The following is a 72089-nucleotide window of genomic DNA, read 5'->3' on the forward strand; positions in this document are numbered from 1 at the left end:
TATCAGTGCAGATGGGAGTGAGTCAAGGCCTGCTGCTGTGACTAAAACACCAGAAGAGGGTGCAGTGAACTGAAGAGCCACGTGTCACTGCCTCCAGCGGGACTGCACGGGGCGGGAGGCACCAATGAGGCAAAGCGGCCAGACCCAGGGGCTCTCACTGTGACTCAGGGGCCACGGTCCGACCGAGAAGCCACAGTCCAAGATTCAGGTTGCTGTAAAGTTATTGCTTTCTGTTCTGGCCCCAAATGGTACGTGGGATATAGTCGCTGCACGTTACCAGTGGGTGGTAAAATACTGTGGAAGTTATTTCTTGTTTTTTTTTTTAATTATTTTTTTGCAATGTGTGACAATGCTAGGATTTTTTTTTAGTTTAAAACCTTATTAAAGTATATATATATATATATATATATATATATATATATAATCTTGAGTGAAGATGTGACTGGGTGGCTGAGACTGGTGATGAACCATGGATACAGTAGCTTGTCAATTTTAGTAAATAGTAACTGCAGTGTAAGTGCGGTGAAGTGTATCCAGATTTAAAGTAAAAGGAATGATGAATCCCATTTAGTCATACATAATAAACCTGATCAATGACTGTGATCACACACGCCAATTGCTAAATGAGACCAGAGTTGGTTTGTGTTGATTAATCCTGATTGGTTAACTGGAGCCTGCCAGTTTCCCTGACTAAGACACAGCCAGTGCTAAAACGGGCCATTTTCTGAGCATGAGACTTCAGGGAAATCCGTGTTTACTGCTGTGTCAATCGCTCATAAAGGGTTTATTTTTGTATATGCAGCAGGTACCACTTAGCAATTACATTTCTATAGCTCTGTTCCATACACTGGAGTGTCTCAACGAAGCACTTTACTGATAAAGTGAATTGACGAGCAAGCTGTAATTACTACAAGTAGGTAAATGCAGCCATTATCCACTCAGCTACACCCCCCCCACACACACACAGTTGTGCACAGGTGCATATTATCTGTCTGTATTTTTTTTTAGTGTTAGTTACTGTAGCAATTTCTGTGTTTTGTTTATTTTTTTATATAGCTTTTTTATGTAGCACATTTTTACCAGAGCTCAATTTATATAAAATGTGATGTATATACCGTATAGCCCCTTCAGTCACTGTGTGTATAATTGTACCATGTTAAGTTTCCTATCTATTTGTATCTATTTTATAATTCATAATATTTTTTCCAAAGTTTTGGCAGGACAACTTCTTGAACTCCATAGTGAAATAAAAAATGTGTGACCGAAGGGGATATCATCTTAGCTGCCAAAAAATGGACCAGCAGACAGGCAAATGAAAGTTACAGCTCTATTCAGACCACCAAAACCTTAGATGGAGCATTGTGTGCTTTAAATTGTTGCAATTAAGCTAAATTAAAACAGTCACTTGATTTTTCTTCTATTTCATCAGTATGGGCAGGAGATCCTGTCTATGTTAAGCAGCAAATAATTTTTATTTCATTCATTTCAATTGCACATTATTACAATTCCATAACAGCAAGTATCAAAGTATAGAAACATTTTACTGGATTTTTGAAGTTTAATGATTCCTAAAGTTCTGAAATGTGTCAAAGTTGTACTGAATTGTATTCTTTGATGATTTTCAAAACTTGGTATATTATCTGTTTAATTACAGTATTTCATTACCTTAGCTGTAGGTGTTAAAGTTTTACTGAATTGCATTAATTTAATGATTTGTAAAGCTTTGTCATTTTGTATGCTTAATGTGATAGAATAGGTTACTAGCTATATATCATCAGTAGGTACTTGTGCACTAAGTACTTGTGTATGTTAACTTTATTCTATACATTATTAAAGGTACAGTAATTTTTATTAATACCTGTTCGATTATCCATACAAATCGATTATGCAAACTAGTAGCGGTCACAATTAGTTTGGATATGAATTATATTCTGATAAATAAACAGTTGCCTAATATGTCATAGCTGTGTGCAAAACAATCTCATTCTGAATACACAGGACATGCTTTTAAACATCTCGCTTACCTGGACTGTTGGTGTGGTTCTCGGTTACTTGTTCTTGTTTTTTCACAGGCTTTTATTGCCCTACTTCCTATTCCGTCTGTTGGGGGAAAAAATCATGGCCATGGTTTGGCATTAACATAATGTTAGAATACAAGCCATAGTTTAAGCCTGGACAATAGTCTTGGATAATTTGGGCGACTAGGAGGGCAGTTGGGTGTTGCTCTGCAGCTGGCAGTGGAATCAATAAAAAAAAAAGAAGTTCACCTGATAATGTATCTTCCCTCTGCTCTCACATTTGCCTCGTTCGCCTCCTCGTGTTCAAATTACACAACCTAGATAGGGCTCATTAACCCCCAAATTAGCCTTTAAAAGATTACATTTTACACAATTGAATATTATTCCATTCACCTTGATGCAGATGCATCCCACCAGCCGGGTTAACTGTTTTACTCTAATTATTGTAGCCATCAAGATGCAATTGTAGCATTTGGCTAATTGAATAATGGCCAGCGTGGGACCTGAGCGGTGATTACAGATATGGATTTGATAGCCTGCTCTGAATCAGAGAGAATGGGAATCGCTTTTGATTTCCTTGCTGCACAATGGAATATACAGTAGCAGCAGTCAGCAAAAGATTTTGCCCAGTAATACGGGCACATTGCACAATGCACATTCAGCCATGCATCTGTGCATTTCTAGGATTTTGGAGCTGTGGGGTCATTGGATGTTATCCACATTCATTCTGCTCAAGGTCCCTGCGGCAATGGATTGGATTATGGTCAAAGTGGCTATGGCAAGAATGAGGGGTATTGCTAATGTTATAGATCTGAAATTCCGTTGGGTCACAACTGGTGGATTGCTGCGTCAACAGCAGTCCCTGTAATGAATGGCATTAATAAGGCTGTGACAAGTGACATAAACCGGAGTGTTGGAATCTGCACCGTATGTGCATGTCGTAGTGCTGAGAAGTCTGTTTTTTCAAGGGTATTCAAACTGCCAATGACGTTTTAAAAGTCCAGGTTTGTCATGTTTGTCAAGTAAAATGGCTCAAATTCAAATGAGATAATAACGTGATGGGTGGTAGGTTTCAGCGATAACTTATTTTATTATATATATATTTAGGTTTTTTACTTTTTACATCTTTCAGTTAAAATTTATTGAGCTGGAGATCCTCTTCTCTGTGGGAAACCCTGCTTTCCATTAAAACACCAGTACCACCTTTGTAAGTTTTTCTCTGTTGAGGTACAGTTTCTTTCTATTAGTTGTCTACAGAAGACCGTGGCATCAAGGTTTGCTGCAGAGGAGGGTACGCTCAAATCAATACAGCTACTGAAACTCAATTACTACAATACAATAAAAAAAAAAAACAAGCTGTTATCCACTGTGACTCCAATTATCACTTCCAGCACTTTGTGTGGCTTCTTCTCCAAGTATGGCTCCTGAACTAAGGATCGTACCATCAGTGGCCTTTACTTTATAGCTTCCATAATTCCAGTCCCTCCACTGTCCTCTTGCTTTTTAGAACAAGAAGGTTTTTCGGTCAAGCAAATTTTAATTAAAAAAATCCAAATTATCTACGCGCTGTTTCTGTAGTCTCCCTGTGCAGTTTGTCAGTGGAGACTGGATTATTTGAAAAACACCCGATTTTCAGTCAGTGCCCCAATTATTTCTGATTTAAAAGCAGATGCTGTCAGAACTTTAAAGTGCTACAGAACCCCCTGTAGTCTTTACAAGAAACACATAACCTGACCTTTACTGTACCATGATGTGCTGGCCTTAACACAGCAATATATTTTCCCCCCACTTTTACTCGGTAGCGTTATGTGTGATTTAAAAGAGCTGGCGATATGTTTAAAAATACAAAGCTGTCATGTGGACAACACAGGACCCAGCAAAGGTAATGTAATGGGTTTCTTGTAACTCTTTAAGCCAAGAAGATAAACGTTTCGTCTGTTGCCTTCATCCGTGCTATGAGTTTAACCGCAAGGCTGCAAGTGTAGCGTTTTCAAAGTCATTGCTGTACAAACTGCGAGTGACATGTTGGAAAAGGACGTGCATCAGCGGTGCAGGTGTCACAAATGTTTTAATTGTTTTATCACTGGTAGTTTTATTATATAGTGTTTTAGTTGCACTAATTTGTGTTTTTTTACACTGTGTTTTATTGCACTATTTATTGTATTTTTATACTGTGTGTTTTATTATTTTATACGCAAAGGGAGACCCCAATAAGGGGTTAAAGTTTATTGTTTTATGTACCAAAAAGGGAGACCCCAATAAGGAGTCTATGTGTGTGTTATCCTTTTAATCATTTACCACGGGCACGGTCACACGTGATTGGGACCTTGATTGTAGTCAGGTGCAAGTCATCAGCACCCCTTGATTAGTTCCCCCATGTGTATTGTAACGCTTGAAATGTTTTTGCTTACGGTTGTAAGTCGCCCTGGATAAGGGCGTCTGCTAAGAAATAAATAATAATAATAATAATAATAATGTGATCGGAACAAAAAGAACGGAGAAGGGTAGACAGGGGGAACACTGGACCGTGACCATTTTTGGACAAGGAAGGAAGGAAGGAAGGAAGGAAGGAAGGAAGGAAGGAAGGAAGAGAAGCAACAGCAGAGCCTAAACACCAGATACATTGAAGAGGAACAGAAGGAAATAAAATGGCCCAACTAAATGCAGTGAAGACTTCATGTCACAGGAATGAGAGTTAAGTACTCTGCATTGTTGAGAATAAGAGAATACTGTTGCACAACGGACTTCAAGTATAACTCGAGTTGTTTATGCAAGCGTCCCGTCTGATGGACATAGGTACTGTGAATGGAATAAGTATACTATTGGACTGGAAGATATCTCTATTGTATTATGAGTGCTAATGCATTGTAGTTCTGTCTGTCTCCAGGGCTTGCCTCCTCTCTCCCTCCTTTCCAGAAAATGATTACAAAGAAGACGGACTGCTGTTATTACCCGCAGACACCCCGATAGGCAAGGCTCGCACCTATTCGGGTCGGAAGACAGATGCTCTTATAGGGAGGGTCTGAATGTGGAGTGTGTGAATTAGCTCTGCTCAGAGAGTGAGACGGGGTGGGGAGAGCGAGTATTAAGGACGGATAGTTTTCATTGTTTCTTCAGGATCGATGTCACAGAGGGAGGGAGGAAGGACCCCCTAGAGGCGGGCGTGGGATCTGGATGCAAAGTATTGGCAAGGAGCCAGTTGGACTTTAGTGGGTAAAGACGACTTTGGAGAAGATTGCTTTTTGTCCTTTGAGGAACGAGACACTCTGCGGCCATTGAAGGTCAGGTGACACTAATAGTATTGTGGACATAATTCAGCTACCTTCTAAACAGTGTGGGACGTTTTGAAATCCTCCGGTGGGACTGAACTATACTGCTTACTTACCTGAATACTTACTGTGTGGATTTTAACTTATAGCACCCTGGGGAACACCATTGTTATTTTAGGGGGTATACGTGTTCTTATTGACATTTCTTTGTGAAGTGTTATGTTGATTTTGTTGTTTGCCTTAATAAAGAACAACCATTTTACCTACTTGCCTGTGTGGTTCTTGTGCGTTCCTGGGGTGGTCCGATGGTCTGAGATCCAAACAACTTGGGGGGTATAGAAGAGAAAGTTATCATAAAAAATATACTTACCTGTAAAGTCATGCAAACATAACCCCAGACACAGGCATTGCTTTTTTTCTTGTTTCCTTTACTTTAAAGCATGCTAATGAGAGGATGAGATAGGGATTGTACAGTGTAGGGGGTGTGCAAGTGAATAACATTGATCACTTACAATCCATCCTCCACTGCCGTCGAGTCATTTGCTTTATAGCGGTTTATCCTATGAAAAAGTACAATCTGATCTCTAAATAGCAGAACTTTTACACAGTGTTCCCCCACCAGCTTCTGAGACGTCAAGCAAGTTGAAGGTTCTCATTGCGGTTTAGCAAGCTGATCAATTCCACACACTGCGTGTGGGCGACCACAGTGGACAAGAAGTGCTGGGCTCCCCCCCCCCCCCCGCAGAGCTTCTGTGATTGATGACAGTTCTGGGGAGAGACGGGAAGCCCTTCTTTTTTTCATTTCCCTCCCAGGGCCTGGCAGGCAGGCACAGATCCAGGATGCACCACGGGGAATCCGACTGGCCCTTCTCAAGCGTGACCGATTGTGCCAGATTAATGAAGGTGCAGGTAGGCGTTTGTGAAAAGTGTGTTCCTCTGGGTTGAGGAACTGGGCTGTCACCACCTGAGCTTTCAAACCAGCCCACCACCTGGCCCCACGGAGCTCCATTTCCCTTGTCAAAATTTGACCAGCCGCAGTTTTATTTTTTTTAACAGCTGACAAAATGAATTACTCCAGTGCTTCAGTAGTGGGGATTCCAGTTGGTCTGTCCCATGATTTCTATTATGTTGCAATATTAAAAGTATTTGAAATATATATGGGATGTTATAAAAGTTGTAAGCCTGGCACAGATAAAGAACAGATGGGACAACGTTACTTGTATTTGCTTTCAACATTACCTGCCTAATGTAAAAAGAAACAAATCTAACCATTTAATGACATCCACTGTGCTTGTCTAAAATTAACGGGGAATTCAAAGGAGGTCAATCAATCAATCAAAACCTTTACTTATCCTGATGAGTAAATTGAAAACAAATTCTCATTTACAATGACGACCTGGCAAGAGGCTCACACCACCACAGCAAACTACATCACACACAATAAATAAGGAGTAAAAAAAATCAACACATAATCAATCATAAAACAATAAAAAAAGGAGTAAAGGGGGCTTTGATGATAGGATTTCACAATTCAGTACCCTTGATGCAGCAGGGTCTTGTGTATCCATCAGGTTTATATACTACTAATAAAAGCAGTAGAATAACAATATGCAAAATTGGTGCAAAGTGGATTGTTGTTGTTATTTTTATTATTGTTTCTGTTTGGCTGTGGGTCTTGCATCGTTTTAGTGCCTCAAGTATTGAAATACGTCTTGAATAATTAATCCCTGTAATTAAACACTTGCGGTTCGGCTCGGTGATTGACAATGTGAAATGAAACCCTGCAGAACAAAGTTGCTATCTATAGATAGATAGAGAGAGAGGATATTGTATAGGGTGCTGTAGGATACAAGCTGGTCTCCACTCCCTGGTGGTGATCATTGACTTGTGTGTAATGTCAGGTGTCAGATTGGATTGTAGAATCCAGATGAAACCGGCTGAAGCCCCTCTTTGATATTAGATGCGACTGAGTTTACACACTAGATTCACAGTGCAGATGGCTTGCATTTTAATGCAAACATGCATGACAATATTTGATAGAGAAAATACATCGAGAATAGGCCTTTGAAAGAAGGTGGTTATTCATTGTTATGCACTCTTTTACTTTCTTAGTTGCAGAGCAACTTATCCCTACCTGGTTTATTAACTTTCTATTGATGCTGCCGTCAGGCTGTTTCATCGACAGCTGAGTTTTGTAGGTCACTGCTCTAACAGATTTGGCCTGAGAAATAGCCAGCATTTGCTGTAGCGAACGTAACTTTGTTCAATAATTGATTGTTTACCAAGTTGGAGTGTACGCTGTCATTTCAGGGGAAATGCCACATTCCTGTACATAGAAAATCCCTTGTCTAACAAATGTACAAAAAACCAAAACATGTTCCTTAAGTGGCCTTTTGATAGGGGTTTAAGAGCATCTTGTGGCTCTGATTAAACATCCCTTGAAAGTTAGCAAAACAGTTCTTGACGATCCTGTTAAAAGCCGCTTTAGGTAAAATTTCAGATTTTACACTCGAGACTACTTGTGGAATCCAAAGTTTGTTAAACAAAAAACAAGGTCTAGTATAGAAGCAGGGTTGTTGATTGAATGATGCGTTACAGACAAAGTGGATGTGTACTGTAAGCCGGCACTCTAACCACTGAACTAATAGGAATGGGCATGCTTCAGTGAGATGCTTGATAATTGACAGCCGTTCAGGGCACTTAATGAAAGATTTGTAAAACATCCAAAACAGCAGTGGGCAAATTAGACCCCTCCAATCCAGCTCTTTGTTTCAGCCCTTCTTTTAATGGTTTAATTGAATCAATGAAACCAACATCTAGGTCCTACAGTAATTAATTATCACATTGTTGAACCAGTATTGGGCACATCCTGATTTTGCTGCAGTCTTTATTTTATTTAAATGGTTTTTTTGTTATCACATTACAAGAGCTTGCAACAAAACCTGTGTTACTGTGAGGTTATAACTGATATCCTGAATTTTAAAGAGGAAAAATGATGTGATTCATTCATAAAAAAAAAAACTGAACAACTTCTGTAGGAGGAAAAGAGGAAAATAAACTGCTTTCGTAAACAAAAACTGAATAAATCGTTGCAAATAAATGCAATTAAACTAAGTTGCATTGACTGAATGTTCTGCTTAAGATGACCCATTTTCCTTGTATTGCTTTTGAATTGCCACTTAAATGGGCTGTTCTATTAATATTTTGGGTCACATTGAGTCATACGTTGGACAGCACTGGTTTAAGTGAAGAGGCTCATAAAAGGAAGAGCCATGGAAGCTAAGTAAGAATGACCCTAGTCAGCACATGGATATAGAGCTGGATGCTGTTACATGGGGTTCTATAGGAAGGGATCACGACTCGGCCAGCATTTAACAAAAGTCCAGTGTCTACCATGTGAATCCTAGGGTTGGATATTGGCAACAATGTCCTTGTAATTGAAGGCTCTTGAAAACGTCTGTCTCTAAGTGCTCTTCACAATGAAAAGCAAACAAATCCATAGCTTCATATACGTCTGGACAGAATCCTTAAGCAAAATAAAAACATCTTGATATAATGCATGGTACAGTATTTTATGTAAATAAGAAATAAAGCAAGGTAACAATTTCCATCATATTTGCTACTGAATTTTCTATGCAATGAAATTTTATCCGAGTATTTTAAATGACTTATTATGTAGTATTGCTTTTTGTGGGGATTGTGAATTTATTACAGCACATTTTATTAAAATATTTACAATCTGAACTTACATAAAATGTGTCTTGGTACTAAACCCGAATTCCCTGTGGACAGCACTAATGAAAGTATGACGCATAACAGCCAGCATGCAACACTTCTTTGGTTGTGGTTAGAGAAAAACAAACAAAACTAAAAAAAAAAAACCCTGAACATTATTAGTGATATTATTAGTGGTAGTTATTCTGTACAGAGATACTGGCATCTGATTTAAGGTGCTTACAAGATTTCTATGCTTTAAAATGGAAAACATTATCTGGAAAAAGTGCCTTAGGTTTGGGTGAGGTGTGTAAGCTGCTGGATATTTTGTACAGTTTTGAGGAGTTTTTTTGTGCATATATTAGATGTAAGTAACTTCTCAAATGCAATATTGGTGGGTTTTCATTCCTGTTCAAAACTTGAAAAGACTTTATTATAAAAGCCGCGGCTGTGTGATTGTTCATCACTCAGCAACATGTGGAAACACAGAGAGATAACAGAGCACTCAGTCTGTGTATTTAGCCTCACTGTTGTGGTGTTCCCTGGAGCTGCGATTGGGTTGCTGTTACTTGCCCACATTATTTCATGCTTGTCAACCTCTCAAGACCTCTCTGTGCCTCATCTTTCGTGGGTTGTTAACAATGTTATTTTCTTTTTTTTTACTTTGTAATATAATGTCAGCACATGGTGGAGGAGAGCACTTTAGAAATAGAATTCTTTTTTTTTTTTTTTAATTGATTCAACAAAGTCAATTAATTGACTGGCCTATGAATAATAAGCATCGAGACGCACAGTTAACTTGTAAATTCAGATGCTGAAACTTCAGGAATAATGAAAAAAAGTGATAAAAAGTGAGTGCGTTGTTTTTACATTTTTTTGGCCATGGGCATATTTGTTTGTTTGTCATAAGGTCAAGGGCATGATATTTGTTTTTCATAAGGTCAAGGGCATGATATTTGTTTTTCATAAGGTCAAGGGCATGATATTTGTTTTTCAGAAGGTCAAGGGCATGGTATTTGTTTTTGATAAGGTCAAGGGCATGATATTTGTTTTTCATAAGGTCAAGGGCATGATATTTGTTTTTCATAAGGTCAAGGGCGTGATATTTGTTTTTCATAAGGTCAAGGGCATGATATTTGTTTTTCATAAGGTCAAGGGCGTGATATTTGTTTTTCATAACGTCAAGGGCATGATATTTCTCTCTTTTGATATTTTTTGACATTAAACTCCTACTATTCCAAAATGGGGGCTGTAACGACATTGCAATACAAATTTATGAAATTACATAGAAACAGGTTGAGAACACAAAGAAGTAGATTGTAATGACTTCAGTTCCACTACCAGTACAGACAGTGTTAGCTTTCATTGGGCAGAGCCGGAAGGTCCACTTCTGAGACAATAATGGAGTTTTCAAATGGGATTGTAATAATATTCGACATACCGCTTATTCTATTCAATATTCAATATACAGCAGATTCTATTTAAAGTGGAAGCTCCCTTTTTACGGCGCTGTTCAATTAATGTTCCAGACACTGGAAGACACCCCCCAGAACACACCACTGCATTGGCAAGTGTGTCAAAAGACAAGCATGCAGTGCGTCTCTTTTTCAACAGTGGGCCCTGTTAACAAACTTTAAGGTCTACTGTTTTTAATAAAATGTCTGCTAGGTTGAACAGTGTGTTTTTAAATGGGAATAAAGTAGGTCTCTCAAAATCTGTTGCAAAATGGGTTTCAAAAACTGCAAGGTTGACTGAATCGATCAAAGCGGGCTTTAACAAAACTTTCCTTAAAAAAGTCCTCAAAGCTTCATGAACAGGGCCCGCATGGCAAACTTTATACGCAAACAAAAACTTTATGAAAAGTCCTGTGGAGACTTGAGCTTGCTCCATTTACTGTGAGCAGGCGTGAATCGGGAGGCATCCGCTGTGTGTATTCTCACATCGCCAACATGCTCCAGCAGTGCTCACTGGGGCTCAGTCCATCCATCCTGTGCCTTGAGATTGAGCGTCAGAATAACAGCCCTTGCGGTCAGGACTGTAACACATAAAAGTCTACCGGAGCGAAGTAAGACGAGGCAACTCTCAAACAGACTTTTGTTTTTCTGCCAACTGTTGCATCAACTACAGTAGTTGTGGGAGACATTTTAAATTCAGATCTGAGCAACGTACTTGGGGAAACTCACCTACCACTAGTTTCATCACTAGTTTCCTCTATCTTATATCTATCCAAATGAACTGGGCTGAATGCATCAGGGCTCATGTTGCAATGTATCCAGTACAAAATGCTCCAGGTGCATACACACATTGAATACCAGTAGCCTCTCTTGTAAAGAGATACATATTCAATTGCCCATCAGCGAGAGTGAGTAGCAATTTCACAGTCTTCTTGTGACTTTAAAGGGTTACGTTTGGGGTAAAACTGTGATTTTAAGGTTAGGATTAGATTTATGTCTGGACACTCCAGGAATCGGGGATTTGATTTGAACACTTGCCTCCTGAATGAACCAACCGTGTGTACTGATGAATATGGTCATACTGATAAATACTGATGAAAAAGGCATTCAAAGAAATATACTGCAGTCAAAGAAGCAAATCCAGAGATACAAAGTTTGCAGCCCTTTTCCACTTCCCTCAGTCACCTAGTTAGGCATATCGAAACACTGCTTGTCTTTATTTACTATTCCCCTAAAAACAGCTCTATTTATTCATAAAGCTGCTGATGGTGCTTTGCAAAGATAATATGTGCTATCTTATGCTGCAGCAATAAGTCTATACAATCTTCTTTTGACTGTGTTTGTCTGTGTGTATTCTGCTCCAAAAGCTGGACGTTGATTTATTGTGATCTGCATGATTAATAAAAGGTGCTGTGAATCGTTAGAACACTTTTAAAATGGAAATTATTCTATCTGATATTTGATTAGATTTACCACTTGCACTAAGTTCACTGTTTATTTTTTCCATCTTTCATTCCTTTTTTTGTCTTTGAGTAAAACAAATACCAGTGCACTCGGAAGCATTTTGTTTTTCATATTCATTAAAACCCTAATTATCTCAAGCAAATTAGCTTTCCTAATAACAACTAGGTTAGATGAATGATTACACCTGTCTTTTAAAAAAAAAGACATATATAATAACGACCTGTATACCTGTAGCATTTATTTTTGTTTTCTAATACAATCATCTCTCTCTCTCACTCAGATTTCAAACTTTAATCCAAGCACATCCTATAGAAGTGTCAGGGTCATCTCAATACGGGAAGATTGTTGTTGTTGTTATTATTTTCTTTTGATCTGCTATCCTTTACGGATGCTCTCGGATATTTCTTCCAAAAGAATAGTTTTGTGGGATGAGTCAGAGCCCACTGACTCATACAGGCAGCATGAGGCCAGCACAGCTCTAGACTCTAAACTAATTGGAAACAGTCTCAGATTTAATTAAAGTGCAGTTGTCAGTTTAGTGTAACTGATTGACAACTTGAAGAACTATGTTTTACCAATCCAGCTTGTTCTCCTTGTTGTATGTTGCTTTAGTTGCCTTAACTTGCGTGTTTGCTGGGGCCCTTTTGCTTTATTTGCTCATTAGCATTCAGACAGTCTCCCATCATCTGCAAACCCCTCTCCAGCAAACCCCTGTTCAGCATTCACATTTATGAACTGTTATGAGCTGCAGGATGGACAACGAAGCACTGCCGTCATAAATCTTGTTAATATCACAAGCCACAGTGGTTTGGAGCAATTGATGTTTTGCAGAAAATACCAATTTATGCATGACAAAGGGATCATACATTTTTGTGTATGAGAGGAAGCATCTTTTGTGTATGTGTGTGTGTGTGTGTGTGTGTGTGTGTGTGTGTGTGTGTATATATATATATAATGTATATGTATGCAGTGCATTGTAAGTCAAAAAGACTTGTTGAAATTAGTAAAAAAAATAACTGCAAACCACTGTAGTTAGACTACAGTTTATGTCCAATATACTGCAATGGCATTGGGTAAAGGAGATGTAATAAATACATGACATACATGCATTTGCTAACAATACATTATACTATTACTACATTTATAATGCTGGTAAGTGGAGATGTGACAAATGAATACATACATATGTGCTTGAATACAGTATATAATGACAGGGTGTAAAACAGGGTGGTGCCTGTATATTTATTCATTTACAAAACACAAAATGAACAAACAAAACAAAACAAACTCCATCAAGGAGTGCTTCCTAAACTTTTCCAAAGGTCTAGTTACTCAACAGGACGGCTAAGCCGTTTACCAGTCCCCAAAACCAATACTTTACACATATTAAACACATACCTTTCTTTAAGGTTCCCCACAGGTCTCCTCTTAGGCCTAATCGTACAGTGTAGTACTGCTTCTGAATGAATACGCTATTCAGTGCAATTTCCCTGAAGTCAGGTGGATGCATCAAGTGAAAAGCTGTCTTGCTACGTCATCCGGCGTGGGAAATCGTTTTAAAGATATCAACTGCAAATTGATTTCCAATGCATCTATCTGTCTCTATCTGTGCTGTCAAGCTGAATTGAGGTACTAAATCATTTTGAGTGGTGAGGTCCTGTACACTTATTCCTCTGTTGGTACCCACCTCCCTCATTTAAGCAGGATGCTGTGAAGAAAGGCTAATCCCTTAATCAAGCTGGGCTCAAACCAAGAGTGTTCATGTGTATGTGTGTTTGTTTTGTTTATCAGCGTATGAACTTATTATCTGAGCAAGCTTTCTTATATGCTTCTAAGAAAAAAAAAGCTTGTAACACTCAAAACGTGTGGATTGATTTAAGAATATGTATGGGCCTTCACAATGATGGGGAGCAAAACAAGCAGAATTACAGATTGCTGTAACAAAGCAGTCCACTAAAACACTGAAAACAACCCCTCAATGGCTATTAATAATAAGCATATTCGTTGCTAGTGACTCAGGAGTATGTGTTCTGTGCGTTAGAACCAATATGAGCCCAGAAAAGCAATGGAACTGCTGTGACATAGACAGATACACTAATTATTTGTACTGTAAATAGATTCATGAATGGGACCCCCAACTCGCTCGCACCCAGATGAGACTGTGAGAGACCCTGTATCACACGTTTAATTTCACACTCCATCCTGCTGTGATTCCTGATACTAAAAACCTCACCCTTCATCACGATCCTTCCACGAACACAAAGACAACATGCAGCTGCAAATGAGTTGAATGATCTCTGTGGCCCCACAGTCAGTGGCATGCCAATGTTGTTGAGCTGCAGTTTTTAGCTAAAGGTGAACGTGTCCTAATTGCCAGGCAGGCTTGTTTGCAATGCAGTGACGCTGGACAGATGCGGGTTGGCGGGGTCAGTCTTTCATCCGAAACTTTGATGTTTGAAAACAAGATATTCAAAGACCAATTACACACAAGAGACTATTAGCGTTCATGTGCCGTGAGCAAACAAGGTTGTGAAACCAGCATGCAGATCGGCGGTAATTGAATGCGGGACCTGGAAGTGCAGCAGGAGGGGGGATGGATAAAGGTGGCACAGGAAGGTTAGAAATAATTGCCATTATTTAGTTGAAAATGACGTAATTAGAGCTTGTTTCAGCAGGTTTGCTGTGGCAGTGAGACATGCATGCAGTGATCACGAGCTGTACTTTTTGGATTGCATGGAATCAGTGGGGTCTGGATTGCTTTCTGCCCTTCCTATACTTCCAGAAGGAGTCTGATCACAGTTTGACCTCTTATAAAGTAGTTTCTCTGTAAAGAGTGGGCTCTGAGGGTAAAGCTGAGGGAACACGAAGCCACTTTGTGGCTTGGAACATGGTTTCAGGAGACTAGTTTTCAGGCCACTGCATGACACACCAGGAGAGACTTGGGGTTTGATACAGCAAAGTTGTCTCAGACTAGATCTTCCAGTCTCCTGGAACCAGGTTTCAAGCCACTGTTCCTGAAAAAGTGGCTTTGTGTTCCCTCAGCTTCAGAAGCAGAGGTAAGGGATGCTAACTGTGTCAGGTGTGTCCAGTCATTAATCCATCCTTTTCAGACTTTCCTCATTGTATAGGTTTTTATCTGCAGGTGCTTTGACCAGTTCGTTAGGAGGTAGGACCTAAGATTTTCTATGCTGCAGACATATTTTCTAAGAGCTGCATCACTGATAATATTTATATTGAGAGGTGTTTTTTTTTTTTCTTCTTAAATAAGTATAAGGGACTTGGAAGCACAATCTTTGGTCATGCATGCTACCACATTAACTTTTCCAATATCTTGATATACAACCCTTTAAACAAAAAATGCAAACTCATCCTTAGGTGCAACTCTACTTTGTATGCTGACTTCATCCATTGGGCTGGTTTCCATGCACACGAGTTCAGAGGTTAGGTAACCAGGAAACGGATGCCTTGTTTACCAGATTAGAGGTAATCCTGCAATTGCACTTGAGCCGTCGAGTGTAACCGTTGCTAATTGAAGTACTTGCTTCCCTGAACGTGAGAGGAATGTGGGCAAGGCAAGTGCTTTATGTCATTTGTTTTTCATTATTTATTATTTGTTTAAGCTCTTGATATCGGTAAAGCCCCCCTTTTTAGTTTTTTTTTTTTGTTTTTAATTTGGCTTCCTTTTCCCAGGAACTCACTGGAAATGAAACTTTGGTCTCTTTAAACACTGCCCTGATTCACTTTTGAACCTGTTGCGCATACACTGTGTGTGTAACTGGTAGAGCTGGGAAGCTAACTACCTCACTGGCTCTTAATCCTATAAAACACACAAACCTACAGTATATCACATACATCTCCAGCAAGCAAATTGAACTGAAGAGCAGCTCCTGAGAGCACCCTAACAAATACAATTCCAATAACCGTAATAAAAAGCACTCAGAATGATGGCATACATCATAGAAAGGTAAAGGCGACCAAAGAAAAAAAAGAATAAAGACAATGTCTGTTTTATCTTTACCTGAAAAAAAGGCATCTCAACAAAACAATCAAAAAAAAAAAAAAAAAAAACACCACTAGTGTTTAAATAAACACAAATGTAACCAAAGGTGGATCGTGAGCTAGCATTTGCATGTTTGTTCAACTTTGGAAAACTATTCATCAAGCCTTTGTTTATCAGTTTCTTTTAAAAATGATTATTGTTGGTTTAAGAAGCAATAAGGAATGAAGTAGTTCCCTTTGCCGTGTATTGTAACCCTATATGTCTATGACCTCGCTTCTATTATTCATACTCGGCTAGGTTATCATAGGTAACATCAGCATTGTCTTAAGAACAGTCACGGCAGCACCAAAGCCTATCGAGAGTGACACTCCTCTCTGCAATAACCAAGACCTCACTTCAGATGTGACCCAAGTGAAAGATGTATTTCATCCGCCTACAGGTTTACTGCCCCGTGCTAAGGGATTTCATGCTGAGAATGTCAACTTCATTTCTTGTATGTGTATTTTTATATTCTGCGTATGTGCCAAGCTAGCCTCCCGGTATTTAATTCAGGTGGCTCATTTTCTTAGCTTACCGGGGGTGTGGATAATTTGCCTACCCACAGCGGGTAAGGTCTGCCCTTCTGGTTCAGATCGGAGAACTGTAAATATGGCCTGACAAGAAAAACAAGTGCCAGCTTATTTAACGCTAATGAACCGTTTCTGCGCATTCCAACTGCTTGCCATGCTATCATTGTAACTCAGAATATAATTAGAATAGCTCATTTTTCCCTCCTGCTGTGGTTGCGATTCAAACCCAGAATCTCCTGGCTGTTAGTCTACTGCTGCAGAGGGTCAGCATTGTCATGACATCCTGCCAGCATTCTGCATTGTGGGTTGTCACAGGACAGCTATTTTGTTTAGTGTTGTTTCACCTTTAATTTATGGCATCTTAACAATACCAGTTTACTCTGTTGCTACATATTCCAATGTGACAAGAAACATTTCAGATGTAGAAAAACAGCCAAGGTAGAAGAAACCGATCAGTCATATAAATATATGTGATATTTAATAAACTAATGTACATTGCAACAGGATTACAAAACGATTGCAATGTTTAAAATTAAATGGTTTGGGTCAGATATTTTTTGGTTTGTTTGTTTAAGCCAATGCACTGCTGTAATATTTATCTTGTAGCCAAATCCAAAAAGCAGTGCCCCCAGCCTTCTTGGTTACTAGATTTTCCCACTGGTATATACACCAGCACCACCTGCTGGCCATTTAATACATACACTATAACAGCTAGATGCATTAAATGAAAAAGTCTTGTGCATTGCACAGTCCAGTGTCAATTAATGGCAGATAAAAGACAGGTGGGTATTTGACCAACTGAACATGCAGTGTACTGGTTTCATTGTCCCCTGAGCTTATTGAATTCATATGTAGCTTTAGGTTTCCTTACATTTTGTGCTTTCGGTACTTAAAAGTGACTATTCAATCTGTACTTCTATTAAGGACAATCCTTTTGTAAAGCAATCAAGGAGTTACATGACTGATGAAGTCTGCCATTGAATGACTGCAGGCACTGGTGTTTTGGTTAGCTCGCCTCTTAGGCAGCAGTGTTACTCAGGAAGTCATTAAAACATCATTGGGCCTCAGTGCTCATGCTATTATTGGTTTTGTATTTGTGTCCCTTCCTGTTCCTGTGTCTGTCGGCTTACCTGATCCCAAGGCAAATATTCCCTTTTAACCGCAGTGCATGGCTCGGGAAAGGTGAGAGAGGCAACTTTGTTCACTTTGGCACAAGAGAAAAAAATAATGTCCATTAAATGTATTATGATTGACAGGTCTATTTGCACATGGAACACAGCGTCTTGTTGTTTTGATTGGTAAGTGAAATCCAATGTGTTTGTTTCAACATCCCTAATGTGGATCTGCTATTTCTAGGAAAGAGGCCAACAGGCAGCCCTACAGGGTCTTTTGTGATCAAAGTACAAAAACAAAGCTGCTTGAGTTATGTTTTGCCACACCAAGCTTGTGTACAGTATATTGGTGGTATGATGGTAGCAGTATGGCAGGTTTCATTACAAATAATAAACTAATAAAAGTAATTGTAGCTAACAAACCAATTCCACAAACCGTGCCTATTTTGCACTTCAGTTACCTACATAGTTGCAGTTTTGATAGAATTAATGTAATAGCAAACATGTATTTTCATTGCGAAACATGGTGTCTGTGATTAATTAAGGTTAAAGGAAGTTTAAATTTTTCTGGCTTTTTCACTGAAATAGGGTATACCGTATTCCTTTGAATTTAAAACATATTTTTTTAAACCAATTTTTTCTTCTCAAAAATGGCCTGCGTCTTAAATTCGAGTACAGTATAGTGATGCGTGTTTTCAAATCACCAACAAAAGACGTGCCTACCCAAGTACACAAACAGCAATGTGACCGACTGGGTTCCGTAGTAATTCTCCTGTGGAGCGGACGCACTCCTCCTCAATGTAAACAAGCAAGCTTTCACTCAGCGCCCGTCTGTGTCGCTATTGCCGTGCAGTAGCCTCGAAAACAGCCTCGATAAACAAGTACTCTCAGAAAACAGCCAGAAGCTGTAATGTAAGTATGCTAACTGCTGAACAAACAAGACCCGGAGACAGCACAGAATTAGAACCTGGGGTTTGCCATTAACTCTAGTTAACCTTTCCGCTCCGAATGGCGGTCTAATTGCAATTGGGACAAGCAGGCTTTTGGCAAATTAAGCAACTTTTACCCGCTGTCCCTCCCCTGTATCTCCCCTGAAACACACAGTTCCTACAGTTCCTAACCCCCCCCCCGCCTCCCACCCCCCCCCCCCCCCCCCCCCAATTGACTTTTAATCAATTCTATTCAAGGTAAATTGTTAAAGCCAACAACTGGAAGATGCTAGCATTATGCACCCAATTCAGATAATGAACTTGGCCCCATGTCATTTTCTTTCTGTTCTAGCCTCCCATGGGTAATAATGGGCAGCCTCAATCAGATCCCTATACTGTAAGATGATATCGGAGATAATGCTTACCTACACACAAAGCATACTGTGGAAACCTGTCTGGCTCACAGCACTGTCTTCTATTCACTGGAGCTCCAGTGGAGGGCAATTACTGTGCATCAGTGCCTACTTTGTGGTGTTAAACTAGACCGAGTGGCAGTTCACTATTAAGTGCGGCATGTGCATTGCTTTTAAATGCATGTTCGGTTATTTCTTTAACCCTTTCTCTCTTAGCGACACCTTTTGCAACTGCCAGCTACCAGCAGTTAAGGCTGGCCAATGCATGTTGCAAAGTGCATTTACAAAGCAGCCTACACACTTTTGTCTGGAAACAGTTGCTGCAGAAAACCACTCTATTTCATAAAGAGGGCACACATAATGAAACCGGTGGTGCACTTCTATTCACTATGTGCAGTTTTGAAAGAAACACATGTAATGTAAATAATATCCGGCAAAAAAGTAATGCTCTTTGTATTTCCTACTTTCAGCTGGTCTGAAGTGATGTTGATGAAATAGTGCCTAGCCCATTAGTCCTGCCATAAACCAACCAACTTGCTTTCCGTACTTAATGACAGGCTGGCAGTAACATACTTTGACACCAAAGACATTTCAGAGAGGGAATGACCTGGGAATTGAAACCAACTACCTGAAAGCATGGCATGTACACTGAGAGCTGTACACCTAGCTTTGTTTTAAAATGAAAATACATGGTTGCTATAAAATGTGCATTTGTCAAAACTACACAGTGATCTTATGAAATGTACAATAATTTCATTAGCTATAAGGTGCATCTGTAGCACTTCAGATTACAGGTAATGCATATGTATATAATTACATTGTAATAACTGTGTAGTTACCAACTTATTCCTGCACTTACTTTGTAATGACTATGCAATTACACGTCAATGGCATTGTGTAATCTGAAGTACTACCAGATAATCTTTTAAAACATCTTTATCTACAGTATATGTGCTTTGGGCCTTTTGTTTTGTTTTTTAAATTTGCTCGTCTTAAAAAAATAAAACCTGTCATAGATATCTCAGGAAAAAAACATTGGATGGATGGAAAGCAACAGACTCCCTAGCACCGCACACCAAGCCCTGTGTCTGTGGCTGCTCTGGGCTTCACAGCAGGACCTCTTGGCTCTGTGTCCACAGCTATAACCACTGGTAACACTGCCGTCTGTCTTATGCAGCTAATGTTTTCAATGCTGCAAATATGGAGATTTATTTTCACACAAACACTTGTGATCTAGCACCAGAGTTGTAACATTTTAGCACCAGTGTTAATTTTCAAAGTGACTGGTCTGAAAGTTTCATACAGTTCGTTGCATATTTCATAAAAATAATAAATGGAATAAAAACGATTCCAGTAGACAAACATTTCTTATCGTTTTATCATCTGTTTCTTCAAAACGGTCACTCAGAATTGTTAGGAGGCTGTGTGGTCCAGTGGTTAAAGAAAAGGGCATGTAACCAGAAGGTCCCCGGTTCAAATCCCACCTCAGCCACTGACTCATTGTGTGACCCTGAGCAAGTTTTCTTAACCTCCTTGTGCTCCGTCTTTCGGGTGAGACGTAGTTGTAAGTGACTCTGCAGCTGATGCATAGTTCACACACCCTAGTCTGTAAGTCACCTTGGATAAAAGCATCTGCTAAATAAATTGTACGGTAGAGTTACTGCACACTGATGAAGGCACAAACTGACTGGAATATCTACATTTTTTGGATAGCGTCTTCCGCAGCTTAATGCACTGTACACCGATGAAAGCACTAGCTGAAGAGTTTGTCAACTTGACTTAGTTTCTTATCATTTTACCTTCTTGTAGTCAGGATTGATATTATTATCAAATGTATGATATGTTTATTTGATATGGATTTTATCATGCTTATCAGAAAAACATTATTCCTCTTGCATCTCCCTGTACAAGTGCCACATTATATCTCTGTGGACAAATAGGAAAGAGTTAAAACAGTGAATAGCCTTCTCTCAAGAATTCTATAGTCTTAACTCGTGGAGGCCTTTAGGCTACGACTTGTAAAGAGTGATGACCTGCTAATGCCATGAAAGGATCCTGTCACCAATCTACATACAGGCTCTCTGCCCCTCTAATGACAGGATGCCATGCTAAACTTGTAATTTTGTCATTCTTGTTTTGTTCGTGGTTAGGCTCCACTTCAGTTAGCGGGGTGATTTTTTTTTTTTTTTTTTTTTTTATCCAAATGGATTTGGTCCGTGTTCGCTTTGTCTTGTTGAATACCATGAAATTCACCTTCAGGAGAGACATGGTTTCAGTCAGCTGCTGAATAAAGTCCAGGCTTTTTTCATTTTTTCTGTGGACATTAGGGGGTCAATAGTGGAAGCATGTACAGTACTGTAGTTTCCAAGGAAAGAGACTTCAAATGTAACTGCGTAAAACAAAACTAAAACGCAGCGCAAGTTACTGTGCTGTGCGGTATTTAAAGAGGTTGGGGGTTTAACCAGCCACACATAGCAGAATATCATTGCAACTGGTGTTTCACACAGTGACAAGGGGCCAAAGGGGAATCTCAACTAATACATGCAACAGCAACAAATTCCAACATTGCACTGTGGCGCTGAACACAAAACTACTGTTATAAAGTGGCACATATAAATTAAAGCCAAAACTTACTCAGAAAAAAACTGTTCTACACAAGCCTAATCAGTCTCAAAGGCCAACCCATAAAAATGTATTACTAAACGTATTGTTTGACATGAGCAGCTCCGTCGTTTGTGTGCGATTGCGTCTGTAAGTGTAACTGACAATGTCTACACCTGTGTTTAACAGAGCCCCCTGCTGGGAAAGGGCAGGCTGGCTGTGTAAATCCCCCCCTTAGCCACAGCTCCTGGTGCCTGCTCCTAGTCCAGCAACATGTGCTGGCTTGCCGACTGCAGGGTATTTCAAATTCCCATTCGATTCCCCTCAGGGGGGCTCTGCTTCTCCCCTTAACAGACGCAGATTACTCTCCGACGTGATCTAGACACACGCTGTGTTCTGCATCTCGGAGTTCAAGGCTTGTTTCACAAAAGTAGAAAATTCTGTTTAATACACTATACTATTCGGATGCAGTGCACGCATTTCTTTAACGCCTCTTAGGACAGGCTGATTCTATACACAAGCTTGTCATTAATACCCTGGCAAACAAAACAAGTCTCTAGTTCAGAGTGAAATTTCAAAACTCACTTCGTAGTCAGGAAGGGGCTAAGGCCCTTGCACCTGTTGTTTTTGCAACTCGATTCTAACAGTGAGGATATGACACCTGTTTTCATTTGTACAGTTTACATTTTCCTTTATTTATCACTCTTTAGATTTAACATGTCAAACCTTTAAAGTACAAAGACATGGACACGTTAACACAGTGGTTTGTGTTGCTAAACAGTAAGTCTGGACTAGGCATGTTTCGCTCATTAAATCTGAACTTGGGTCATCCCACAGTTGCCACACATGCTTGAAGATGAGGGGGATCCCTTTGAATCAACGGCAACAGATCTAATTTAATACCCCCATTGTGTTCTCCCCAGAGGATATTAACAGACCTGCTTATTATCAATACAGTAAGGACAGACATCAATATTAAATAAATTCCTGGGTGTGTGAAACAAAAAATAAAACCTGAAAAAATCCACCAACATACTGTCTTCCATAGAAAATAACATTGTATTCTATTGAGGCATTTGCAGTCCTAGCTACAGTATCTAGCGTTCAAGTAATCCACCATAGAACTCATAGCATTGTAACATTTTTGCTTGATTTGTTCATCATATTCAGGTAGTCTCAAATATACTCGTTTCTTCCCACATTCTGTGGTTGTGGGAAGCAGAGGAACCTTACAATGAACCCAGTGGAGATAATGCAATGAATAAAACAAATAAGACTTCAGCGTGCTGCCGTTGTGTATTTTTTCCGGTTTGTTCATTACTTTTTAGCTTGATCCTGCGTCCCAAAGCCTTGACCAAGTTTTTTTTTTTTTTTTTTTTTTTTTTTTTTATCAGGACGGTTCTGAGTCAACAGGATTGTAATTAAAATTGTGTAGGTGTAAATCATTGGTAGGGTTAATGTATTGCACACCATGCTAACCGGTAGACTATATGAACTGTCCTCCCAGCCTGGGCTCCCTCACTCTACGTTTTGGTAAGTTGTTGATTTTGGTTTTAACTGCTCCTGTCTGTAGGATTACTAACAGTAATGTAGCCTGCCCTCAAATGTTACACAGCAGTGACCCAAACCCCAGCAGTTGTTTTTTGTACCCTTTTTTTCCCTTCTTTTTTCTGGATTCATGTTGGAGTCATTATTATTATTTTGCAAGAAACATGCACGTAGTAAAAATATGTTTTGATTGAAATTAGGAATTAGATTTGTATTGTAAAATCATTCATTAAACATGCAAGTCAAGCTTATTTAAATAAGCATGGATGCATTGTTAATGTGAAAATCACATCCGTTTTTAAATGAGGAAGACAAATAGATTATGGTACCCATACTAACAACACAGTGGTGTTATGGTTATAAATTAATAAGAGAAGCACACACAGGTCTACTGAAATAGCCTGAACTCCAATCCTAGTTTTTATAATCTGATCAAACACTCCTTTTAAAGGTTGATATTAAGGATACTGCTCTTCAAGTTAAAATAATAAATCCTAAATTCTGAGATAAGACTGTAAGAAAGGTGAGAAGCATTATGGCTAATGCTGTTGTCAGTATGATGCTAGCCACTTGCTGTTCTAAGGAGACTAAAAATTAACAGGCATACAGTATACCGTAGACAGACAATGATATATATTCATAAACGTAATCTATTTGAAATTATCTATTTATCAGTGTGTGAATTGCCAACACATGTGAGGACAATGCGCCATCCTGATCACTTTGACTGCTCTGATAAAAGGCCCGCAGAGTCAGCAGAATGATATTAGAACATAAGCAACTGACTCAGGCTTGCTAAAAACAATCCAATTGTACACGATTCAGAGAAGTGGAGTTTTCTGAAACCAAAATCCGCAGGAAAGGTTTTTCCTGCGTAAAAAGATAAGCTGCCGAGTAAGAGAGGCTGTGCAGTACTAAGCTTACATGCGAAGGGACCAGGTTTTGGCAGATATATAGTATGATGTTTGACTGGTAATCAGGAGACCTAGAGCTTACAGTATATAGCATATGTGTTGCTATGGTGTTGGTTGTAGACTGTTGCACTCTTGGAAGGACTAATGTTTTTACAGCTCTCTCTGTGGCTCCCTGTGGAATTGCATGCAACCAACACCAGGTGGAATTAGGGGACTTTGGGGTGTGAGTTTTACTGGTAGGTGGGGTGTAGGACAATTAATAATAGTAGTAATAATACTAATTATTTATTTAGCAAAGACATATAACATGTTATTCTTCACTGCAACCACCAAAAAACTTCACATATGTCATTGCACTTTAAATGTTTTCTATTCTGTTATTAAAGCAGATATATTTTTTAGCAATATTTATTTTTAGAGATCCAAGCCAAGGACTTTCATTTTGGTCATCACTCAGTGTCCTCACTTTGTGTCTGTATAAACAAAAAAATGATACATGTAACACAAAGCTGCATTCACTAGCTATGATTGAGGCTCTGTTCTTACAATTATATCTCCACTGCTGTGCAAAAGTCTTAGACATGTTGCATTTTTTTTACTCTGATGCATTATGAGCATCAACAATTTACTCAAAGCCTACACTAGTGAAATAGTTTGCATCACTCGATTTTCAAGGCATATCCAAAGCATTATCAACAAATACAGAGAAACATCATCAGTAATTGACAAACCCAGGACTGGAAGACTCAAAAAGCTGTCTAACAAGGATGAGCAATACTTGAAGATAATATTCTTAAGAAACAGAAAAAAGACAAGCGTTGAATTGACAACAGAACTGGCAGAAGGCACAGGTGTCGTTGTCCATCAAATCAACAGTACAAAGATCACTCTTGAAATCAGGACTTAAAGGATGTGTTGCAGTAAGAATACCTCTGTTAAGGGGAGCAAGACTAAAAGGCTAAAATATGCAATAGAACACAGAAATCGGACCATGGAACAATGGTCAAAGGTGCTTTGGACTGTTGATGGATGGACAACGACACCTGTGACTTCTGCCAGTTCTGATATCAATTCAACACTTGTCTTCTTTCATCAGAGAAGTAAACAAAACATAACGAGAAACCTTGGAGCTCTCTGTGGAATGCAGAGATCCCACTGTGTGTATTCGTTCGGAAAAGAGCCAGGATTAGCCCTTCATGAACCGGGCGTGTTTAGCCTGTCATCACCATTATAAATACGTTTTTTATAACGAGAATTCCCCTTCAGTCACAATTTAAAAAAGGTTCTGTTCTGCCCGCTACTACTGTTCAAAATGATTTGTAAGAGATGAGACATAATAAGAGACACACGACATATTATGAATCCCCAAAACATAGATTGTACTCCGGATCTACTTTTGATCATCACACAAGTGGAGGTTTTTTCATCTTAAAAATGAGGTCATATGTTCTGTGCAAGGGATGATATCTGCACACCAGATAAGATGTAGGCCTACTGGAAGTTTGACAGAACATCGATTGGTTGATTTCTCATAGCCGATTTTATAATTTGAAATCTTTTCAAATCTAGAAGCCTCTGTTGTATAACTCAGTAGGCGTAGAGATTTTGCCTTTGAACAGTCAAATCGAATGTTCTGTGGTTCCCAGGGTAACCGGAAGGATATTTGATATTCAAATAAACAGCTTCCATTTTTCCAAAACTACTCCGCCATCTCATGGGGGTGATACATGAATTGGCGTGCAGTGTAGTCATTTCACTGCAGCAGGTGTGTATGCTTGAAAGATGCTTTTTGGAGCTGACCCTGCATAATTATAAATCACTAGAACGGCTTGTTCTTTAATTATGTATTAGCGTATTGTACCTGTGTACCCAATGAGAATGTTCTGGTTCTTAAGTTACCATTTGTTCAAAGTCATTTAACCTAGCTGCTTACTGTGCTGGGCAGCAGCTGACTATATGGATATGTACACGTGGGTTCCCACATGCTATGTGAAGACCTTTGTCAGTATCGAGAGCAAAGATCTTCATATATGAGTATAGTTCATAATAAAGCTTTTCAAACAGTTGGTTTATAAATTATGGGTTGTAGGTTATTTGCACGATGGATGGTTAATGAAAAAAAAAAAAAACTATTAAAAATTCCTTGAACAAACAAACTTCTTTTGAAGACCTTCATTATGTGTAACGCCTTCTCTCCTCAAATAGAAATATTGTTTATTGTACTTGTGCTGGAAAAATAACATCAGACAATATATTATGTACTGGTCATATGGTTTTATTTTACGTTTTAATAAATCTGATAAATCAATAGAAAGCTATTTCTACCATGCCGTCGGAAAACCGAAGCTGAAGTATGTACAAGAACAGTGGTGTAAACAGCCAGAGCAAAGGGACACAGTTTGGCTCTTGGTTAACACTTTGTAAGTGTTACAGTGGTGGAACAGGACGCATCAGTTCCAAGTGGGGCTGATTTAGTACCCTCCTATTCTTTTATTGGCCTTAAAGCTCCATTATCCCTGGGCAGCAAAATGACTGAGCAGGAGACTCTCACGGCTGTAATCATCGCTGAGCTGTCACTGGCAGTCACACAATACCACTTAGACAAAAACCTCTAATTTGCAATGATCAGTTCAAGTGTTGTATTTGTGTTTAGTTTGGTTCTTTTGTCATTTTGCAGCTGGGGATGTAGTAGCGACGGTGGTGGCGGCAGCAGCAGGTAGATTTATAGAGCTGTAAACTGAATCCCACAATGAACTCCGGGTGACAGGAAAAAGACCCTGGCACGAGGAAAGTGATCCTGTTCCCGTCAATCTTTCTCCCTCTCTCTCTCTCTCTCTCTCTCTCTCTCTCTCTCTCTCTCTCTCTCTCTCTCTCTCTCTCTCTCTCTCTCTCTCTCTCTCCTCTTAATGGTCAGTTTGTTATTGTAAGGAGATTCAAAACTGCACTGACATTGTAGAGCGCTTGGTGTAACTGAAGTGAGGGTTGCAGTTTTTATCAGTGCTAGCTGCCAGACTGCTAATGGATAATGAAGGGTAGATAGAGAGAGATACTGTAGGTAGCTATAAAGAGTTAGAGATATTGAAGGGATGTGGACAGTGCTGGAAAGTGTTGCCCCCGCGTATCAATGTATCACTTTTGTGCAGATACACAGCTAAGAGACAGACAAAAGGTAACTACTGTATAGTATGGCTTTGTTTCACTTCTGGCATTGTGCTGTTTTTTTTTTTTCTTCCCTGCACTTGTCACCTGTCTCAAGGATTAACTTTCTGCTCCACAGTGGCCTCTGCTGGAGCTGGCTTGCATTGTACTTGATGTGTCTTGCCTGCTGAATTGTCTGATATAGGGGGTTAACATCCAAATGTATTATTGATGTTGTGCACCACCACATGAACATAAGTACAAAATAACTTAATATTGTAGTTAAAAAAAACAAACAAACCTTAAAGTGAATATTAGATGTGTGCTATTATTTGAAAATGGCAGTATTTCTCATGAGAAAGAAAAATTCAGACACTCTGTATCTTCCCAACAAACTTCCATTTAAAACAAATATTGCTGCTTATTTATCCAAGAATGTTTGTTCCAGATAAAGTTTGTGATATTGCTGTCAGACATATCAGGCAATTGTATCACAGTAAAACATTTACCTTAACAAAAAATAAAAAATAGATACAAAATAGATATAAAATACATTGAAAATGTAAAAAAATTAAAACGCCAATGGATTTCTGTATTTCCCAATTATTTCCTTTGTTTCGAAATTCATAATAAAAGTCTTAAAAAATGCTAGCCACCTTTTCTCACCTTTAAGTCCCGCATTTTAAAACAGAGCTCCCCGATGAAGATGTAACAGGCCTCATCATTCAACGCATTCATTCTAATTTACTGGAGTTGTGAGGGCTGTACTGAACTACTGCAAAATTAATCAAAACAGGCTTCATGAATACACTCAATTATAACTGTGGTACAAAACAACTCCACAAAGCAGTCAGGGAGATAAATTATTCACGTAATTCTTCCTGTGAGTTACTGTATTCAAGCAGACCCTCTTAAAATGCAATATCCTAAAAAAAACAGGTTTGCCTGCCCCTGTACCACCAGCCTGTTACGTTAGGTACCCCAACACCCTTTTCAGGACCAACTTTTTCTTGTGCTGACAGGTCACACCGGAACTGTGCAGACGAAGCTCTGTATAAAATATCAATGAGGCTGACTCATTTCCAGTTTAGTGTCAATCGCAATTGCAAATGCCAAGCCCATTATAGCCCAATCCTTAAGGGAGACGCTGTGCTCCGGCTGCTGGTTTATAGAAATGACTTCTTTTTAAAGGGGAAAGAACCCATTAGCAAGGCCTCTGCATACATTAATATTTAATGCGTTTTTATAAAAACAGACTGTGGCAGGGGTCAGATGTCCAGGATGAAAAAAGTCCAGATGACTCACTTATTTTCAGCAAAATGGATGGCCGGTTTATTAATGGTACACAGACGTAAAAACAAGACAACAATAACATGTAAACAAAACAAAAAATAGCTATATAACAAATGACATAATGTTTGCCAGCTTTCAAGTTTTTCAGCCCTTAGGGTTTAAACTATATAGCTATGAGACTTAGCTTAGCTCTTCACACAGGTCTTCATTCCTTGAAGCTTCACAACATCTGCCAGAAAAAAAGACTATATAGGTCTGATTAACCCTATCAAGGCTATCAACCCCCAGTCACAATGATGGATTATGGGGTTATACTGTAGACCACACCAGACACCCAGCACCCAAACATCTCAATCACCCCAGCAAGTGGAATACAATGGAAAGATTTTACTGATTTCATCAGCAAACCCCTACTCATTAATGCATTATCAGGTAAATCTCCAAACCCATGACCTGGAATTTTGTACACATTACGCTCAGAATGTTTTTGTTTTTTATAGTTGAAACCACTCCCCTCTTGTAAAGGTATGCCCTTCACCCTCACGGCACTGCTAAGAGAACAGAGTTGGAAAAGCTGACGAAGCAGGACAGAGCCAGAGAGAGGGACTGGAGCAGATGTGTGAGTTACAGTCTGTATACTAAAGGATCCTGAAAATTTCACAGTAGATCAGCGACTTCAGAGTCTACTTCTTTTGGGCCTATTAGCGCCAGCAGCTGCTAACATAACCCTTACCCCATGTCCTATTGCCCTAGTGACACCACCGGCTGCAAGGGAGAAGCTGTTTCCCAAAGCCCTGCCTGCCACATGCGCACAGTGCATTGTGCCTCCTCTTCCTCCTCTCATTGTGATTCTCACCTTGTTAGCAGGTGGCAAGCTTCTCGCGGAACAAGATCAGCTCCCCGGTTCTAATTTTAGTTTTGATGTATCCTTCATTCCCCAGCAGTGATCCCCTTTTGTGTCTAAGCCTACCCACCAAACTAAGTTACTGCCGTGGTAAACTGCCTTGGCTATTAAAAGAGGACATTCCACTTGTACTGCTGAACCACTCAGGGTGTCAGTTGTCTAATCCGTACGCGGCTCGTTCATTTTATTGTTGAACTTACTGGAGATAAACCTAGGTGGGATCAGACTGATTGATAGAACAATTTACTTTATCTTTGAAAGGGAATGATCTGATAGCACAAGTGGAAGGCTAAAGAGGAGTTAGACAGAGCAGCCTAGGGGTATCAGTGCTGTAATCAGCTAATAGAAACTGTAAAAAAAAAAAAAACATTTTTCTTTTCTGTTTTCTTTTTCTAAATGGTGTTACTGAATGTAAAGATAACAAAAGATGCTTCTGGCTGTAATCACGTGCAGTGTGTACTTCTGCACAAAATTCCACCAGCATTCTCAAATCTGCTTAGATCGTGGCCTGTGTATCTGACCCAGCTCTCTCTTAATCGATTTGTGCTGAATTGTGTGGAGGATTTGTTGTGTGAATTATTGTCCAGTATTGCGGCCACCCAGTGGAATTAGATTGGAGTCAGGGGCAATCTGTTTTGTTTTTTGTAATCTGTTTATGTGCTGACAGTGTTTATTTTTCACGTGTTTAATGATTTTCCGTATTAACATATCAACCAGGACACTTGCTATAGTTAAGTGGTATATTTAAACCATATGCATATGTCTTTTATCCAGTGAAATGTTTTATAGTCTTACTGTTTTTTTTATTCTGTCCATTCAATCAATCAATCAATAAATAAATCAATCAATAAAATCAGCCCATATCTGTTCCTAAAATAGCACCGCCTGTGTTAATATAAACATGCTTACGCCTTGCAACTGGTCACTGTGATTTCTTTGCACATTTCCATACCTCCCTCTTGGCAATGTTGGTGGGATATTTAACTTCTGTTTCTACAAATAACAGTTTCTTAACAAAACCCATATCGTGATTCCTGTTGCTTTGGTAGTTCAAAATGGGTGAAATGATGCAATTACTTCTATCCTATTGCTTAGCAGACAATTTCTACCATTAGTCAAAAAAAAAAAAAAAAAGTAAAGAAAAGATCATAAGTAATCAAAGCATCCAGTTGATATTTGTTCATATTTTGTATGCCCTCCTTTGAACTTCTAGATTACTAATACTCATAGCATATACACCCACCCCTTGTTATATTGCCCCTCGCTATACTGTGGATTCGGATAAATCGCGGTCCTGGAGTTGGCTCTCCAACATTACATCAAAATGCATTACAATGAAATTGTCAGAGGGTATCAGTATTGGTGGGTAGAAGATTCGCTTGACAGCAGCTCACAATTTCTGATAGATATTCTTGAAAGACCTTAAAACCCCAAACTTAATAGGATTTGCATCAAACCTACATACGACAGTTCTGCCTTATATATAACCCTATAATGAGCAGTACTTTAGCCTAAGTTTGCTTGTTATTTAAAAAATGAAAACGTGTTTACATAGGCTGCATTTAAAAAGCTGGGGCCTACATAATACTCCATGTTGAGCTGAAGAGGGCGTTTTATTCTATTGAATTTTCTCTGTTTTTTTTTTTAACATCAGCCTAGTTGGAACAGACCTTGCCAACTGTAGCTTGTATAAGGCAAGCCCCCCCCCCCCCCCCCCCCCATGCCTTCATGTACAATGTCAAATAGCAATTACTGACAAGAACAGTCGCTCGATAGGTGGCAGTTCCACTGTGTGCTTTTGAAGCGCATTAGAAGCAAGCACACACAAACAAGCCTCCCCCTTAAACCAGTGGCCTTTTACCAAGCATCGACTTTCCCTGTTTCTTCACCTTTTTGAAAGGCTGGCTTAGGTCATGCTGTGGCAAAATGGGAATTTGTTGCTCTAGGAGAATGAGAGGGATAGAATGGCAACACAGTTGTGAGAATAGTGACTCATCTTTCACCATCCATTGCTGTTGACTTTTAAACGAGAAATGGACATGTTTTTTTTTTCTTTTTTTTTTCTTGGTACCAATATTCATTGTTTTTTTTGTTTGTTTCTTTACACCTACCTTTACCCCTTCCTCTTCAATTTTAAATAACACATGTTTTCAGAGAGGCAGCTTAAATTATTAAAAAAGATTTTAAACTGGCATTCAGTTGGGAGTTTGTGCTCTCCTTAAAAAAAAAAAAAAAGTGAGAAAATAGTTTCCACTCGATATGGTCCATGATTCGGGTTCAGGGACACCCCTACCAGGTATTTGACCTGTACATTGTATTTTGCATCCCATTCCTCAAGAAAATGATGCCTGAAAGTAAGTATACTTTTAGTGTACCACAAGATAACATTTTATTATAATGATATATTATTAGAGTTTTGGGAGATATTTTACTTTGTCAGAAGATTATTGTCAGATTTATTTTTGTCAGAAGACCTTGGGGAGTAGTGCCAATTATTCATTTTACCTTCTGCTTTTCCTTTGTGAGGTTGTTAAAGATAAGAACATGAGACATTTTAAGAGAAGGAAAAGGCTTTTAGACTCAACAAACAACTGCCCCTTTACGGTTGAACCTTGCTTCGGTTTAATCTTCCACATTTCACACTTTTTGAAATAAAGGGCAAAAAGTATATAATTAGAAAGCTTTTTTGGGGGGATAGAGGTAACCCCACTTTTACTGGCAGCGTTACTATATTACCATGAAATGTAGTTGAAGAAGTTAAACTCAATTTACAAACATTTACAGCAAGTGCATCAATTCATTTAGCATATATCTATATATTGAGCAAATTCTGTGATTGACATTTGAAAGTCTTGTCTTTTGTTTTGAACACAAGATTGTGGCATTTTTGTGCTGGCGGTTTTGTACTGAAACTACAACATCTCTAACGATATTGTAACGATATTATAAGTGCTGCAATACATTCCTGCACTGGAAACCCCAGCACTAATTGTTATTTCCAAACCTTCACCCCTCCCTTGGAGACCCGCATGGATTAGGGTAATTTTTTTTTTCTGTCTTCTGTAATATTTGTACCCTCTTCAAAAAAGCACCCATCGGGCAATTTTAAGATCAACAATGTTCTATACCTATTGAAACGATTTGACAAAAAGGACTAAGGGCACCTGCCTTCGAGAAAACTACATATTTCCATCAGTGACTAAAGTAAAAACAATCTTTCCGTCTGTCTCTGTCAGTTGTTTAAGAGACCCTTATGAAGACAAAAAGAGATCTCTGTTTGCTATAGGTCCACTGGAAATCTGTATACTTGCTTAGGACATTTTCCGATGTACCATGGGGCAGCGATTTGGCAGATTGCTTATAAACGAAGTCCCGGTGATGGATAGTGAGATGCGGGGGATCTTTTCTTCCTGAACAGTTTTATAATTTTCCCACTGGCTTCTACTCCACGGATGGATGCTTAAAACATTCCGGTTTATTTATTTAAGGAACACAACAGATTCCACAGTTGGTGACATCCCAGACCTATTCTGATATTCCTTACTTTCCTGGCAGATTCAGCATTCTGGCGATTCCTGGGTAGAAAGCCGGAAGGAGTTGTGAGAGAGAGTATTGATTTGATAGCTATTTGATTTGTTATTGCTTTCCTGGAACATCAGGGGGGTTTTGGCTGATTGTGAGGCAAGCAGACAAGTCACAGATAGGAATACTGATGTGAATTCCATTAAATGCATCAAACTTTTTTTCAGTGAACAGTGCTTTCGTTTTTTTTTTGTTTTCGTTTTTTTTAACCGTGTCCTAAAACAATACAGAAGACAATAGCCTAGTGGCCTCAGCTCTAAAAATGAATATATATATATATATATATATATATATACTTATTTGGCATATTGAAGCACTGGTCTGACTAAGTTAAATTACTAAGTAGGGGCAAGATAAGGACAATCTACAGCTAATCTAAACAGGCAAAAAGCACAAAGTGTAGAGTATAAGTCATTACATTAGTAATGACTTATATGTGCCAATTTTATATTTTTTTATTCCAGACATTCTTAGATATGACATTTGGGGCAGGAGGACACAGCAAGGCCATTCTACAACAGGCATCTGACATCACTGTGTAGGCATTGGACAGAGACCCAGTGGCACACCACATAGCTGGCAAAAGAACACCTGTAAGTATGGTAAACTTCCCGGTCGCTTCATTAGGAACTTCTGTATCCACCCTGTCTAAATCGCATGTTCCTGTCTGTATACACTGTGTTAATGGCTGTTGGGAACTGAAGTACAGTAGACAAGTCTTTGTGCCAGTCAATGCTGCAAGGGTAAAGCTTTGTTGACGGGGCCCATTAACTCAAGCAGAGAATGCAAGGTAAGTGAGCAAGCTTACCTGCAACTCCCAGCTCATGCAGCACGAGTTATGGACGGAGTAAAGAGTTAAACAGGAGAACTAGGCGCTTCGATGTGGTTGGATCTTGTGTTTAATAAGAGGAGAGAGAGAAGGAGATGTTAGGAGATGTTTCTGTTGCTTCTGCGTGGGCAGGGATCCTTTTGACGTTGATTCTGGGGAAGCCTCTATCAGGGGAATCGCGGCTCCAGGAGCTCAAAGTAAAAAGAGATACATTTCCATCAGTAACAATGTAAGCTGCCAATAAACCCTTTGACACCCACTTGAAGACAGAGGGGAGAAAAGCAACTGAAATCTAGCAATTAGCCAATACTATTGGAAGCCTGTTTCAAGGCACCATAGCCCACGCAATGCCTACACACACAGGAGGCTGATGAGTTTTTTCTTCTTTCTTTTATAATGCTCTGTGCTTCACAAGAAAGTACAGCCTAAAAACAAGGATTAATAAGGATATTAGTGCAAACTTCTTGCATAAATTCCCACTGTATTGCTGCGTTGAATAGAGAAGAGGAAGGAGATAAACAAAACCTCCTAATGAACTGCAGATAACTTTATTTATTTTTTTAATAAATGAGCTAAACAGTTATTGTTTTGCAAGGGAGAGGGGTAGCGGTCTACATATGAAAGGTCCTCTGGTGCACTGTTTTAACACTCCCACACCAGGGTAGCTAGGTCCGGGGTTATTGCTGCCTCTAACAAGTCATTCATTACCACTTTTTTCAATAAGCCTAAAGAAAAATGATTCTCAATATATCTGCTGAATCCTTGTAACACAGCGGTCCTCAATTTCTTTGTTAGCCAAAGGTGCAGTTGTGTATTTGCCAGAAGGTCAAAGGCATGATCATTTCTTCCTTTTGACATGCAACTAACTACTTCTTTCAAAATGGGAAATAAAAAGACAATAAAATACAGATTTATCTAACGACACACAAACAGAAATTGAGAGTCCATAGCAATAGACTGTAATGACTTCAGTTCCCCTACCTATACCGAACACAGTATTATGTTAGATGGTGTCACAGAACGCTATGATACCACTTTGATTGAAAAACTCAATCGATCCCAACACCAGAAGTCCAGATTTCCCCTTTCCCTTGCCCTTTACGCTCCTGTTTGTTTCAAGCTGCTTTGACCTTCTGAATGTAACCTGACCAATCTCAAATGAGCTCATTCCTCCTTCCCGATAGTAAGCTGTCCTTTCTGTTCTCCGCAGATTTGCATCGTAACGAAAGAGGCTATATTACATTTGCGAAGTGAAGTGACAAAGAGGGCAGCGCTCCATACAGAGCGGTCAGCGGTGGCAGCAGCAGGGGAGCCGTGCTGTATGCTAATGGTTTAATGTAAATGGGGCTGGCTGTGATAGCTTTCAATCTAATGCATTATTGCTGTCGCTGTCCCACATTTTAAGGAGCAAATTGCTGTGTAGATCCAGGTATCTCTCCAAGCTTGATTGGTTTTGTGACTGCCAGCTATAGCCATAAGCAAATTAGATTGAATTGTTGGGATGGAACTAATTAAGTGAACCCTTCCAGTCTGATTGCACACATTTCATGGTAATAAAGAATGACCTGCTAAACGGCTGAGAAGGGGGTCGCCCGGAATGGGAGGTCATTGCAGTTTTGACTCCTGGCTGCGGTTTTCTCTGTTCTACAGGTCTAGCATTACATTTATACTGTGAGAAGATAAGGGTTCAATAAATTTTAGTAGTCAGGAGGCATGCATATACCAACTACCCCAAGCGTACATCAAACAGGCAACCGTCAACGAAAACAACTACACCAAAACTACCACTGTACACTGAAGGGGAACCAAACTGTTTGTTCGACTAATGCGTGCCTAACGCATGAATACAAATCCAACAAAACGCACCACTAGAGCCAATTGAAAGTGATGAAATGCATGTTATTACCGTGGGGGTGTTTTATGTGTAATGAGGCTTACCTAAACATTAAGTAAGCAAGTTAATGTATGTAGTCTACAGTGCCAAGTCATAGGAACATGCAAGGATCAGTACACACACAGACTAATGCATTGGGGCGGTGTTCCTAACCTCATGTCTTTCAATGCTGCTTTTCAACTAAATGCATGCATAAAATGCCTGGAATGGATAGCTAAGGCTATTGCTGGTTTCGTTCGTAAAAACCTACAACAGCACCCAAGGTCCCCAGTATTTAATTACATTTTACCACATTTGTGAAGCAAAAAAGAATGACACTGGTCATTAATCATGAAAGGCAGAGTTGTGAGGTCACCAGATTTAGTGGAATGCTGTTGGTCTGTCAGTTTTCTGAGGAGTGAGCATGTATGGAGTCAAGTCTGGAAAACTACACTACTATGAATGCACATGTACTGTATGTGTGTAAAATGATGTAGTATACTTTGTAGACTTGTCCTTATTGTGTCAGGGCATTTACCCAAAAGTTTTAATTCAATCCTAATAGATACAGCTCCATTACATGAATATATCATTTTCCCCAAATGTTTCCATGCAGCAGAGTTTGTTCTAGCACTCTTTTGCATAGAACGACTTTCTTTGTTTCTTTCTTACACATTTAAAGGTTTTCTTTGCACGTTATTTGAAAGAAAGCAAAAAAGAAAACTATACTAGGGGTCACTGGTTTCCTTTTCTTCTTGGTTCATTTTGAATAAATGAATAATAATAATAATAATAATAATAATAATAATAATAATAATAATAATAATAATAATCATAATCATAATAATAATAATAATAATACTAGCAGGGAAGGTGCTTTCTTACAAGTCTAATTAGAAGTGGTCACGTCTGTGGCTGGATTTCTAAGCTTTTGGAAGCTGTCATCCGGACCTGTTACACACCTTTGACAAAAGGAGAAAAATAGCAAAGGTGTTCAACTGTTGCCTCTGATCATTTAAGCTGAAACTTGTTTCCTCTTGTGTCTTCTGTGAAAACAAAATTGATTGTTCTTTTCCAATAACCCTTTTGCACCTGGTTTCCAGTGAAAATAAATCAAGAAAGAAAGAAAGGAAGAAACAAATAAAAAAGAACAGTACAGAAAACCACAGCAGCAGCAGCAGCTTCTAAAAGAATCCGAGAACGCTTTGCCTCAGGTATTTCTGCCTGTACTTTTCACATTTGTCCTGTCAGATATTTCCGTCCATGCACCCCTGTTGGAAAGAGATCAATCTGTGGGTCGTCTTCAGTAGCTTTGATGCACTTGGGCGAGCTGGAAGGTCCGCACTCGGGAATATTTTAAGATTGAATGGCAGCCTGAACATAGATTCATCAAAACAGAATGCACCGTACCTTACATCTGGAATGAAGCAGACGATTTTCACAAAGTGACGGCTTTTTCTGACATCTCTTTGTCTTGTGATAAAGTTCCCAGCAGCAGTAGGAAGCTTGGTGGGGTGGGGAGTCTTTGCTCACTCACTCACTCACTCACTCACTCACTCACTCACTCACTCAGCCTGTCAGTCATTCAATTAATTTGAATTCTTCTTTTTTTTTTTTATTTGTTTTGAGGAATGTAACCCAAACTCTTGATTTGCTAAGTAGCACGTGTAAATTAACCGCTGTTAAATTTAACATAGATAGAGAGTTTGAAATGATGGTTATCAAATTCAATGATTTTGAAGTGCACACATGCAGTAATATGGTTCGAATCTCTAGAGCAGTTTTCAATGTGCAATCAAAATTAACACATTTGTAGTGTTAAAATTTCAGCTCTCTAAGAGCTGAATAGGCATTGAATGGGAATACATTTCTTTATGTGAAATTCAATGCTTTTTACATAAACAAAAAAAGGAATCACTAACAATATGAGACCAATATTTCATGAAAAATGTCTTTATTGGCACAATACTCAAACGTTAGAAGAAATATTTATGCTGGCGAGTTACATGTCATATGTATGTATGTATGTACGTACTTATGTATGTGTTTTTTACATTTTACACACCAGGCTATTTCCTTAAGCAAACAAGTCCCATTTTGTAGGCTGCATCATACTTTAGTGTGACAAGCCTGTCTCTTGTTTATTCAGACGATTATTATTATGGTAGTGTCATTATCTTCAGCGCTTGTTAACAGTCTATATTTATAGTGGCAGTGACACATATTGAGATTTTAAATAATGAGAATCTTTTTTATTCAGCCTATTACCAGCCTATTCCAGAAAACCTGTCATTTTTCTTTTGGTGGCAGTGGAACCAGGTGTGATCTGCTGTTGTGTAAAAAAATGAATAATAACAATCAAACAACATTTTGATTGTTTTCTGCTATAGAGGATTGCTTTGTACTTGACCTGAGTTATTAGAAAAACGTTGATTTGACTTCAAACTTTTGTTTGTGTGAAGTGTCATTTGTAATCAAGGTTCGAAGCTAACTTCAAAAGCCGGGATTCTACAGAAGTTACTTTCTGTTTTTATAACATAATGATGTATTTTATTGTAGGAATTTAGCATAATACAAATAATTTGAAAAGCAGGTGGGTTACTCAGGTACACATTGTACAGACAGCCAGCCAGGTGCTACAGCAAACCAGTTTAGCACTCAGGAGAATATTCCTGAAACAAAACCAGAGCGATGCTCCATATTTAATATACAGCTTCATAAAAACAAGGAGACGAGAAAGCAGGTACAAAGCCAGTGCTTTCATTAAACTCCTAATTGATAAAGTACTGCTTTAGGGCCTTAATAATCCCAATGTGGGTCAGGCTCATTGCAGGCCCTGTTGGGCTGTCTGACATCAAAGGTTTCCCAGCGTGTGAATACCCTGGATCCTGGCTAGCATACACTTATTCTTTTTGGTTGGAGTTAAACCGGAAAAAAAAAAAAGACTTTTGTGTGTGCGTATGGGACCCCTGTTTCTATTCCTCCTCAATAAGATTTTTTATTATAACTGGCATGAAGTCATAGGATAGGGGATCTCTAATGGTGTGTGTCTTTCATTGGGGAGTCAATGGAAATTAATGAGGTGTATTCTTTTTTTTTACCTGTGATGAGCAGTCTCTGTTCACAAAAGATTAGGAACATTTTTTACTGTCACTCTTGTAATATCTTAAGCTCAGAAACAACACAAGGACATCATTTTGCCCTTGTTTTGACAGAAAATCAGCCTCAAGCAATGCAGTGTAGGTGTACAGGCGCAAAGCGCAGCCCAAAAGTATTGACACATTACTATTTTTGCCAATGAAAAATGCTGTGATTCTCATTGATATTATTACCACTTAGAAATGCCACATTTCCTAATTAATTGATTTTGCATTGCAAATATAGGAGGGTGTCAGTACTGTTGGGCAGCACTGTATACATTCTGAGAAGTCAAAGTTATACTGGTGTCTTGACATGGAATGACACACACATTTCTCCCACACTACACCACTGCTCCACTCTCTGCACTGACTCCCTGTCTCTGCTCGCATCAAATTCAAAACTTGTACTATCGCTGTCTTGACCTTTCTGCTCCCTCCCATCTCCAGACTATAATTTCTCTCTACACTCCCTCTCACCCCTCCACTCCTCCACCTCCAGCAGACTAGCTGTACCCCACCACTTACTTTGTACTGTGATATTTGATAACAATTTTAAGTTGCCCTGGATAAGGGCGTCTGCAAATAAATAAATAAATAAATAAATAAATAAATAAATAATTTAATTTCTGCAGCTTTTTTATTTTTTTGATAGATAATGAAGCATAACTTATCTTCAAAAGAAGCCCATGTCATGATCCAGACAACAAGCATTCCGATTTGACCCAGACGGCATTGCTTGGCAGACTACCTCAAAAAGAAGACATGTAAACTAAGAAGCTTTATCTAAACTAATGTGGCACCAAATTATTGTGGTACTGTAACTGACATTGGGCTACTGTACTGTACCTTTCCCCCAGTACATAACCAGTGCAATGCCAAAGTGTTAGATCAGTATGTAATGGTCATCCCTAGGCAGGTTGGTAGCCCTCTTCCCTTCTATCCAGGTGTGTACCAGTGCCTCAGAGTCAGTGCTTTAGAAAGTACCATATTTTGGATGAGAGGTGAAAACCAAGTGCTGTCAATCTGGAAGCTTTTCAGGCATGCCAAAAATACTACAGATACATTCGCGAAAAAGAAAGAAATAAAGAAAAAGCAAGCGCAAGGGTTTTCTATTGCCATGCCGAGTTGGTTCCCTGAAGACTAACGTCAGCACAGTTCATTCAACTCGATAAACAGGAGTGAAAACCAACGCCGTGTGAGTGATTTGTATTTAATTCAGGAGGAGCGTGTCACTGACTTTACTTTTAAGCCGAAGTGAGCTGCTTAGTGGACTGGAATAAGGTTCTGACGTCAAAACGTCTACCGGAAAACCATTAGCAGTGCTGAACCCTTTGGCACTTCTGTTTTCAGAACCACTTTTAAAGTTTCATGAATGCTGTGGCCCATTAGGTTTCTTGTGTTACTGAATTAGTAATGTGCGTGTGTGTGTTTTTTTTTTCTCTCCCTTTGTTTTAATACAGGATGTGGCATTGAAGGATCCAAGCAGGCTACAGTGCTGTGCCTTAGGTTTCAGCTTCCTTTCTGCTTTGTTTTTTGATTTATAGCCCAGGGATTGGCGCATCACGACAGTGGGCTCTTCATTAACTCCTCAGGTTCTAAACCATGATCAAGAAGCAGCGACTCACTTCACATCATGCGTCTGTAATCGTGTAAAAGGTTGTGGTATGAGACATTTTAAAACAAAACCCCTATTTCCTTGCACTGCTGTTTAACAGGGATATCAGTTCTTATCATCTTGCAGTGTGTAGTCAGAATATTACTTTCAGCTTCTAAAGATGAGATCACCTGTCTCCTGTAGTTTTTGGAGGTGGTTTTGATTCATGAGGGAAGGCTCAAGAACTTCTTTGGAATTCTTGAGAGGCTATTTAGGTTAAAAACACTTATTGTAACCATTAGATTGATTAATCAGCTTTTGGTAATTATCACTGACCAAAAAAGACATACACGTTTATGATTTGAACACGCTGTTTCTTAAGCTGGCATGGTGTGACAATGGAGACTAAATCTTTGAGCACATTTGACACTGTACCTGTCCCAGCCAGTCTTGTTGACAACCCTTGTAGAAAAATTGGTTTTGTAATCAGTTTTTAGGGTTTCCTAATGGTTAGGTTCGAAATAGGTACCAAAGTTCACCACACCCTGATTTTGTCATAACCTGAAAACAACTATTTAATCAACAGGACAACACAGAGAGGCATCACAAACACACCCCAGCCCTGTCTTGTAAAAGCCTGCTGGTTGAAACCTTAATAGAATTTTCCACAAACAATTCGCTAACAAGAAACATATGGAGATGCTTTGACACATTCCTGCCAAATTCCTCTGGAATAAATCCATATAGCATTCCAGTTGGAATAAACTACCCAGCGAACCACATGGACCTTAATCACACTAAAAGGTACAAATAAACCTAAGCACCAACCTTCCAGACAAATTTGCTGGCGGTTGTTCTCCTACTAGACAGCTTACACCTGTAACAAGGTCAATTCATTGCTCCTAACCTTTAATACAATAGCTTTAGTCCACCTATAACTGTAGTAAAATGAGGCACAAGGGATGACATGGCCAGGAGTTCCAGTACCTGAATAAACACATCAGGTCTGAGTGGTGGTGTTGTCTCAGTGGCATGATTGAGTTGACTGGAGAGTGGAAAAACGGTATTGTTTTTGATCTGAGCACCCTCCACAATTTTGCTCAAAAAGAACAGAGAATGGAGAAAAAGGGGTCAAGTTAATTATGCTGACCCTCCATTATTATACACTAATCTAAGGTTCATCTTATTTTCGGTTGAAAAGGAGGGAGGTTTGGGGGGGTGAGTATTAAGTTTGAATTGCATGGAGAGAAGGCACCCAACTGCTACATTTTAAACGTAACACTCTGGTTTTCAAAGCTTGCTGGAAGTTGTGTCATTCGTGGGATTGTGTGAATTGGGATTTAAGGTTTGTCTGATGAAATTTCCTGCATTTTTCTGAAATAGAACCACCTACTCAGGGTGTGGGGGGGGGGGGGGGGGGATTGCTGTAGGCAGAACTGTTTAGGTTAAAAAAGATCTCTCTTTTTGCCACCATCCTTCATTCTGATGAGAAGCTTTTTCAGTTTTGCGCCTATTCGATCATATAAAACTATTTGGTCTTGCCTTTTCATTTTTAGATTTTTGTATTATTATTATTATTATTATTATTATTATTATTATTATTATTATTATTATTATTATTATTATTAATATTATTATTATTATTAATTATTTCTTAGCAGACGCCCTTATCCAGGGCGACTTACAATCGTACTAGGTGTTCCATAAAATTATACTAAAATATGATTCCTTGTTTTTTCCCTATTTTTTTTTTTTTTTCTTATATAGCTTAGTTTCCTTAACCAGCTTGTTGTAACAGCCCTCCCCCAAACTTTAAGCTCTGTTCTACATTAAATAAAAAGCTTCTTGTTTGTGAATCTCATTGTATAATGAGAATTTCTGGTTTTTTTCTGTGGTCGTGAGGAGTCTTTTCAGAACCATGCCAAATAATGATCGAAGTGCAGAAACAACCATAGAAACAATACAACAGGATATTAAACCGGTAAGAAAAAATGTAATATAATATAGATGATACAAAGTATTCCTTCTACTGTATTTATTTATATTGAGATTTAATTAGAAGATTACATATTATTATTATTAGGCTTCCAAGCTGGCTTGGGAAGCCTATTGTTATTGTAAAATATATATATATTTTTTTAATTTTATTTTATTATTTTATTATTATTATTATTATTGTCGTTTTTCCTCCTAAATCTTCAAGTTGCTCCTGTTCGCACACGGTGTATCCAGTCAACATGAAACTTGGTAAGTATCATCCCGTGTAGATTACAGTTCAGATGCAAAAAAAAATTGTGCTCCTGCGTCAACCAAGATGGCAGCCTGACGCATTTTTTGGAAAAACCTTTCAGAATCTTCTTTGGAACCGGTGAACTGCTTGATCTGAAACTTCGCATACATCATCAAATTAGCCAAAACACGCCCAAACATCAAACTGCTTCTGTTTGCAAACCATTTAACCAACTAACGCCTAACTTGGTGTCATCCTGGGGACAATGGAATTCAAATATGGCAAAATGGTGTTCTTTCGTAAAACAAGATGGCAGCCAGACCTACGTTTTGTTCTTAAATTTAAAGCCGCTTCAGTTGAACACGGTTTAGTTGATTAACTCCAAAGTTGACAAGCATCATCCCTGTGTCAATATAATTGACTTTTTCAAAAATTGTGTTTATGCATAAAGCAAGATGGCCGCCAGATGCATTTCTTTAAAAACCTTTCAAAATCTAGGAAACCATATGTGCTATATCCAAAAATCACCTTGCCTGTGACCTTTGTCCTCTCTAAGGTCAAATGTAAAACTAGCTTATAACTCCTTACAGTGCACATAGGGTTATGGTTACTATACAACACATTTAGGAAACCATATATGCTATATTCAAAAATTACATTGATTGTGGCCCTTAAGGGCAGCAGTGTGGAGTAGTGGTTAGGGCTCTGGACTCTTGACCAGAGGGTTGTGGGTTCAATCCCCCGTGGGGGACACTGCTGTTGTACCCTTGAGTAAGGTACTTTACCTAGATTGCTCCAGTAAAAAAAACCCAACTGTATAAATGGGTAATTGTATGTAAAAATAATGTGATATCTGTATAATGTGAAATAATGTATAATGTGATATCTTGTAACAATTGTAAGTCGCCCTGGATAAGGGCGTCTGCTAAGAAATAAATAATAATAATAATAAATGTAAAATTTAACTCCTTACAGTGTGAAGATAGGGTCATGTTTACTATGGTGTTTAAAGTTATAAAGTATCATGAGGTAATGAACTAATGCAGTATTTTGAAGTGAAACTGTTCCATAAAACTGATCTGTTGGTGACACTTGCGCTGCAATGCTAGAGCTGGTACTGAGCTTGGAAGCCGTAAAACTTCCTGGCAGTCTAGTTGTTATTATTATTATTATTATTATTATTATTATTATTTATTAATTTATTTCTTAACAGATGCCCTTATCCCGTGCGACTTACAGTTATTACAAAGTATCATATTACATTAGCAGTTAGAGAATACGATAAAATCAGCAGTAAGAGCAAATTCAAATGAGAGAAAATAAAAAATACAGTAAATAATTAAGTTTGAGAGTGATTACGACTAAGAGCAGTTCAACCTAAAAATAATTGGTTATAAGAGCAAATTCTATTAAGATCAAGTAGTCAGTACAATAAATGGATAAGAACGATTTCAAATAAGAGCAATTACAAAAAACGTGAATACAGATACCAAACAAGTCTCAAAAAGTTATTACAGTGAGTAGCAACAGCGCCTTTTCAGTGTAGTCAAAGTCCTGCTCAAGTAACATGATATTTCTATAAAAATAAAAGAAGTGTGCCTAGGTTTTGAAGCCCATGCTGCCTGCCGTCCATATGCTACTCAACCGAATTACAGGGTAACCAACAAAAATAAATAAATAAAGGAAATAAACAAAAATGAAAGGGTCAGTGCCCCTAGGCAGTTGCTTTTTATAAAACGTTCACACATTGTTCTGTTAAAGGGCTAATGGTGCGTTTGAATGAGAGCTGCTCAGGCAGAGAGATGGTGCCCCTTCAGTTTACAACATGGACCATCATTCCAGTCTGTGATCTCTGCTTTTCAACGTACTGCTGGCCCCTCACTGTATACATTACATTTCAGACTGTTTCATATTTCAGCGTTTTTTTGACAGCGCCGTCGACAGCACTGCAGCAGACAAACAAACGGCTGGTTAAACTTATTGGATTCAATTAGCGCTGGCCATTTTCCTCCTTTTTAAAAAAACTGACAAACAGCCACGATTTCCCTTATTTCCCTTTCACGAGTACCGGATTACTTCCTTAAACACTGTCAATGTTCTTAGTAAATGAGAGAGAAAAGTCCATGTCTGTATATACTAAGCGAAAGTTAGAACTTAAAGCTGTTATTGCAGCGAAAGGTGGCTCTACCAAATATTAATGTGTGGGGGTTGAATACTTATGCAAGCAAGATATTTCAGTTTTTTATTGTTCTTAAAAATATTTCCCAACATAAAACCAATGTCACCTTACCATAATTGATTTTGAGTTTCAGTGTTTTAAAATAAAATATCAAACAGAACGAAATTTCAATGTACCATTTGTAATTCAGTAATATGAGAGAATTGGTCAGGGGTCTGAATACTTTTCAGTATCCAGAATGTATCTCATGAGTTAAGTACCATACTTGACTACTCTGCTTTTGTGCATAGCTGCGCACTAGCGTAAAGAAACGGGTCAGCAGGGTTTTGAATGTCGTGCATTCTGTCTAGCTTGACAGTCCCAAACAGCAAGTGGATGTGTGGCTGACTCTAAATGAAGTTAAACAGGATTTGTTCACGTCAACCTTGTTGACTGGAGCCAGTGTAGGAATACAAACAAGTTAAATATATCTGCTGGATGTCCTTTAAAAAAGTTTCCCACACTAAATGCAATGAAGCACAGTGAAAGCATGGTAAAGCACTATGAAGAATAGCAAGGCATGGTAAGTCATATTAATAAACATGGCAAAGCGGATGTTGTTGAAAAATCACAGACATAGAATGTTTTTCTTTCTGTTGCACTGAATTTTTTCTCATACACGATGCCAAACAGTTTCCCTGTTTCTTGTTAATAATGAAACAAGTTGTGAGCAGTGCAGTGAATTGCAGTCAGAGCTTTGGAAGCTGTGTCATTTATACACTTGGTCAGTGCCATTACACAGCCTTGTTTCTAAGCATTCTGGGGGCTTGTTTTTTGGTGAGGATGTGTCCCTACTGTATGTCACTGTGTTTCCCTTCACAACCTCATACCTCCTGCAGTGCAAAATGCTTTCTGAATGCAATTTTACTCATCTACAGCATCTACAATGAAAATTGTAGCAGCTCTTTTAAAACTATATTTTGCAGCAAACATGTCTGCTTCTCAATGCAGTTTGACAATCCTGAGATGGGCTTCTCCCTCAGCAAGGACAGCCCTCTGGACATGAGAATTGACAGCAACAGGTGAGCAGTGACTCTCAGCAGAGAACCGACAGGGCATGAGCAGGCTCTGCACCTCTTCATCTGCTCAGAAACGCATGCATTATTATTATTATTTGTTTATTTAGCAGACTCCTTTATCCAAGACTAGGGTGTGTGAACTGTGCATCAGCTACAGAGTCACTTACAACAACGTCTCACCCGAAAGTCAAAGCACAAGGATGTTAAGTTACTTGCTCAGGGTCGCACAATGAGTCAGTGAGTGAGCTGGTTTCTTTATCCACTGGTCCACACAGCCTCCTGAAACCATGGGCCATCGGTGCATGCCTTAGTGCCCGTTTCCTTGCATGAATCCATCATCAGGTCAAATCTGGGGTTGTGATTTATAGTGCCTCCAACTTTATTGAACTTTAGAGAAAATAAACAGTTACTCCCTACATTGAGCTGCATGTGATCAAGGTATCTACTGCGGAGCTCGTTCCTACTGACGCCCTGTGGTTTCAGATAATAAATCAATTAGCTGCCCGAATGTACTGTTATTAGTTCATTTAATACTTCATTAACTTTGAATGATGTTTCATATTGTTTTTCCCCCCCATTAGTCCAACATAAAAAAAGAAAAGAAAGTACTAGCAACCATTCAATGTATCTTTATAAACATTTGCTATGACCTCATTTGGCTGTATTACAGCTTCTGCATGACTTGTCATAGCATGTACAAGCATTTTGCACAGGTGTGCAAAGTATCTTTTACCACTCCTCTAACAGTTTCAACGGCTCAGTACCTGAAGACCTCTCTTCTATTTACAAATCTCAACTTGATCGCTGTATATTTCCAAAGACGTAATTTTGAAATTGCAGTAGTACGACAGTAAGAAAAAAAGATGTATGTCTTTTAGGTGTAACAGATGCATAGGCAGGAGTCTGTACAGCAGTTTCACTTACATAAGTAGTGTTGTGTAGAATTGGGGTAGGATGCCCTAGTCTTTTCGTTGGAAAAAAGAGAGTATTTCAGTTTTTTTAAATGTCTAGAAAAGGTTCTGAAGACAGTGTGGTAATCCCAGACAGATTTAAAGATGTTGTAATCCAGAGCAGAAACAGAGCTTGACCTTGAAGGCAGACCTGGTGCAAGACCTGAGCTGGACACAGGCAGCTTTGAATTGTCCAAACCATAAACAAATCAAGTGTCTGTGACCCCAGGCTGCTTCCCTTCTGAAGAGCTACATATGAAGCACAGGAAGATGTGAAGCCCAGCTGCAGAGACTCAAAGATGAGGCTTATAATGCAAAGCTAAGCTCACACCTGAAAGATATTTTTTTATTACTATACTGTACTGTAAATTGAAAACACTGCAGCGCCTACAGGAGTGTCAGATTTGGAATTCTGCAAAATTCGTATTATGAATTTGAAACTTTCTCTCTTCTTTGTGTGCACCGTGTCGGGTCTGTTATTCCTTTGTGGAAGTGCACAGCGGTTCCCAGTGCAAACCGACTGGCTTGAGACAACTAGGGGATGCAGGCATTGTCTTTATGTGCACTGTATTTAGAACCTGTTTGCAGAGTGGCCAGCAAGGACATGCTTTGGAGGAGGCTGTAGGAGAGGGCTGTCAAGACACCATGCTAATCTTACTCATACCCTCTGGGATTACACTGTCAATCAGTGGCAGCTGTGGCTCCACACCATCATACCCACTAGTAATACAGCATACTTATTTTGCAGCATTGCCCATATTCATCTTTCTTTCTTTCTTTCTTATTTATTTATCTAGGTTTTAAACGCGACTCATACAAGGTGCTTAAAAAGGATACCACCCGTAATAGAAGTCTTTTATTCACCCACAGAACACAGCTCTGTTTTTTTTTTTACTTCTTTTAAACCCCCTGTTTCTTTATTATTATTATTTTGTTTTTCTGCAGAAACCTGAAATGGATTCACCTCCAGACATAAACATTTCTCAAGGAGAAGACAAAAGTGTTTTCTACAGTATATATTCATTGCTGCTGGATCTCCTCCTCCTTCTTCTTCTCCTTCTTCTTTTCTATTTTAAGACCTCAAGCACACGAACTCCCAGAGCACCGGGTTTAGGTCTGTGTGTCTGGGCGCTGCGGAGCTTCACCCCTTGTCAATGGAAACTGACGTCAGTGATCTAATTGGGCCCTTCTCTGTGCGTAGGTACCTTGCCATGCCCAGCGCTGCTGACGCGGTGATCAACAAGCGCTTGCGTCCATCCTGAGAACATAGAGGGAGGAGGGACACACCAGGAAAATAGCTTCAGTGATTGTTCAGGCACGCAGCATCTACCCCATCACCAGAACACAGCAGCTCGCCAGCATAGTCGCAGGTACCCTCATTAATTCTGTACGGTGTCTCAGAGAGAGAAAAAAAATATATTAATCCTGTCTGTCCCACTGGGATCTATTTGTACTAGAAACCAAGCCGCATCTAATCCTGCCTATCATCCTCTGATGTCAGCCTTGTGTTTTCTTAGGTCTGCCTACTGATGAGGTTATTATCAATTTTTTTTTCTTTAGTTCTTAACAGGTAGGAGTGGCACTGTCCGAGAACCCATCTCTTATAAGGCTATTCTAGGAATAGTCTCACCCAATTGGCTCAATTGGAACACTGAAAGATCATACCACCCTGTATGTAGGTAAAAGACCTTCACAGAGTCTGTAATAGCCCAGGGCAATTAAGGACTCTTATGGGCTACTGGGGATTTGGAAAAAACTCAGAAGAGCACCATCCCTCCTGTTTGTTCAACACAAAGTTGCCTTCGTGCTTCATTTAAATGTAGTTGTGTGAGTTTCGTGAATGATCATCATGGTCGAAACAAACATAAAAAACAGCACAGTTCATTTTTGTTCCACTGCTTACAGAATATTAACTGAATATCGAATAGTGCTCTTGGTTGTGTTTTACAAGACAAGATTGTTAACATTCATTTGAACTTTAAGAATCTTTCCACTGCTATGGGTCATGTACACATTCCACAGTGATCTGCAGCGAGGGGAATCATCATACAGCTTTCTGTAGATCTAGCTAGCTAGCTAGCTACTGAAATATATCAATATGCTGTGTCTGTCTGTTTATTAATCCATATTTTTTAAACATCTATCTATCCATCTATCCATCCAGCCATCCATTTATCCATCTATCTACTCATAAGAAAGAGATTTTGTATTTACTTAAAAACATTCAAATTTACTTCACTAAACAGCTTGCTAAAATGTACACTTTACCAAAGCTTAGTACTTTATCAGAAATCTCTCTCTCTCTCTCTCTCTCTCTCTCTCTCTCTCTCTCTCTCTCTCTCTCTCTCTCTCTCTCTCTCTTCACCAAGCCAGACTGTTATTTAATGATCTTTCCGAAAGTTATTAATATCTGTCCGATCATCAAACATACACTTCCTCCAGTGGTGGTAATTAGACCAGTTTGTCATTGTTTATGCACCTCAAGTAACTGTATAGATGTTACATATTTAATTAGGTGCATGCCTGTAACACAAGGTGACGTTGCTGCCATTTATTGAGGAAGGGGCATTAAATCTGCAGTTCTGGAAGAAAGGCTGTGGTCAAATGTGCAGCGAAGTTTGGCTGGGGCACACACGGAATGAGTCATACCCCTTAATTGCTGTTGCCTGCAACCATGAGCTTTCTTTCCTGTCATTTTCAAACCCCTTGAGTTTGGGATGCCTCACACTACACAAATTCAAGCTTGCCGTTCCAGAGAGGTCGAAATGGTACACATCAATACGGCACTGCGTGTGTCATTAGAAGTTTGTGGTATGACATTTCAGCTTCGTAGGAGCTTTTGAGGTATGAGCTGGAAAAGGCTAATCCCCTCTGGGGTGTGTGTGCGGGTGTTGCAATCAGCAGCTTTTAGTGTTTCATGTACATACAGAACTGTAAAAATCATTGCCGTTTAGGTAAGTGAGCAGACACTTGAAAAATACCTTGAAGTGAACCCTAAACTAATTTGTAAATCCTAAATTGAAGCTCAACAGACATCTCTTATGTTTCTCTTAAGTAGCATCAGATATCATTGTCATTTCTTTCTTTACATCTCCCTTACTATTGCATGGTGTTTGCACTCATGCTGAGTGGTTGCTTCAATATTGAGTTGTTGTCATTTGTCTTTATATCTGCCTTTACCCGGCTTTGAGCTGCTTTGAGCTTGTCTAGAGAATCCTAACTGCCGGCACTGAACAGTCTTCCTCTCCTCATTTTATTCAGCTCATATGACAATGTGACCTTTCACCCTGGCGGTCCAATCTACTCTATATTTATATAGACAGGAATTGGGGGGGGGGGGGGGGGCTATTAGAGTTGAAACGTCATAGTGTCACATGATTTAAATGGAACGGGTAAGGCTGTTCACAGTTGGCACTTCTCAAGTTCAAAACCCAGTAAAGACTTTCTTGAGAAATCTGATGACACGTTATCGGATGTACAGAACAGAATGATTGCTAACACCATAGAAAGTAAAGGCAGTGTAGAAAACAGCAACAGGGTGTCCCAAGCATCATATACTGTATAATACTGATTTCAATGTTTTCTGTTAATTCGACTGACAGCACCCACGCATCAAAAGGATCTGAATTTGTTCCTCTTTGCTAAAAGACCTGCAAGAAAGAGAGAGGCAATCAATATTAAAATTCTGCCTATGATGGCTGATGTAAGGGACAGTGTGCATAGCCATGTTATCATTTTTAAAGAAGAGCAGTACTCACCTGCAGTAGATTGAACAATGTAAATGTATTTATACAAGAGCACTAAGCACAGGGTGCTTCTGTACACAGGTGGCAAAATAGCATCTGTGCATTGTAAAGGCTGCAGTTCATTTTTCTAATTAGACTTGCTGTTTTTTTTTTAAATGTCATAATAGGGATAATTAGCAATCAGTGCTATAATACGGCTCAAAGGGTCACAACAAGTATGTAAGGCCAGTACTGGAAGTCAAAGCTGAAAACTAATAACACTTATTCTCACAAAAGAAAGTCTGTCCAATGTAACATGCTAACACACCTGAAACATTTTCTCTGGCAAATGGAGCTATCTTTAAATTAGGTTTAGAGAAGTAACATAAACATGTTGAAAAGTGTGTTAAACTTGGACATTTTCAAATGTTGTTTTTTTTTTTTTGTGGTGTGATACATCCATTCCTAGAAGGAATAATTGTTTTCCTGTACATGGTATATTTAACCCAAACTTTGGTTGTTCAATTAAAGTCTGATCATGTGCTACTTTGGACAGACATTTGGCCTCTCTTCTGGTACCCCTAGAGCAGGAAATTACCTGTTATTGTAAATACTGGGAGAAAGATTGTGCTTAAACTTCCTTTCTCAACACAGCCCCCCAACCCCAAACCCAACACCAACCCCTACCCCCCACTGCACTCTGCAGTATTCCTTATTTATGTGTTAATTTCTATTCTGACCATATTCTGTGTAAATTGAGACTCCCACATTTTCATTAACAGGTAATGAGACAGAATCTATTTTCAGTGAAATTGCGCAGAGAAATTCATGACATGTTATTTTGGGTTATGTGCTGTATCAGTTCAAAAAGGGAAAAACAAATAAGTATACTCAATATTACAGGTGTCTTAAATGCAGATTGGATGCAAAACAATATCCAGCTGTGCTTCCGGCTACTCACCAAGGCAACAACAACAATGCATCTTACAATGCAGCTGCAACAGTAAGCAAGCAGCAAGCTTTACTTGCCATTGTGCATGCTCGTCATTCATAACCTTTTGGAAGAGATTACCACGGCATATCATTGTAAAGTATGATAAAGATTGATAAAACTTGATGCCAACCCATAAAACAGACAAGACACTTACTGCTGAGATCAACCACAGTAACAGTAAACTTTTAAAAAAGAAAAGAACCCATGGCGACTGGACTCCACAAATAAAACACATTGAACGAATGTATTAACCTCTGTAAACAGGCAAACGTAATTCAAGGTGTTCTTTATGTTCTTTAAGCATTTATAAGCATTTAAAACGTCCTACAGATCCAATTACATTAAATTAAATACAATATAGCATTGTGTGTGCCCTGTTCACTGAAATACCTGAATGCTAACACAGCGCACCACCTAATGCACTCTGCTGCTGCAACAGTCGAACACCTAACAGGAGCTGCTAATGTTTCTGCTAGCGGGAATGTTTTTGGGCTGATGCACTTTGGCGGCTGCTGGCTGACTCACTCAACACGGGAGGGACAGGGGGAGCCACACACAACCAGGGTGTTGCTTAGAAAAGGACTTTTACTAACTGGAACAAGCAGTGTGGGGTCCACAAGCGTCAGGGGGTGAAATGATAGAATCTGCAGAATCACATCTGCGCTTGGCTGACAGCAAAGAACTGCTCAGACTTTGGGGTATTAAATCAGTGTTGACCAAGGGAGTCAGTTGTTACCTACCTCGCCCAATCCATTGGGATTAATTTCCTTTTTATTTTCCATTCCCACGCATATGTCTACACCAGTACATCATACAACATTTAAATACACAGTCCTGCTGTAACATCATCTTTTCTAGTAAACCCCAGCTATGTCTCAAATTGTCCTGTATAAAAGATGCACACTTTGTGGTAAACTTGTATTTGGCTCACATGTTTTAAAGGTCTCCAGGATCCATGTGTTGAAGTGCAATGCAGGAAGGTGGTGGAAGTGCAGCACTGAAACACCTGTTTACCATAAAGACTTTTTTTTACAGGACAATGTGAGTCCCACAAAACAATGGTAGTAGAAAATGGGTAAGATTTACTGGAATTCTTCTATTAGCTCTATGTACTTTTACCAGAACACACCACATAATGTATGCTTGCGGCACTAAAGTGAAACACATATCAAGAGCCACTAATGGTTCTGCTAACAAGGTTATTTTTGGGGCTGGTGCACTTTGGGGGATGCTGGCTGATACGGGAGGGCTTGATAGTGATGTATAGAAGAGCCAATGACCCACAGCCCTGTCCAGCAATAACAAACCAGACAGGCCAACAGGGAAATAAGATCAGTCAGGAATTGAGCGTTAATGGACAAAATTCTCTAAACCGTCATTGTGTTGGGAAATATGTTGAAAAAATCTCCAGGAATTATCATAAACAAAAAACTGAATCATTTAAAAGACAGCCTTACTGTAATTTCATTTTCTTCGATTTCAAAGCATTAGCGTCATTAACTGCTTCCACCACTTTCATGTGGTTAATGTTCATGGCTGCATTTACCGTTTCCTCCAACTGCCACTCTGGGTGAAATGCATGCTGACATCTTTTCTTTGGGAAAAGGACAGGGCTAATCGAAAACATTTTCACTAATCCCGAGTGCCTTTTTATATAGGAATTTATATTCCGAAACTATGTTTCCGCGTCCGTTGATTTAAATGCCAATGAAAGAAAAAAAAAAAAAAAAAATCCCCTTTAACTTTAAAGGGAAATGCCTCCATTTAACCTGCCTTGGAGGATATTAAGAGCAATCAGCATTCTGTTAATGTCGTTTATACGAGGAGAAAGCTTTACCCCAGTGACTTGTAAGCATTATAATGGAAGTTGAGTACAATTTGAAGGTATTTAAAGTAATGTCTCCCATATGGAAGGAAACTATAAAACACAGAAGACCATACATGTGCTGGTGGTGAAATATTTGTAGTCCTCATAAAGTAATATATTAACCCTTTCCAGTTTATGCCAGACCTCGTGCAAAAGCACAGTTAGAACTGTGAGGATGGTTTACAGCCAGCGTACACCTCTTCAACTGGCTCTTTCTCTTTGGTGCTGTGCTGGTCTATGTCGTACAGATCGTATGTGCTGTATAATGTCAAGTCTATGTTTCTGCGTTCCCCTAATACTAAGCCTTATTTTAGGAGCTTAGCGTTCAGATTGATTAGCGTACCATATGTAGAAACATATGACCTATTTATTTACATAATTGAACACTTTTCATTGCCATACATGACCTGGCAAAATCCTGTAATTAGGAATAAGACGTTGATGGATCTTTTCTGTATTAATACATTTAAATAACACTAACGAGTTAGCTATTGTTTCTACATGATAATTCCATATTACCTAAAAAATCCATTGCCTTTTTTTACTAGGTATCTGTCAGTAAACCATCATCTTCCTTTCTGTTTAAAATACTCATACAGTGGTTCCAACCTACTATATCAAACTGAAAGGTACAGTGTTTTACTTCTTTTGTGAGCTGCAACAGTTTCTAAGAGAAATCACCCTTTAATTTGAGATCAGGGTGTCAAATAACTGGCCCTGAGGACTGTATTGTTAAAAATAACGACCACTTAAAGAGCAGATTGGACGTAGCAGGGGACCACTTTAAAATAAAAGGCTATTGTTTTACATTGAGGAACCTGGCTCAAACAGTAAACAAGGGTATTGATTTTGTCTGTCTGGTGTCACTATGGGTTTCTCAAGGGTTATGCCGTAGATTAGAAGACAGGTCCTCACTGAATAAATAATGAAATTAAAAAAATCTCGGTTATATAGTTTGGTATTGTTACCACAGGGTTTTAAAGCCCACACATTCTTTTAGAATGAATACCGCTGTCAAAACTTCTCGTTGTCAAGATTCTGGCTGGGAATTGTTGTTGACTGCAGTGTATGGACACACATAGTGGCTACTGAAATTAGTCAAGGGAGACCATTAGCATCATCAAAAAAAAACGAATGAAAAGTTAATTCTGTACATCTATTCAAGAAGAAGGGCCTGTTGCTTATTGATTCAGTGATTCATACAGGCTCACATAACCGGTATTATGCAGAAGCACAGTTTACATTTCTATGAAAGAAGCAAAAGAGTGATCTCCAAGGGGGTGCTTTGTGACTGTTCAAACAGAAAGGGTATGGGACTCACGAGCCTAGCAGCACCTGTTTCAGCTGCACTGTGGGTGTTGCTAATGGAAGATCCACAGTATCTTCGCTTGTATTCGTTGGAAGGGAATTTCATGGCCCCCTGAGTGGTGTTCAGTTTTCAGTGAGTGCAATTCCCTTATCTTTAGTGTCAGAAAGCATAGCATGCTGGAGGTCACAACTCTTTTGTCTGAGTTGTCATTAGCTGAAAGATATGCTGAAATATACTTTTTTATTTCCTTTTAGCAAAGAACACTGTTCAGCCATGTACTTGTCATCCATTATGTATAACGCAGATATAGTCTTCACAGAATCATTCTACTTTACAAACCTGGTATCAAATGCATTCTTAGGTAAATTCCAGTACCGGCGAGCAAGCAGAAATCTAATCATGGGTCTCTGGCCTCACTGATTCAGGGAGAGGGGTCTGCAAGGTGTCTAGATACATGACAGTCCCTCAGGGATTACCTCCCCCAATTCATTTTGTTGCTGTTTTCCAGAATGATCCGCAGTCATGAAAGTTTCTTGAGTAACTCTTTAAACATGAGTAGTTTCTGCAGTCTTAGATTAGAAAAACCTGTCACCCAGTGCCTTATTCAGCCCTGGATCAAAGAGTCTCCCCACCTTGGCTGAAATGGGAGCTTTAACTGTATATTATAGATAGATAGATATGATACAATACATGGCAAGGATGTCATTTGTTTAAGAAGTCATGTAACAAATATTTTAGGAAAATAAACTTATTTGGGAGCCACAAATACTAATCATTTATAGTGAAACAAATCTTAATTCTGAAAAGGTAACTGGAATCAAGTGAGCCCGGAGGCTCCTCAGTCTCTACCACCTATCCACTAGCCTGGGAATGTGCTGGTGCTAAAAAGTGTCCTGAACTGTAGTCATGATGACTTGTGTGTGAATCACCCTGTCGATCTTTAGAGCTTTTACAGAAAATAAAAAATACAAAACAAAAATATTTGGGAATAAACTTTTCACTCTTATGACCTATGACTAGTTGTCTTCTTCAAAACAGAATCAGGACAAGTCATGTTCCTGCTAAATAATGTGTTGTACTGCAGTGCTTTATTCCACTCAGCCTTCTGGCATAGCACACAGAAGGAACTCTTTGTGGAAAAGATCTGATTGTCTTGTGCTGCAATTGTGGGGGAGTGAACCCAATCATCTTGCAGTGCGTGTAATTGATAGTCATAAGAAAGGCTGTCTTTTTGTGACTGTCTTCTGCACAGAGTCCTATTGATGGCAAGTGGGCTGAGGCTAGGGTCACAGACGATTTACTCATATCTGGCGGGAGAACAGTATGGAGATGCAATATTTCCTATTGTTAAAAGAAAGGGAGTTTTAAAACACTCAAAGTGAATGATCAGATAAACCAAGAGCAGCGAAAAGTAGATTTCTTTCTCTCTCTATATTTTTTCACAGATGAGTCATTTAAAATAATTGATTTCATGATTTGCCACACATTCCCTCTCTTTATCGAAACATCACCATGTCAAATGTGAACTATTTTTCAATTGTCTACAATAAACACAGATCCTTTTCAAGTTAGCGACGTTCTGTTTCCAGTTATACACAGCACATCACATGTAAACCTGTTTATAATGGTCAAACCAGGTTTTACTGACAACAATGAGTTTGTTCTCTGTGTTCACTAAGTCAGCTCTACACATTGACTTGAAACACTATCACACTGCTGGTGATCGGACATCCAGGTGTATAAGCTGTGCATACTCGATATTTCTTGTTAATTAAATAACGTTCCTTGTGTTCTTTGCCTACTCAGCAGCCTTCCCTGCTGTTGCCCTCTACACCCGCAGAGATCTGCTGCTCCGCCCAGCCCACGAGGCCACCAAGACCATCCAGGCGCTGCAGATCTTTCTGAATGATGAGCTGAATGAGCTGTACGCCAGGCTGCGGTGCGCTGAGGGATACCTGAAGCCTGGGGCCTCCTGGTGGCAGTCATCTTCCATTCGCTGGAGGACCGCGTCGTCAAGTGCTTCCGACGTGGCTGCGCCGCACAATCTTAACGTCCACCAGAAGGTCCGACAGAGCCGACGGGGTGGGGTGGAACAGCATGGGGGTGAAGCGGAGGAGGTGGAGGCAGAGCAGGGTGATGATGAGGAGCAGTCTCGTGGTCCCCGCTTTGCAAACTGGCACCACGTGCAGAAGAAAGTGCTGACTCCAGACCCACAGGAGGTGCTGGAAAATCCACATGAGAGATCTGCCAAACTCAGAGCAGCTCAGAAACAGTGAAAGAGTTCACAATAGTAATCAGTCCCATTAGTTATCAGGGGACCGGGTTCGCTGAGCACACTACATGGTGGTAACTCAGTGTGGTTTAGGGGTTGAGAGATTGTGGAGCAAGTTGACTCTGTCAGGCCTTGTCAAAAGTGATCTATTGCAACTGGGTTGCCATGAGTGAAAAATAAAATCAAAGTAAAGGACCAGATGTTCAATGTTCTCTGCAAGTGCATAGGGTAAAACGAAAAGTATTTTGGTATTGTAGTACCGATTGTCTCTCTCCCTTTAAATACATATACAGATAAAGGGACACTAAATGATGGATTCGACTGGGATATGGAAATACACAGCACTAGTCAAGGAAGACTTTGTGTCATGAGAAAGCAATCAAATGTGGCTTGCTCCTCATCCACTTGTGTTTCTTTCACCTGTTTTTATATTTGATCAGTCACACGTACTTTTTGGACATCATTAATCTGTTTGCATATATAGAAAGAGCTACAGATATTGGCTTAACTTATTGTACTTGAAATCTTATGTTTTAATAAAAAGAGTTTGGAAAAATTAAACATTCAATGGGTGGGCCGCCTTGGGTATTTTGCTGAGATACAGAATAATTTAAGATTGGTCATCTTTTCTGCAATGCACATTTATTTTGGTAAAATCTGGATGGAAGATTTGAGTTTCCAGATAAATACAAAGCATGCACAAACCTCCTGCAAAGGGAATATCCGTCTGCATTCAAATAAGGGGACTTTGGTCCACAGAGGTGCTATTCAGCAGACCTTAAATGTGCTAGCTGCTTGTCAGAAGTTGATACAGATTTGCTCAATTACCTGTGTACAGTGTTTGGGTTTGTGTGTACGTTGATTGAAGCCTTTCAGACTTTCTCTACAGCTGTCAACTTCCATTAACAGTCACCAGCACCTTCTGAACACAAATAGATTAGGTGTCCACTGGGATCATTTGCTATAGATACAGAATGCACCTTGATATCCTTGTTACAGATCCCTGTTGCGGAGTCTCTGGCAAGTTTAAAATAATCTTTTAAACCTTTAACTAACTAACCAACTAACTAATGGCCGGCTGACCTAGACCTTGCTTATTGTAAACGAGGATTACCGTTTCTCAGACTTGTCTGAGAATCTGTTACAAATCATGCAAAATGAGAATGACAGGGATTAGTGAAACGTCAATATTTGTGCACCACTTTGCAGAAATTTGAACTAATTTAAATAGGAAAAAAAAATGTAATCTCAGTTCCACTACATTGCACAATGTCATTAGTAACGAACAGGGAACTATGCTGTAGTTGTAGTTGCAGCTTACACTTTGCTAAGTTTATGGTCTACTGGTTGTGGATAGTAATGCAAGAATCGGGGGAAAGCTTGGAGTTACTTTGCCATGCAAAATAGGATAATGGAAGATCCATACCAGTTGAAAAAACATAGTTCTATAAAGTCAAATACAGTCACAAACATCGAACTGGCTAAAAACAGTGATATCCAGATTCAAAGTACTTTGCAGTGTTTTGCTTTTGGAGGGACCTTTTAAATGCTGGCCGTTTTGCCAAGAAGTAAATCAACATTTTACAAAGACCTGAGCACCATCATAATAAACACACTTCAGGAGGTCACTGAGCCATATTGACAACAAAAAAGAGAAGGGACATGGTGCCAATAGATGACATCAGTGCAGGAAATACACTGCAAACAACTCTAGTAGTTCTAGGTAACAGTGCAACCTCAATGTTAAGCAATGCAGGGTGTTGATTCCTGTGCATTGCATATTTATTTTTTTTCAGGGGGCGGACAGATTTTATGATTCTGTTGGCTGCAACAGATGCTTGTACTGTAATTGGTTATAGTAAATTTTATTTAACAAGGATAATCAAGGCTCATTAACAAAGGTTTCAATTGCAAAGATACCCTGGGGCGACAGCAGCGTGATTTTCATTGCACAGAGCAGTGACTTTAACCATAAGGTAATGGAGCTTCAAAACTGAGTTATATTTATTGTTTGTAGATATAACCAAGCAGGATGTGCTCCTACTGTGGCCTTGTGAAACAATAATAATTAATATATATATATATATATATATATATATATATATATATATATATATATATATATATATATATATATATATATATATGCTTGCATTTAGCATTAAAAATAACAAAGAGTACTGAGAGTAACACATTAAAACTTTTAATTAGAACAACGGTTTTGTGTTTCTACCAAGCAATATGACCTGAATGCCGTAGATCCTGAAAAAATAATCAGGTTGTTGACAATTAAGTTTGTGTGAGGCATAACCATGGCTGTAGTAGTAATCCCATTGTGCCACTGGTACAGTCAGTAGTTTAATATTACACACACCAGCACATACGTCACACCGGTGTATTAGTCACAAAAATGCCTAGAAAATTGACTTACACAACATTTATACGTCTTTGAACAGTTTACAAAAAATGTTTAGTGTTAAGAGGTTTTTTGTCTTTTGTGTATTTGCTTCCAATTGGTTTTAAAGGAGACATAATTTAGAATGTAAGGAAGTTAGAGGATTTATTGAAACATAATGATCATTTCAACCCTCGTTTAGCGTGAATATTGAATAGCTAAAAGTTAAGATTTTTTCCCTCTTTTGTACAGGGCTGGTCTATTTTCAGGTAGCCTTTTAATACTGTCTTTGGCTGCATTAGCAGGCACACCTTGGAGGCTTTCTCCTGAAGGGTTTAATTTGTTCGTTGGATTACCATGGAAACCATACGTGTAACATTCACTTTCACAATTCTAAATATGTACTGGAGTACTGTTTGTGTATTAACTCACAGAATGGACAGAAGCTAATATAGTCACGCTTACTCAGTGTACAGGTCTGCTGCTTTTTTTATACCAGCAAGGCTAAACAAAGTAGTTTGATGGGCAGCCTACAGAGCAAATGAAAGCAGGGAATGCAGGTGATATTCACCACTTTATTCTGAGGGTGTTGATTTCCTGATGACATCAGACCTGAATTGTCCTTGAATCCTTGCACTGGCTGCCAGTTTGTTTTCTGTTAGATTTTAAAGCTGTACATGGTATAAAAACCTGGTATACAAATGGTATGGTATAGAAACCTGGCATGTAGGTGACACAGACAGAGAAGCCTCTAATACCTTCAGGATCATGGTGGACCATCAGTGAATCAGTCTGAGGGCTCTCTCCGGGGGTTCAGGTAATCTGATCAATTGCCTATCTCTGTTAATACTAGTGGCACATATTGTATCTAAACAATAACGTTCAATGTAGAATGTAATGTGGGTATTCGGAACTAATAAATGGTAAACATTGTTGAAGTCAGAAATACGGTCTGGTCTCATCTTTATAGCGTAACACAGCAGTTCATTCCATGTTTACCTTAATTTATAAACCTTACAGCATGGCCTGGCCTTGCATATCTCAATGAGCCGGTCACCCCGTACCCAGCCTCTCGGTCAGTTCATTCCTCTGACCAGGGTTTACTCTCCATCCCCAGGCCAATCATCGTACTCAAAGGCACAAGATTTCAGCTTCTATGCTCCCAGACTATAACAACATTTTCCCTGCTTTCTATCAGTGGATATTTTAAAATCTAGGCAAACCTTTCTGTCATTTTCTTTTTGTATTTAGTTAGATGGGATCATCTTCTAATTTTCAGATGTTTCTTTTGTAAAGCACCTTGGGGTGGGTTTGGCTGTAAACCGAGCTCCTCAAGTCCAAGGTTGTATTATTATTATTATTATTTATTTCTTAGCAGACGCCCTTATCCAGGGCGACCTATTATAACAAGATATCACATTATTTTTACATATAATTACCCATTTATACAGTTGGGTTTTTACTGGAGCAATCTAGGTAAAATACCTTGCTCAAGGGTACAGCAGCAGTAAACCCCACCAGGGATTGAACCCACAACCCTCCAGTCAAGATTCCAGAGCTCTAACCACTACTCCACACTGCTACCTGACACTGTTTGTAGTTGTTGTCATTGTTGTTGTCGGATGGCACAGTGCTTCACACCATTTTAACTACAGTAAATACATAAATTATATGTTCCAAATAAGCAGAAGCATTAAATAAATAGTAACATCTCCAGATTAATAATAATAATAATAATAATAATAATAATAATAATAATAATAATAATAATAAAGTCTCTTAGACTTAACACCACTTATAGGCCTCATCCTCATGTGTACTAAAGTAAAGACTTGAACAGACCCAAGGGGACTGAAATGCCAGTCTAAGACCAGGGAGGTGCATTGGGGCCTCTATGCCAGCAAGCACAACAGGAAACATGAGTAGCAGTAATGAGTAATGCATTCAACTATAATTGGCCTTGTACTTCATTTACTCTAGTTTACAAAACACACAATGGCTTATATGAAATCCAGCTGTTGTTGTATACTGTAGTACCCTATGCATGATGAATGTAGGGCAATGAAAGCAACTCCGTTGTGGGTGGGCTCTCAAGTAGAAATGCTAGGTTCCTTATTTTGGGTTAAGTATCATATTACTGTTGGCCATGGATATACAGCAATGCTTGTTTAATCCTGTCACCTTGCCAGCTCTTGTATTAAGGACAGAAAGCACCAGAGAGATGCAATTTGGCAATAATTGAACCTTTGTCTTTCAAGCACAAGTGTTTTTATTGGCTAGAGACCTGAGGCTCACACTGCACTGCACGATAATGAGAGCATGTGCATGACTTGACAAGGAGAGGAAATTGTTATCAATCTCAATTAGAAACCAAATTAACAATAATGGCAGAAATCAACATGGACCAGGCATGTTTTGCTGTAGGAGACATTTTTCCCGGTTCGCATCACATTATTTTCCTTTTGGGATTGACACGGGCCACTAAACTGACAACACACCCATAATATAGCAACCATTACAAGGGCACCAGCTTATATTTTTCCTTGCCTCAAGCAGCCTGGAGAGCTCTGGGACTAAATGCAGCTGTTTAGCAGGTAGTGTATAGAAAAGCAAAGGAAATGGTTTAACATGACTAAAGGCAACGAAAACGGACAAGATTGCTCTATAAAACTCATTTAAAGGAATATGCAGAAATCATTCATTTCTTGGGGTTGCACATGAGGCTAGCTGTACTTTGATCATGTTCCTAAAATGACATGCAACACAGTATTGTGGTGGCTGTTTCAGGTTAGGAGTTTAATCAGCAGCAAATAAGTCTAACAGTGTAAAACAAAAAAAATTAAATCCGCATTCACGATAAATACATTTCACCACTTAAAATTCCTATTAAATTATGATTAATTTTATTCTCATTAATATGCATTATTATTATTATTTCTATTAAAAATCAAACATGTTTTAAATATAGAAGTATTTGTTTGTTCATGCCATAGCCAAAGGCATTTAGCGATTTATCATCTAATATGTTACACATATATCTAATTTGCTAATGCATACGATTACACTGATGATCATACTTTATAATATGTTCATTATAAATGCTGATAAACATTTACAGAACCAGTGCCAACACTACAGCATTTGGCATGGAAAACCCTTTATATACAATGTGGCACAGATTACAGCATGCTGCCTGGTCGCAACGGTGTCGTACAGCAGCATTTGGGAATTTTCTGAACAATTTCAAGTTTAAGAAGTTTATGATTGAGTTTGGTTAACTGGTTGTGAACTGGTAACACTTTACATTAAGTGTTTCTTATTACTGCATATTTACATAGTAGTTATATAGTAACTACATGTGTACTTACACATAATTACAATCTTATTGTGCATAGTTACAATGTACTTAATGTGTACATCATTTTGCACAATATATATAAGTACACAACTGTATCAGAAAAAGGGCTAGGTTCAGAGTTGGGGGTAGGGTTGTATCATGCAAAAAAACTTACAGATCAAGTACATTGTAACTATGCATAATAACATTGTAGTTATGTGTAAGTTCACATCTATTTACTAAGTAACTACTATGTGAATACACAGTAATTAGAGACACTTCATGTAAAGTGTTACTGACTTTTTTAATACAGCTTGTCCCACTGAGATTTCTATAGTGACAGAGCACAATGAACATTTCTTTTTATTTTTGTTTTGTTTTGCTGTTGCTTATAATAATACAATATATTCAAATAGCGTTTTTTATTTAATATGCTAAAATGGCAAGGCCTTATTAGTTCTACTTGGTGATATGCATTGCTCCAGTGCATATCTTCCATCTGGGAGTTTTCAATGTGCGTCAAGCTAACACTTTGCACAAGAAGTCTTTTTTTATTATTATTGTTACGATAACCAATTTCCATACGGTATGAATGTGCTGTTCACTCCACCGAGCAATCCTAATAACAATGTATATAGTTTGCAAAACAAAAAGAAAAGCTGGACTGTTAAAAGCAAAAATGTTGACGCATAAACTTGTCACTAAATATGTAATTTATTTTTTGTACTGCATGCATAACGTGTAATTAAAAGTGTGCTTACTATCCTTTATAAAACACTTACATATCTTTCTTTACCTTTAGTTTCCATAGCCCCTCTTATAACTACCAATGTGTAGTTACAGTTGATTATGTCCATTGATACAGAGAGGGTGCTACCGCAACATCAGATGCAAGCAGAGGCAGACTGATGCACTAACTCTGATTGGCAGGGCATCTTCAGATGGCACAGACGTCAGTGTGGCATAAAGTCTGGCATGTCTTCAATCAGGCAACATTCAAGAGGGATTAACCTGCAGAGACAACATACTGTAGAGTGTTCCAATGTCTTACTCTAAGAATTTGGTATGTTTTTCACCAAAAAACCCCCAACAATTTGTATGCATGATTCCTTGCCAGACATTCCTTCAGTGGTAATGACACAGAATAAAACACTGAAGTCACCAGCAATGTCAGTAATGGGTCAGTTGACATACTGCAGGATTCTTTAAAGGTGTACCTTTATAAAACACCACTATAAGATTGAATTGAATTTATCAGCAGACTATCTCCTTTCACTAATTCAGTGTATTGGCCTACAGCGTTAATACAGAGATTCTGCCCCCACCCCTCATAACCTGACATTGAGCAGCCTCTCCCTTTTTTGGGTCTATATTCCATCACCCAGCCATTGTTGACTATTGACACAATCCATATAATTTTGGTCTCTGTCCCATCTAATTACAGAACTGAAATATCTTGACGGAACCTCCAGTTATGTAGTATTATTTACCTGTGCATGGACATGGGCATGGCACAGCATGCACTTTTCTTAGTAAATGCTCCATTTATTTTATCCACTATCTATCTATCTATCTATCTATATAAATATATATATATATATATATATATATATATATATATATATATATATATATCTATATATCTATATATATATATATATATATATATATCTATATATATCTATATATATATATATATATATATATATATATATATATATATATATATAGTTATTAAGCAACTTTTTCATAAAATTAGCTCAGTCAAAACTGCACTGAACACAATATACAATGCTTTCTCTGTACTTAAGTTTAAAATGCATTCATAGAACATTGTACCCTTTGACAATCAACTTTAATGTGACTCATCAAGCGAGAAAACATCATTTTCAAAGCATATAGTAGTTTCATACTACAAACTATTGTATGCTAGCGAGACCAGGCAGCTACCTATTGTAGGCCTGCCAATAGAATATAAAAAATAAATAAATATAGTGCCAGACATGCAGTGCTTTATCTCAACAGGGAGACTCCTGCAGATAAGCATAAAGAAGAAGAAACCCATTTAAAAATAAATTCTTTGAAAATGTACTTGCAGCAGAAGCTATAGAAGTGCAGATCCCAGCAAGCTGAAATGCTAAGTGGAAACCACGGAGCAATACATTAAGTCAAGAGTATAATGTGTAGGACCGCAATGAGGGCACTGTGACACACACTGCAATCCTAACACTCTTATTATAGCATTTTATTTTAGTACAAAGAAAACATCCAGAAGTCAATTTTCAATAAGACAGCAAGCGGACACTATTATTTATTTATTTATTTATTTATTCATTTTTGTTTGCAAATCACTCAGAATTGCCATAATTACATGTTTGGGTAAAGTACTTGCTTTAAAGAAACCACAAACCCTGGTTATGGGAAGTACAGGGCAATTAGCTTCATTGGCTGCTATTGTTTTCTTTAATCTGCTTGACATGGACTTGTATTTAGACTGGAAATATGCTCCTTCTTTATCTCCTGTTGGCCTCCTTTAAATGAAAATGACAGAACGTAAACATGCATTTGAATCATTACGATAATTACACTTAACCTGCTGGGATGTTTCTCTTCTGTGGGAAATAAAAAGACATTGAATTCTAAAATACCTAAACACAGGGGAAATATATTACTCTATAGATTTTTGTATTGGTTACTTAAACAGAAATGAATCGATCTTGACATTAAAAACAGCAGTACTACTGCAATTAATACACTATTTTAGACATATCTATCTATCTATCTATCTATCTGTGTACAAGTAACTCTTACAAAATAATAGAAACAATAAACCATCCACGCAATTAAATGCAAACATTGTTTGATGTGTAACCAACTGCACTTTTCTCCATGTAAACTGTGAATAACTATCATTCTTATGTGAGTTTGTCAGTTCTGCATGAGTTGCACTGCCTTTGAATATGAACATCTGGGTAATGTATCAATAAATGTAAAACAGCTGTAAAAATAAACAAAAGTACACAAAGCTTGGGTCTTTAAAAATGTTCATTAAACACCACATCAGACAATTTCTCATATCTGCAAAATAACTGTACAGTATGTCGAGAATAAATAATAGTATAAGCCTCACATGAAGTTTTTCTTTTGTTAGTTTGGATCTTGACCATATTCTATACAATGACAAGTGTGCACAAAACAAGGGCCAAATATTAAAAGAAGCGCCACTGGGAACTGTATTGGGCACTTTACATTACATTTCCCTGCGTTTTTAAATGGTACAGATATTATATGAAACAGTCTTCACCAGAAAGCCTGCAAATACCTTGATTTGTCTGATGGATTAAGTGGCTTCCTTTCAGACTTGTATAGCTGCATGTTGAAAATATTCCAAAGCTGTAATATGGCATGTGCCAAATGGTATTAGCGGCAAGTTACAAATAAGACTGTAAATATTAAACCTGAAATACCAGATCCTTTTCTGTGTGTCACTATATGTGCAGGAATGTACTCTTACCCTAACCTAAAACAGTGCTTTATTACACCCAAAACTAACCGTAACTATATACACCAACACCACCTGCTGGACGTTTAATGCATAACAGCTCTGAAATTAATACAACATACAGGTAAACATATTTGTTTTGTTATATGCAAGCCCTTTTGTTTAGGTGATATTTAACTAGACACACATGTTTTGAATGTAAATACAAATAGATTGAATGCATTTTTAATAGAATGTACTAATATGGATCCAAGCCTGGGGCTGGGCTGGGCTGGGTTTGGAAAACACTTGTCTAACTAATAAACAGTGCAGCCTTGCATGAGTTATTAAAAAGAGCCCAATTGTACATGGGCATGGTGACTGTTAATGTGATTTCACAGGATTTATTAATTCTGCAATCATTCAATGAATGGTTTGATGTCAAGCATGTTAATGAATATACAGAATGGAACTCAACATACAGAATGAAACTTAATATACAGAACGGAACTCAATATACAGAATGGAACTCAATATACAGAATGGAACGAATTCTTCACTTTTATCATGTCTCCTTTATAACAACGTCTATAAGAATTAAACACTCAGTAGTACTGAATTTAGAAATACTAAAAGAAACATAATAAATTCAATGACAAACGTTTCGACTAGAAGTCAAAGACATTGAAAAAGACCTCCAGGCAAAAAGTTTGTAATTGAATTTATTAAGTTTTTTAAAATACTTATTTATAACAAAACATTTTACGATTGAGGGAAGGGATACCGTTGCTCATCTTGTTCCCATTAGTTCTCTTTTTTTTAAGTTGGGTCTTAAAAGATCCAATGACTCAACATCAACAACATGGCCAAGTATCCCATTCCATACCCTCTCTGTGTAAAGAAGTGTCTATTTCCAGCTCTGGTCCCGGTTTTCTGTGCTGCTCTTAAAGTATTGCTTACATTATTGTTTTTAATTTATAAAAAGTGTAAGCACATATTCAGTCCTGCTATTTGCCAGGAAGCCTTTATAAACTAGGAGTGAATCTCATTGGGTTTGTTTCTGGTTTAATATATATATATATATATATATATATATATATATATATATATATATATATATATATATATATATATATATATATATATATATATATATTCCCAAGTGCAGCCCAATAGCAATAATGGCATTGTTCAATTGTAAAACATTGAGACCCACCTACGTTTTCAAAGGTTTTTTAAACTTAATAAAACACATTACCACTAATCTACATGCAAGAAATTTTTTTTTTTATAAATCTTTATTTTTTGTTTTTCTGAGGGCAACGAGTTAATTCCCGCACCGTGGCTCAATCACGCTGACAGCGGCCAGGACATGTTGGAATGAGGAACCCTGCAAACAGCAGCCGCTTGTTGTTATTCAAACCCACAGGCGTCGTCTGTAGGCAACAAGCGTCTGAGTGCATTGCATTTCTGCATTGCAGCCCTCCTGTAAGAGTTCTGAAGGAATACAGCAAGCAATGCTAATCAGGTAGGGACTACATTCCCTGCTATAAAAAGATTTCTCAATGAAATGCTTTGAGGTCGAATCCATTTGAATGATTTTTGTGAATGACGCAAGGCGGAACACTCAGGAGATTCAGATCAAATCCAGCTGAAGAGACTAAGATGTTAAATGAGAATGAGAGCACAGCTGGGAGGAACTATGCCATTCACAGCCTTTCAATTAAAACTTTGATAAAAATGAGACTTCTAAAGTTGTAGTCCTCAGGGGGGAATGCAGAGTAATTTAAACCGAGCAGCTATGAGAAGAGGAATGCTTCTCAATACAGTACTAACTTATTTCTATTTTAAATGATTTAGTAAGTTTTCTTCTTTCTTTCTTTCTTTTTTATTTTTAAACCATGGTATTTATAAATGCTGCCTTGCATACATTAATGTATTTTTATATATAAAAATTAACCCTTTTCCTGACAAAAGAGTTCTCCTGCTGCTGCTGCTGCATCAAATACAGTACTGCACAGTAATTAATTTACTCTGTGTTAATGAAGAGTACAAATATTATTATGTAGAACTTGCCCTGTCAAAGTTAAGGACACCCATGGCTTTTGTAATCTTGGGATGTTGGATTTTTATTGACCATTCAGCACATGTGAACCAGAAACAAATAGATTCATGAGCCATTTAATAATCCCTAGTTATAACATAGATGTATAGTAGAAAATTGTACCCTTCAACAATCAACTTTAATGTCACTTATCGAGCGAGAAAACATCATTTTCAAATCAATTGAGGTGTAATGTAAACAATATATTTTTTAGTGTATACATGTAATAAACAACTTTTGAAATCTATTATAATTTATGTGGATATTCGGCCAAACTTTTACCACACTTAAAGGTTGCTCTCTAACTGCTGTGCCTTATTATGTGTATTTATAACATCTATTTATAAATGGAACACAGGATGAGTCCAACAGGAGGCTTACTCGCACCACTGCAGTTCACAGGTACAGTACGAATGATTTCCTCCTCTAGTCTGTAGCTCAGCTGGTGGGAGAGTTAAATTAACTGGGAAAGAAACCTGGGAAGAGTATAGATGCTCCTATGAATGGTGCATTAGCATCTCTTGGCTTGCACAGGGTTGCAATGGGAAATATTTGATCTCTGTGAAAAAAAGAAGATTCTTAAAGTCTTGTTGGTTATTAATATCTGGACAGTCTGGTCTGATATACATTATATTTACTGAGAAAGGCACACAAAGTGAAGAAAACACTCATCAGTTTAATTCAGGAGCTCCTCAATGCAATTATTGTTCCATGCTAGTATTGTTAATATCCATTATTAAAAATCTAGGATTAAACATCATGATAAACCCAAGATTCTGGCATATTAACCCTTTAATGCATGAAATATTGAAAATAGCGGAAAAAAAGTAGTTTGGGACACATAATAAATATATTTTTAATTGAAAATGTTTTCAATTTTTTTCCATTGCTTATTATAGGGAAAAAAATGGTATCCAGCTCATATGAGGTCATCATGCATCTGTGTCTTTCATATGTCCATATACAAAGACTAGAACCCCATATGAGGACAGATACAAAAAACACCTTTCGTTATTGCTGAGTTCTGAATTGTTGTTTCTTGTTTTTGAAGCTAGTTGTTTGATTCCAGTAGAAGGCAGCACGTATATCAGATAAAGTGCTAGCTACAGAGTTAGGCGCTTTTACTAGCTTTACAGAGACCTTGTACTAATCACTCCTGAGTAAATTGAAAAAAAAACATTGTTAATAAATGTCTTCTGAAACTGGTACTAAAAGTTGAAGCACTAATCAGAGGAAAAGTGACTCACTTTAATAAATCTTCCAGACATTCTTCCTTGCAGTTTACAGCCTCTCCTCCATTTAATTCATCAAGGAGGCTGTGTGGTCCAGTGGTTAAAGAAAAGGGCTTGTAACCAGGAGGTCCCCGGTTCAAATCCCACCTCAGCCACTGCCTCATTGTGTGACCCTGAGCAAGTCACTTAACCTCCTTGTGCGCCGTCTTTCGGGTGAGACGTAATTGTAAGTGACTCTGCAGCTGATGCATAGTTCACACACCCGAGTCTCTGTAAGTCGCCTTGGATAAAGGCGTCTGCTAAATAAACAAATAATAATAATAAATAATGATTCTTCTTTTCAGTCCGTCCTTTTCCTTTCGTTTTACTTTCACTAGGGGTGTGCTTGAACCTGAGGCATGAACCCCAAACTCTCTCTGAGACCAAATGCCTCACGTACAATGTTCATATCTGTAAGGTAGCCCTGTTTTCTTGAACATTCTTGATTTTTCTTTAAAAAGGGGCATTAACCCAATACCAGCCTAGCTGAATATTGCTTCTGGACCCCATTTAGACCTTCAATGAGCACTCCGACCAAGTCCAATGTGCAACATCTACTCAATGGAATAGGATGGACCGTGCACTAATTCTGTGCTCTCTGCTCATGGTTCTTTGAGCTCTTTGCAAATGTTTTTGTTGAACAAGCCTACTGATCACTTGCTTCTCGCACAGAAACCTTTAATTAAGTGCCTGAAGACTGTCTGCTGTACACTCAGGGCTTGCTGCTCACATCCTTCACAGCAGTAATATTTGCAACAGGCCAAAATGAAAATACCAAAAGGTTAATTAAGGGCTAATTTTTATTTTGCAGTATAATTTTCTTTCAGGTGGAATCAGTGTTTTCGAAATACCTAGACTGAAGCAAGTATGCAATAGGAACTTTATTTGTGTTCAGTAACACAATTATTAGGTGGGTAGTGAAAACTATACTAGAGCTGAGGAAAGGCTAGAGGGAAATTATTTATAAAAGGCAGGCACAAGGTTCCCATTAACAGTATCAACAAAATAGGTTTATCCAATTTGGTCTTGCTTCCCCTGGTGTAGTACTGAAATCACAGACCTTTGAGCTGTTTAGACTGCAGCAATTGCCAGCCAATAAGGTAGCGTGCAGAGGCCCTCTTCCATCCTCTTCCAGGAGGATTCTTTAGTTGCTGGAGGGTTGCATTACTTATTCAGGTAGGGTCTCCAGTGGGCTTAAATGGGGACTAGACACAAAAAGGGATGCAGGCCTTCTGGTCCTGTTGTATCATTGCCTATAGACCAGGAATTGCAAAACTCAGCTTCCCAGGCGGACTTAGGGGCTTCTGAGCAAAAGGCCCAATCCCCAAATGATGTCAGAGAGAGACCTGCTCTGACTTCAACCTGTGTCTTGATAGTGTATAGTCTTTTCTTTTTTTTTTTTCTTTTTTTGTCTTTCCAATTCTGTGTGATATTTTTTAGCTATTTCTCGTGCTCAGACTGACAGCTTCCTAAAAGGTGTGGATTGCCTTGTAAGAAAAGAAAATCCTGAAAAGAGTGAAATAAGGCTTAATTCTTTTGAGTCTGGAACAGTTATTAGGGTGTACTCAAAATTCCACAAAATTAAGTCGCAGCAGTATTGCAGGCAAATAAAGACAGCACCCCCCACTAAACCCCCGAACCCCGTGCGTATAGATGTCAGGATTCTGCCCTGAATTGACATTCTCATCTTGGGTTCATTCAATAGGCACCACTATAACACCATAAAAAGTTCATCCCTAATGTTGACTTGCTCAAATGGGGTTTCCGTTTTTAGCAGGATGGCAAACAGCTGGTGCTCCATGGGACTTTGTTCTTAAACATGTGGTCTGCTGGCAGAATACATACAGAATAAATACAACACAAAAGACATATATCTATTTTAATAAATAAACATCACAAGAAAATGAAAAGTGTAAAGATGTTATATACGTATAATCATATCCAAAAGCTTTCTCATCTGTTATGACATGCTATGAGACAGCTGCTCTTGAATAAAAGAAAATAATTCAACTGTGGAATTACTTACTAACAACCAATTCCATTTTTGCATTAGAAGTTGTATTATAAATTTGAATACACAAGTGTTTTTAACCTTCGATTAACAAACATGTTTGAATTACACATCTTGAGAGAAACAAGATAAAAGCACGTTGATTTCTGTTTAAAAAAAGAAATACATTTGCTTAACCATTAAAAACAAATGTGTAAGTATGGTGTAGCTCTTTCCTTTTACAGGTAAGCCATTGAAAATCAATTTTACCTTGAAAGTTAACAAAAAAGTCTCTGATGTCTTTTGCAGCGTGAACGCATGACTCCTGCGTGTCTGACCCAATTCTTCAGAATTCAGAAGTCTTAATGTCCATGGAATATTTCATACAAGTTCCATAAGTATATATCTCAAAATGCAACTTCACTGCTGCAAAAACAGCTTGAGAACATCATTATACGGTGCAGATCGGCAGAACTGCTGCTCTATGACTAGAGTACCAGCCATATATTCCAAGCATGACATCTGGATCGCTGCTACTTTATGAATGAAGCTGTCGCCACCCGTAATTT

General features: G+C 38.5%; 1 pseudogene; it reads left to right on the forward strand.

The window, feature by feature from the left end:
• The first annotated feature begins 6127 nt into the window (after positions 1–6127).
• LOC117434535 (12S rRNA N4-methylcytidine methyltransferase-like) lies at positions 6128–56946 on the forward strand (annotated as a pseudogene).
• Positions 56947–72089: the final 15143 nt, after the last annotated feature.

This window comes from Acipenser ruthenus, chromosome 28, assembly GCF_902713425.1.
Source record: "Acipenser ruthenus chromosome 28, fAciRut3.2 maternal haplotype, whole genome shotgun sequence".
NCBI classification, from domain to species: domain Eukaryota; kingdom Metazoa; phylum Chordata; class Actinopteri; order Acipenseriformes; family Acipenseridae; genus Acipenser; species Acipenser ruthenus.